The 72,089-nt window shown below is 39.8% G+C and overlaps 3 protein-coding genes across 3 annotated transcripts; 1 reads left to right on the forward strand and 2 right to left on the reverse strand.

The window, feature by feature from the left end:
* Positions 1–5,162: 5,162 nt before the first annotated feature.
* LOC307018338 (nardilysin-like) lies at positions 5,163–25,354 on the reverse strand. The gene is made up of 31 exons (XM_079648551.1): positions 25,206–25,354; positions 22,812–23,042; positions 22,008–22,284; positions 21,270–21,351; positions 20,990–21,143; positions 20,549–20,622; positions 20,213–20,308; positions 19,951–20,073; positions 18,956–19,013; positions 17,554–17,627; positions 17,239–17,308; positions 15,830–15,907; positions 15,610–15,730; positions 15,423–15,481; positions 15,068–15,122; positions 14,665–14,769; positions 13,753–13,876; positions 13,348–13,434; positions 13,137–13,256; positions 12,487–12,538; positions 12,237–12,387; positions 11,167–11,294; positions 10,154–10,316; positions 9,660–9,691; positions 8,401–8,539; positions 8,117–8,164; positions 7,872–7,924; positions 7,707–7,790; positions 7,420–7,627; positions 6,743–6,832; positions 5,163–6,362 (listed from the first exon to the last, which is right to left on the reverse strand). Exons 2-31 carry the CDS (start codon positions 23,012–23,014, stop codon positions 6,141–6,143), a joined length of 3,330 nt encoding a protein of 1,109 aa, XP_079504677.1. The 5' UTR covers positions 23,015–23,042; positions 25,206–25,354; the 3' UTR covers positions 5,163–6,140.
* A 5,909-nt stretch (positions 25,355–31,263) lies between these two features.
* Positions 31,264–36,295, forward strand: atpaf1 (ATP synthase mitochondrial F1 complex assembly factor 1). The gene is made up of 9 exons (XM_079647228.1): positions 31,264–31,500; positions 32,314–32,422; positions 32,650–32,712; positions 33,528–33,590; positions 33,692–33,742; positions 34,073–34,120; positions 34,274–34,369; positions 34,766–34,873; positions 35,805–36,295. Exons 1-9 carry the CDS (start codon positions 31,286–31,288, stop codon positions 35,997–35,999), a joined length of 948 nt encoding a protein of 315 aa, XP_079503354.1. The 5' UTR covers positions 31,264–31,285; the 3' UTR covers positions 36,000–36,295.
* A 1,386-nt stretch (positions 36,296–37,681) lies between these two features.
* rhpn1 (rhophilin, Rho GTPase binding protein 1) lies at positions 37,682–54,709 on the reverse strand. Its single transcript, XM_079647217.1, has 16 exons — positions 54,489–54,709; positions 54,211–54,307; positions 49,774–49,889; positions 45,138–45,266; positions 44,181–44,256; positions 43,899–43,976; positions 43,618–43,742; positions 42,744–42,910; positions 42,306–42,493; positions 42,078–42,234; positions 41,686–41,811; positions 40,864–41,058; positions 40,702–40,778; positions 40,473–40,619; positions 39,703–39,855; positions 37,682–39,427 (listed from the first exon to the last, which is right to left on the reverse strand). Exons 1-16 carry the CDS (start codon positions 54,506–54,508, stop codon positions 39,218–39,220), a joined length of 2,061 nt encoding a protein of 686 aa, XP_079503343.1. The 5' UTR covers positions 54,509–54,709; the 3' UTR covers positions 37,682–39,217.
* Between the last annotated feature and the right edge of the window lie 17,380 nt (positions 54,710–72,089).

A 72,089-nucleotide genomic window follows, 5' to 3' on the forward strand; every position in this document is an offset into this window, starting at 1 on the left:
ATTGGCTCTAACGGTTCTAAAGAGATGTCAATCATCAAAATGGGTTCCAGAGAAACGGCAGAGGCACCCATTTCCACCCAAATGACCCCAGAGGTGGGGTTTTATTTGCTAAACCTCTCTAAAAAAGGTCAAATGTCACTTGTTTTGCATCAATCTTGATACAGGGTATTGTATGTTATAGTTTGGATTCCTAAAGCTTTTAATCTACTATCCCATCATTCAAGGGTAGTTTATTTTTGGACGGACACTATAGTTTAATTTGTTTTACTATATTCAATCTGAATTTACTTTAAAATAAAAAAATGTATATTGATTCTGACCTTTCTACATCCAACTCACAGGTTTATCATTGCTTTGAGAAAAAAGATGATCAATTTACCCTTTTTAGAAGGGAAGCTATTGTCATTTGTTCTGGGAATGTCATTTTCGAGCCTGAGACCTGAAAAACAGGCTTGGGGCTTTAAGGCTGATACTAAATTTAATTTTAATTAATTCAGTTTTCAGAAAAAAAACATTGGATATTTGATCTCAAAATAACAGCATCCTCTCTGAAATCACTCAATGTTCTCTTCTTGTCATTGAATTCCCCCAAATCCTCTAATATTGTCTGGGACTTTGGAAAATACACATCACAGGTTCCCAGAGCCCAATAATGTTTAAAATATTCATTTAGCAGAGAAATAAAATGGAGAAATGCAGCACGTTCTCACATTTTGAGAAGCTGGACCTGATCATAACAACTTTTACAACTTTAAATCACTCATTACAATTGTTGCTAATATTGTCTTTCATCATTTAACTCCTATTTCAGCTACACCTGGCAGCACATGAATCTGCCATAACGGGCCAGAATAAAAATAAAAGGTTGAAAATGTTAATCTCTGCTTTGTATCTGTTTTATTATGGTCCAGATTTGTACCCAATATGTCAGCTTTGAACAACTCCTATTGTTCTCAAGGTGAAGAGATCACCCTGTGTGTGTGTGTGTGTGTGTGTGTGTGTGTGTGTGTGTGTGTGTGTGTGTGTGTGTGTGTGTGTGTGTGTGTGTGTGTGTGTGTGTAAATCTGTGAAATACTTTGGGGGAAGCCGATTAAATAAGAAATGAAATGATAAAGCAGCTGTTCCATATTTATTACATAGAAGGCACTTAAAGGCTGAAATCTGTGCGTGTGTGTTGGCCGCTGCGTTACATGTCTGAGCACGCAGAGCAGTGTACCAAATGTTTGTGGTTTTTGCTTTTGCTTTTTTTATTTATTCATTTATTTATTTGTTCTCTGGTGAGCGGGATTACCTCTGAATTATGGAACAGTCCCCTTTCTCTCCTTAAGTAAAAAATAACATCTGTCCGGCAAATGGAGAGCTTAGTGTTTCTCTATAATTAATGGTAAAAGCCTCCAGAGCCGTGCATAAAATATACATCCTCCATGCAGGACCCCCATAACAAAGAGAGCGAGAGAATACAGAGAGGAGGAGGGCAGCAGGTCAGTGAGAGGAGAGGAAGAAAGAACAGAAACAGAGAGAAGAAGAAATAAATCGGTCAGTGTCAAGAGTGTGTTTACAGTCACACCACAGGACAGTCTGTAGAACAAATTACAGAAAATAACGACATTATTGTATTGCAACTATTATATATTGATATACATGTGTGGATTCTCCTTTTTTTTCCTCCGCACCTGACAACTTAAATAAAGACATTTTTCTCATACCAGGTTCATCTGATTTGTGGTTAAATCCTGGTAAATATATGTAGACCAGACCTGTATTATCAACATGAAAGTGATCCTGAGATTTTCAGTCATTATCCAGTATGAGAAGTTAATTATACTCAAATGTGTTGTGAGAATAATCCATGATGTGGTGGAGAGAGGCTGACATGTGTGCACACATGAACAGAATGATCTGCCAGGACACCGCTGCACAGTGAACATGTCGTCGCTTATTGATCAGTAATGAAAAATTATTGGCTTTGGAAAGTAAACACGGAAGCACTCAGAGGGTCATCAGGGAAACACACGCCATTACATTTACAGTATGGTGTCTGTCACACACACACACACACACACACACACACACACACACACACACACACACACACACACACACACACACACACACACACACACACACACACACACACACACACACACACACACACACACACACACACACACACACACACACACACACACACACACACACACACACACACACACAAAGATTAAGATTTATGACATGCACCGCTCCTACATTGGGGGGAGACAGATTTTATTGTGTGTTTAGCCCCTTTTGTGCTGTTATGTGTCTTTTTGTGTCGTAAATGAACCCCTCTACGGTGTCTTGTCTCTTTTGTAGGGCTGAAGCTTACGGTCTTAATTTTGATGAACCTGCTGATTATTTTCTTGATATCAATTAGGGGTGCACCGAATGGGAAATTCTTGGCCGAAACCGATACCGAAAATAGGAAACAGTTGGCCGAAAACCGAATGCCAATAGAAATATATATATATATAGAAATATATATAGAAATATAGAAATATATATATATATAAATATATATATATATAATGTATACATTTTTTACCAATGTTGTTCAGCTACCTGATTATGGAAAAAGACATGATTATGGCAAAACTTAACTTAAATAATAATCACTATTATGGGTCCATAAAACATTTATTCAACACTTTTGAATGCATACATTAATTCCAAGTCAAGTGCATTTTCTTTTCTCTGTAGGACAACTACAACAAAGTGCATTCAGAACAAAGCCAAGGTGCTTTAAAACTGCATAAACATCTAGGCCAGTAGGCCTACAACAAAATAGTGTAAATAAAGACTGTAACAGCCAGGCCTTCAACAACAACAAATGCACCTATAAGTTTGGTAACCTAACGTGTTGTTGTGATGACGTAATCAAAACGCGCGCGACCATGCTCGCGGCTGGCTCACAGCCAACATGTCTGCCGCTTGGAGATATTTAAAAATATCAGAGAGAGAGGCGCGGATTGCGATTTGTAAAACGTGTTCAGCTGACATTTCTCGAGGGGGTGTAACTGCAAAGACTTTCACCACTTTGGGATTGCTCCACCACTTGAAATCAGAACACCCGGACAAATATGCGGAGTATGATCAACGTAACCCTGTTCTCTGACATTCGGTGATATTTTTTCGGTGCTAAAACCCTTTCGGCCGAAAGGGCCTTTTTAACCATTTTCGGCCGATAATTTTCGGTGGCCGAATATTCGGTGCATCCCTAATATCAATTAATTGTTTGGGTGTTTAAACGGTCAGAAAAATAAAAAGGTTCATCCCAGTTTAGATTGCGAAGTCCAATGTGCTGTCTTCAAATGTATTGTTTTGTCCAAATCCAAAAAGTGTTGAGATAGATACTTTATTTAACCCACAATTGGGAGTTTATTTTATTCCGGTAGCAGTGTCACGCATTACAAAAGTTAAACATTTTTAAAATATACAATAAGATAAAAATATAATAAGAATATAAATTAACATTAGTATATAGTAAGAATACAAATAAAAAGAAAAAATATAAAGACATATATCCCTAGAGTATCTATAATACACAATATATTGAATACATTTAGTATACTCTACAATATACAGTCTCACTAGGCTACAGAATATATATAGAAAGATACTATAGACAAAGTTTACTTAATATGACATAAAGCTAAGAAAAGTGTGAAATCTCAAATTCTTGCATGAAAAATAAAGGATTGATTAATTATGAAAATAGTAAGTGATTTGTATCTGTCGATGAACTAATCGATTAGGAGACTAATTGTTGCAGCTCTAGTCATTTTGTGTCTTTGTACTGTACATACTGCGGGTTGCTTTTGTCAATTGTAGATATTGTTGTCAGTGTTAGTTTAGCTCCTTATCGTAATATTTAGTTTCTCTTTTTTTTTTATTCGATCCTATTTATATTGGTTTTGATGTGTCTCATTGTGGTCCTTTTAAGTGTCTTCCTGGTTCCTTGTGTGCACAAAGAGAGAGAGAGAGAGAGAGAGAGAGAGAGAGAGAGAGAGAGAGAGAGAGAGAGAGAGAGAGAGAGAGAGAGGTGAGCTCATCAGTAAGTGGAGCATATTGTTGACTTATTTGCTCATTTATTTGTTTGTCGATGTGAGCTGTGTGTTATGGAGGAAATGCCTTCCATAATTGATTCCCAGTGCTCACATATCAGTGGGAATCAGCTTTTATGCAAGTAGAGATAGTCAGTTTTTTCTCAAAAAAGAGACATATTGACCTCCAGTGGTCTCCCCATGGACAACATCCAGACATCTTTGGCCAGTTGTTCATCATTCACTCATTAAAGAAAACTCTGTAAACCGACCTAAGTGTCCCTCAAAGTAATTCAATCTAGCAGAGAAAGGCTCAATGTGTGTGGAGAGGCATGGCTTTGTTCAGTCTGTTTTACTTGATTTGGGCAACTATGACAAAGAGTGTGAGATACACGTTTATGCTAAACTATTTGCTGTTCTCTTTGTTTCATTTAATACAATAATAATTTACAAATGGTAAATAGGTTGAGCTTATTTACAAAGCAACACAAAAAGCAAAGTTGAAAAGTTATTCTTTATTTTCTAAATGCTTTATCATTTCACGTTTTTACTTTTGATTCAAAATCATGTTGGTAGTTTTACCAACATGATTGTAAGCTGTTTCAGATGAAGAGTCTAAGAGCTAGATAATCGTAATGTTATGGTCTAATGTGAGATGGACCGGTGCGTCAGTTTCCACGTTTCATCCCCGACACAATGCGTACCCAAGCTGTCCAAAAGCTCTCTATGTTTGGCAGCACATACCTGTGTGAGCAACTGTTCTCTTTGATGACGATAAACACAAATTCACACAGGAGTCGTCTTACTGATGAACAAACCTTCACTCAATCCTCAGCTCAGAGCCTGACCCCAAACATTGATGAACTTGCATCCAAGATGAGATGCCAAGTATCTGGCTTGAACTAGTGTGCATCACAGAGCAGCACATTTAGTTTAAATGTATGTTTCCTTTTTGCACTTTTTTGGTTTGGTTTTTTCGTTGAGGGACATTTTTCTGAAGCTGTTGTTGGCCTGTGGAAAAATGTAATCATAAGAAATGATTCCGGAAAAGCTGCAGATAGAGCCATAAGAAATCAATGCAACTGATTTTTCATTTATTTAATGTTTAATGTTGGCAATCATTTAAGCTTCGTTAGTTTCAGGTTTCATTTTGATACGTTTTGCAATAAACATTGAACCAGTCCGGCCCTCGACTAGTACCGATTTTTTTATTTTGGCCCACTGTGTATTTGAGTTTGACACCCCTGACTAACATGCTGCTTTTAGTTTTCAGAATGCGTTGCAGCTTCTCAAATAAAACACAGATTCACGTAAAGTAAAAACCTGCTTTAAGGAAAGAAGCCTAATTAATTATTTATTTTTTAATTACTGGTAAAATAGCTATAGGTTATACTTCCCAACACACCCCTCCTGTAAGGGTGCAACAGTTAAATGGGAGTGTAGTTGCACAGTGAGAGCATCGGTAATATGGGCAGTGTAAAACATGTGATTGGGCAGGGTACAATAATAACAAGAATACAACTATTTAGCCTTGAAGTTTAAACAGTTTGTACTTTTAATAGGTGTTTACTTACAGCTGATGCAAATGGTTTTTTGGTAAAAATCCTTATGTTTGAGCTAGGTTAAATACTTAGGCATCCTATTTTTTCAATTATAAACATTCTGTAGGCTAAAGTACCGTAGATGACTATCTATGATGACTAGTTATTTTTTGCCAGTCAAGCCATTATGCTACATTTTAAAAAGTGATTATTTTTTGCATTTACATGTTTCCATTATTATTTTCCAGATATCATAAACCACGAGATGCTATATATGGACCTAGAGTTTAGCTTTTTTCCCCACAGTATATGAAAGCAGCTTTTTACAATGTTTTATTTCTTTAGGTCTATGCGAGTACATTAAACTCAACATCTAAGCACGTGTAAAAGTAAATGATGTGCATTCTAACAGTATCCTCTTTTATCAAATAAGAATGTTAGCTGTTTCCATGGTAACTGTATTATTAATGTGACAGCGAAGAGGTCTTTAGCTCTCTCATGTCAGTCTGCAGTGTGCGGCTTAGCTGAGGATTTTGTAGTAAGGGTGGAGGGGGATGGAGGAGGTGAACGCTCGGATGTCGGAGATGAGCGTGGCGTCCTGGAGCAAAGGCGAGGAGGCCATCAGGAAGGTGAGCTCGCTCACTTCACCGTAGGCCGAGGAGGGGGGGTTGACAATGCTTTCTGGGCTGCAGGTGGCACTTGGTTCTGGGGGGTCATTCTCTTTCACCCCAAAACCAACCACCTGATGGAGATGGGGAAAACAAACGAGTAGCTTTTGTTAGTTCATATTTGTCTAAATATTTATGATATTTCTAAACAAGAATCGTACCGGTTAGTTTTGCGTTACTTACAAAAAACTGCGTGTACAACCAATTTCTTCCGAGCATTATCCATGTTATATCATTCCTAATCCTGCATTGAGGGAATTTCTTCAATTTCTTCCACTCTCAAGAAATATCTCTGTTAGCTGTTAATGTTTGGTGTTGACCCAAAATATAGCTTTCTATCATTTCTGTCAGAGCATTTTTCTGTAATGATTCAACAAAGAAAGTCTTACAAAGGAACTTCCGACTTCCAAACAAAAGTTGTAACTAAGTTTACGATGCCCAAACACACACTTACATGGACACTGAGCTTCCTGCTGCTGCTGTTTCTGTGTTCCAGGAACCAGGAGACCAGCTCCAACCGAGAGAACTGCTTCAGCGTCTCGATCTGCAGGGGCGAGCACAGCAAGTCAGAACCACAGGTCAGGACCGGCTCACTTTCATTAGCAATAAAGAAACAAATACATCCTTATTTTTACTGTATCTTTGAATTCAGAGAAAAGTTTAGTGAATATTTTACCCTTTATATTCACTCAGTGTCAAGTTTATTATTAGGTACACTAGATTAGATCAAACTAATGCAGATCATTTACAGTTAGTGTGGACGACAAAATATAAATGTAAATCAGAAACTATGAATAAGTTAAGATGGACCTTTATTTATCTCTAGTTAGAATTAAAGCAGCAACAGATTGAGAATGAAAAACAGGACAGTACAGATTCATACAAGGTAAACAAAATAACTGTTTGAACAAATAGAAATGAAACTCAACCAGATTAGAGCTTTGACTAACAATCATTTCACTTTATTGTTTTTTTATTTGTATCAATGTCCTATCCTATTCCTACTCTTAACTCTATTATATCGTATACATTATTGTTGATTTCTATGCTTTGGAGATGTTTGCTTACCATTTAAGATATTAAGGCAGTGTGTATTGTGACAGAACATGGAAGAGAGCAAATGCGTCTCACCTCCTTGTCGAGCCTTTTAAAGATGTATTGCTGTGTGACAACCTCAAACCAGTTGCGGTCCACCTCCTCTCCCAGGTGAGCGTCCTCGCATTCCTTCAGCTTGATAAGAGCTGTCACCTGCGTCCTGAAGGCGTCCTCGCTCAGCGCCGACAGACGCGCCCCGAAGCTGACCAGGAACTCCTCAATCTTGGCGTCCACCAGCTCTGTGCTGCGGGGACGAAAAGGAGGGTTTTAAAGAGAAAAAGAAAATCAACTCAGGAGTCAAACACACAGGTTGGTCAACTAACCTGAACTTTGAGGCCTGTGTTTCCACGGTGACGGAGAACCCAAGCATCCCAGAGGTGTTCCTGCAGGTCGGGTACACCTGGTACCTGGAGGGGAATGAGATAAGAAAGGGTTTTTAAAGTGCACATGAGTGATCTTTATGCTCAGTTAATATGACTCAAACTAACCCTAGCGTCTCCTTTGTCCTGAGGAAGTCAAAGCAGGGCTCCTCCATGTGCATCTGGGGAGGCACAACCACATCAAAGCACATTTCAGTATATAAAGAAGGGTTCAGATGACATTCTTTTAATGAACCCTTCCCATTAGATCATAGGAATTCATGTGGTTTGGTAATGAAAAGGTTAGTTAACACTCAGAATCATGTATTTGTCACTAGTGTCTGTGGAGCCGTAGTAAACATGTCAACACTCACCACCAGCAGCTCCATCAGAGCATGCTCTCTGAGATTCTTCAGCCCCGACTGCAAGAGAATCAAGATGTATACAACAAGAGAATAAAAAGAAATGTCAACATCATAACAGAAATAGTTAACTTCAGTAACTTTGATGTCGTGGAGGAACTCAGCATTTAGAACATGACATATTGGGATATTTCCTCAGTTAAAATGAACAGTAAATGGATGTTTAACGCTTTAGTTTGAACCACACTGCAGCTGTAATTTGTCTTGTTTGGGGAAATAGCATGATGGTCACCCACCTGAAAATAGACAGTGACCTCAGAGTTAGCGTCTCCTTTGTTCAGAGACTTGACTTTACAGAAATGATGTTTCTGAGGCAGCTCCACCACCCGGAACAACACAGGGACCTCTGCTGACAGGGGCTGGAACTGCAGCTTACTGCACACACACACACACACACACACACACACACACACACACACACACACACACACACACACACACACACACACACACACACACACACACACACACACACACACACACACACACACACACACACACACACACACACACACACACACACACACACACACACACACACACACACACACACACACACACACACACACACACACACACACACACACACACACTTTTAAAAAGACATACATTCAAAAATCACACTGGCACAGACACTGTTGATTTTATAATTACATTCCAGTCTAAACTGGAAATGGCTGAATTAATAACAAATAAATATAGAAGGAATAGGTAATGATCTTTTTGCAGTCATCATGCTGCAAAAAGATCACGCTGTGTGTTAGCCTATATATAGTGGGGCTTTTTGTTTGCGTTTCCTTTCAAAGGATAGATTTAGATATAGGCCCTATTTATTTATTTTATTTTGTACAATCTCAAAGATCCTTCACCCCCTCACTTAAATAATATTTGTTGGCATTTTTTGTTAATTAAGAACAATTACACTTGTTATAACTCTGATAGTCAACATTTAAGTACAGTTGCAATCGAAATGATTCAACCCCCATTGCACATTAGGTTTATTGTTGGGATATACCATTTCTCAGCTGTTTGCAATAAACTAATTACACAATAACTGTTTAAGTAGTTAAGTTAAGTACCATGCTTCACTATAGGCAGGGTGTTCTTTCAGTAATATTAGTTTCATTGAACTACTTAAACAGCTCTGGTGTAAATTGCAAACAACTGAGAAATTGTATATTTTGCTAATAAGTCATCCGCCGTACCAGCATAATTCTAAACCTCCACCATCATCCCGGTCCCGAAAAAAACAAGGGTCAAAGGAGTCAATGACTACAGACCCGTCGCCCCCACCCCTCTGTGGTTAGGAAGTCCTTTGAGCGCCTTGTCCTGTCCCACATCAAAAACATCACAGACCTCCCCCTGGACCCCCTGCAGTTCGCCTACAGAGCCAACAGGTCTGTAGACGACGCTGTCAACATGGCCTCCACTCAGCAGGAACCTACGCCAGGATCGTGTTTGTGGACTATAAAAACTGTATAAGCAGGATACTCACTCAATGAAGTACTGCAGAAACTCTTTGGACTCCTGTTGGGGGAAACGACATGAATGAGATTACACCTCAACAACTTACCCAAAGAGAACATTTTATAAATCAAGTGGAACAAGCATCTGTATGAGAGAGGAGTGGGTTATAACATTAAGTTGTAATGCATTTGAAGATACACAAGTCACAGTTTTACCGGAACAGTTTCTACTTTCTACACTTTTAATTAACAACAAACATCTTCATGTAATTCAGATTATATATTGGAACTCACAAAAAAGTCACTTTTAAAACACTAACAACTTATCATCCTCAACATATATCTTTGTTCGCTCTTCATTGTTGATATCTAATAGAGTACTTTCAGAGACAGATGTGAGAAATACTGGACCAAAACTAAAAAGGGAAATAGTTGTTGTAACTTGGCTGAACTAACTTTGTTAACAATTTGGATTCTGAAGGGTTTAGTTTAGCTTTTCACATCACAGATCTCTCTTTCTCACCGTGCTGGTGAAATTCCCCTGCACCAGCCCTTCGGTGTACAGCTCCGACTTTAGCCCAGTGACAAAGGTCATGAGGTCATCCACTGTCAGACCCTTAGTGACTGCCTGATACTTCTGAATGACAGACCAGCGACAGTGCTCCAGGATCCTCAAACGGACGTCCCTGCAGGGAAAGCAAGCCGACACTGAAATCACTGTTGCTCTATTTGTAAGGATACAGCTGCTCCTCAGTGGATCTGCCTGCAGTTTGACTGCTCAATGTTTGGTAAATGATCAACTATTTTGTTGAAGAAGATTCATAGGTTTGACTACATTGCTGTATTCACCTGTTTCCGTGTTGAATAAACATGTAAGAAGATTGTATTATTAAGCTACCAAGACACTGCTTTGGTAGCAAATGAAGGTATGCTGTACACTGAAAAAACAAAAGAGCTTTCACAAAGCGGCGAACAGGAGCAGAAAAAAAAACGAATACTTAAATGTGACCAACGTACTCTCAACCAGAGGGAAGTCTCAAATACCAGCCTGCTTCAAATAAAAGCCTGGTACCCTCCGCAATTAAAATATGAGTATTTAATGCATATTAAGCATCTTTCTATTGCATATAAGCGTCTTTGAGTTTTTAGAAAAGCGCTATAATTGTCATTTATTTGTATTATTATTATAATTATTCTATATATTTAAATGTGATAAAGAAACTATTAGTAAAAAGCTGCACTCTTAAATGTTATCATCATTCTTTGAGGCCCTTTGTGTTCAGTTCAATGTTTATTTTGTTCAAAATAAGATAGCTGAAAATAATAACTTTTTCTTTTGATCCCAGTAATGTTTTGCATTTGTGCATTATACTATAATCAGCAGAAATGATTCTTGTGTTAACTTATTTAGAGTAATTGTTATGGCAAATTCAACAATGTTATCCGGATATTTGCCAAATACTGTGAATCCCTATACGTTATGTTGGTGGAATGAAAGGCTGTTTACAGAGTGTGTCTGCAGTGTGTGGGACATACTTGCCCAGTCTCTCAGGTTTGATGAGGATGTTGAAGTAGGCTTTCTTCAGCTGCTCAGAGAACATGTTAAAGACTCCCGGTGCAGCGCTGAACTCTGCCAGATGATCCACGACGAGCTTCAGCAGCAGCTAAAGAAGCAGTGGGAGAGAAGTCAGGGTGGTTGTACATATGAAGCAAATAATACAATTAACTATAATAACTATAATCTAATTGTTGATGTGTTTGTATTATACTTTTACTCCACTAAATCTATGGGAGATATTTTACTTTTGACTCCACTACATTAATCTGAAAGCCTTATTTACAAAATAAAATGTTAATTAAAAATGCATTTACACTAAAAACATTTAAGTTAAGAATGGACCTACCAAATATATATATACAACATATATAAAGCATGGTAGGTAAAATTGCACCTCAACCAGCTGGAAAAATAATGTTTAAGTATAAATAATAATAATAAAAATAGGCATAGAATAATATGAATAGCATTTTAATGTCAGAGGTTATTTTGCGGCCTAGTAAGTACTTTAACTGCTGATACTTTATGTCCTTTTTTTACCAAGACCTCAAAAATATATTATTTTATAAAAACAAAGGCTAAATAATTCCTTAAAACTGCGTGTCACTGTAGTTTTTAATCAGCACATTTTTTGGGGGACTATTTTCAGTGGTGGATTAATCCACATTTGGTCCTTTAGTCGTATCTGGGCCAGCAGGACATTGTGTGTGGGATTCATTCAGAATAAACTACAATATATGTGTTGATGGAAATAAAAGAAACATGTCAGACACTGCAACGGAATGCCTCATTGATGTTTTGGAAACAATGTGAGCAAACATTAAGACATTTGATATGTTGATCTTATCAATTAGTAGCTTACTTAAAGTTAAAGGGTAACATGATGGTTAATAATAGAGGTTTTATGTCCACCTGATGACTGCAAGTCCAACTTTCTTTCTCTTTTAGCTTCTGACCCCTGAAGGACTTGATATGCCTGCTTGGCTGCTAGATGCTCCACTCTGTCTCTAACTATGTCACACTATGTTAGAGTGTACAGTCTCCTCACCGGCAGTTTGTGGTTGAAGCCCTTAAATCCAATAACGAATCCATGCTCTCCGGCCACCAGTTTATAATCCAGCTGAGCCACATCAGCCTCATAGGCTGGCTCGGCCAAATTGTGAGCCAGGATGTTCACAAAGAGGTCAAACAGAACCAGACTGAAAGAGGAAGAACACTGTTAAACAGAACAGCAATTCATCCTGTTGTGGCTTTAAGCCGAGGATGAATGCAAGCAAATGTCTTTCTTAAACTCTTACTTGTCAGGACTCTTCTGAATCATCGGGGAGATCAGGTTGAAACGAATATAAGCTAAAAAGACAGAAAACCACATAATTGTACCTTATTTTTTACTGAACGAGTTGTTAATTTAAACCCTTGCTAGAAATGTACAATTATTTATTGACATATGCACAACAGTTACAGAGAACCAGTCGTTTGCTGTAGATCTCAGGCTCCCTGAAACAATAATCAAATCTATTATGTATAATAAGAAATAGGACGGCAATATAAGAATCTTAGACATGAAATGGTGCAGAAGTTTAACTAAATGTATAAAATATTACAAATATGAAATAAAATTAAAAGAAAGGGAAAGGGCTACAGATGTGGGTGTACAGTATTCCGGCAGTGGCTCAGTCAGTAGGGGCTTGGATTGGGAGCTGTAGGGTCGCCGGTTCAAGTCCCCGACCAGACCTAAAATATGGAGTGTGGACTGCTACTTGGAGAGGTCCCAGTCCACCTCCTGCCCTGCCGTGGTGCCCTTGAGCAAGGCGCCGGACAGCCCCCTTCCCCCCTCAGTCCCATTGCTCACCGGGCGCTGGAAGAAGTCCCCCAGCGTCGTAGTACCGAAAACTCAGCGTTAACCCCGAAGTGACCTTGCTTACCCCAAATCCTGCCTCCGGCTCACCTTTTGGGATCTTGAACTTGTTGTCCTTTTTGTACCACAGACAGCCTCGCTCGTTGTTCACGATCCGGACAGGAAACTCTGTGTCCGGACAGTCAGACGCTTTCAGAGCAAAATCGGTCGCTGTGCCATGAAGAAGAAGAAGATCATTTTGAATTTATGTTTTTAGTTGGAGCTCTTTTGTAGCATCATGTGTTGCTTTCTTTGTACTGACCAATATATTTGTTCTCAGCGGGGAGGTGGAGTTCAAGGTTGAGTTCCAAGTCTTCCGCCCAGCGCTGAGCCCACTCCTCTGGGATGTCTGATGAGACAAAACTAAATTATCCCAGGTTATATATCATTACTTTTTTGTCTTCAGAAAGTTGTTTGGTAAAGCAGCAAATGCTTTCCTTGCCTGCACACGTTACATCAAAATAAATACAATGTTTCGTTAAACAATTAGTTTGTGTCAACTGAAATTAAATCTCAGCATTAATTGACTCTCACAATCTTCACAAACAGTAGATAAAGGCTTAATCCCACCAAAGTACATCAAGATATCAAAGATAAATATCTGTAAATGAGTTGCTATGGTGTGTCTGTCTGTGTTGAGTGTTGAGTGTGTGTGCGTGTCTCGCACCCTCCTCGCTGTAGCAGGTACCGAACCATTTCTCTCTGAGTTGACAGTGACCTTCGTTCTCCGGTGACAGCAGCAACAGGTTTGCTTTGTCAGGAGTCAGTAGTGAAAGAGCGGCACTAATGACCTGGAAGCAACAAAAACGTCAAAACACAAAACGGTTATGAAAGGGTTTCCTCAGCATGTGCCTTCTAACACAGAGAACTCTACTAAAGGATCATTAAAGGAACAATAACAAAGACCATGATCACAGCAGGTCTGCCTTTGATGCCCCACAAAACTACAATGGACTGATGAGTATATGACTAAATATGCTAAGACAAAAAACTGAAATATTGAGATGGTTTCATGTGCGTGTGTCTGATAGGCTTCCATAATACTTAAACAAATATTTTCCTAGCTGGCGAGAATGTACAAGACAAATTCTTGAAAAAGTCACATTTTCTCCCAGGTGGAAAGGCCCGAATCAGGTCCTGCGAAAGGCCCTTAAGGTGGGGGGAAGGGCAGGATTGATGCACACTTCAACGTCCAGGCTGGCCCAATTTAAAAGATCAGTATGAATGAATGGGAACCTAAGTGCTTATCGGCAATGTAAGACGAAATGTGTCAGAGGGCGTTACACTGAACCAGCTTTACATATAAACAACAAAGGGAAAGAACATTGGTTTGGTAGCCAGGTGGGAGGGGGTTTCGAAGGGTTCGAACCTTACCCAGGGACAATTTATGCATGTCCTCTCGTCTGTCTCCATCTTTCAACTCTCTCTAACCAGTAAAGACACTGGTGACCTAAAAATAATCTTTAAAAACAGTTATTATCACTTTATATGATATAACCTTTTTTTGTTAATCTGGCAAGCATGTCTGAATGTTGATTGTTTGACTCTTTCCCTTACTAACAGACCACGTCATGGTTACCTCCTGGTCAAACTCAAACATGAGCTGGTCTCCAGTCAGGAAGTCCTCTTTGGGAAACAGCTGCATGTTCTCACAGATGTTCTCCACAAACTCGATGGGATCTGTCTGTCAGTCCAGAAACAAACCAGAGACAACATCAAATTCCTAATCACATTTTAATCAAATACAAATTAATGTTCTCTAATATTAGCGATGATTTACAGGAATGAAATGAATTATTGCTATCCTTGTCATCATCATAACTACTAGTAGTTTTAATGAAGATTCATTATTTCCTAGGAAAAAAACACATTAACACAGAGAAGGGCTGATTCATCTAATCTATTGACTGAACTGTCGTTTGGCTGTAAGCAAATTCATTTATCCAGAGACGTGTGTACAGTGTGTGTCTGTGCAGCAGTACCTGCTCCTGATAGTGGAACTCGTTGGCTTCTATCTTCTGAATTTCCTCATAGATCCTGGAAAAAAGTCAATAATATGCTTTATAGCTTTTGGCCTACTTTGACTACTTTAAAGGGGGCTGGGAAATAGTTATATGACCATTTATTTGTATCTTATTACATATCAAATTCTTATATTTGTGTAAAGGTTGTTTCAAGTATTATTTTCTCAACAACACATTAACTGTAAGTTTATAAAACAAAACAAAAAATGAAGGTCTGTTTCTGCAGCAGTGCCCAATCGTACCTAAAACATGTGTGTGCGTGTGCGTGTGCGTGTGCGTGTGCGTGCGTGTGTGTGTGTGTAAGGAGCCTTACCTCTCCTGGGGCCCAAGAGTTTGGAGCATTTGTAGGTACTGGAAAACCAAATGGACAACCTGCACAGAGACAAATATTAAAGCATTGAGAAGTAAAAAAAACCGAAACTGTTTAATCTAATTATATTTTTTGTAACTTTTTAAACAGTCAAGGTTAACCAGTACATGTTGCTGTACGAGGTGTTGACCTGGTAGAAGTTCTGGAAGCCCAGGTTAGTCAGGGTGATGGAGATGGAGAAGATGGAGTAGGTGGTGTTCTGGTCGAAACCTGTCTCGCTGTTTCCTCCAAACAGAGCCATAGCCCAGCACCTGAATACACACACAAAGACAAACAGTTTACACAATGAGTCCTGTGCAAGCATTTACCAGTTATTGCCGTTTCTAATCAGTCATTTCTTTATGTCTCACTTCTTCCTGAGCAGAGACAGGATGCTGCCTGTTCCTTCATGTCCGATCAGCCAGGAGATGTAGTGAAGCGGCTTCACTCTGCCAAAATACATAAACATTTGTGAATAGTTATCTGATTGGAGAGATAATGTGCTCTACACCAGCCTGCAACATCACTAACAGTAGTGGTGTGTTTCATTTAAATACTGCACTGAAGTACCATTTTGATGAACTAACCTTTGCAATTAAATATAAAAAATGCAGTATATAATTATATATGGAGTATGGTGGTAAAGTTAGGTTGAATGAGGTTCATCAGGGCCAGCAACAACATGTAAAGTAATATTAATTACCGTAATTTTCGGACTATAAGGCGCACCTGAATATAAGCCGCAGCAGCTAAATTGAATGATGTGTACATATATAAGCTGCACTGGACTATAAGCCGCAGGTGTTTTAATGTTTAATTACCATATGTAAGGGTTCGTGCACAGAGGGGATTGTCGGGGAAGAGATGGCTGTTTGAGGAAGCTCCCATTTATTAACATTTCAACAAACAAGTTGCATATTTGCATAACGTATTTAGTGCAATAGTAGCTACAGAACATGTACTGTGCTGTGTAAACTGTACTGTATCACATAGCGTTTCAGACACACAAACTTTTCAACTTTCAAACTTAAACGGTGCGCTCCCAGTGCACGTACCGGCAGTGATCTACAGCACTGGTTTTCAACCAGTGGTACGGGGACAAACTGTCTCGCTCTCGTAATGTCTGTCTGTCTTGCTCTCGTTCTGTCTCTCGTACCACTCTCGGTTCCACTTTTACTTTTGCGCGCTTCCTGTCTCACTCTTTTCTGGCCTCCAGCTTTTCCTGCTGGAACCCGCCGCTTAAAGGTGGGGGGCTCGGACCGGCCATAGAGCCCATAGAGTTAAAGGTGGTGGCCGTTAGCTGTAAAAATCCATAGATTAGCCGCACTGTTATATAAGCCGCAGCGTCGAAAAATGGGAAAAAAGGCGCGGCTTATAGTCCGAAAATTACTATTTTGATACCAAGTACTTTTTGTATAGAATAAATACTTACTTCAAATGCAGGACTTTTATTTATATTTTATTTCTACAATTACTACAGATCATTCTCTTGATAATATTTTTCTTACTACACTAAAGGACAAGATCTGAGTATTTCTCCCATCACTAATGACTTATTATTCCAGAGAAAATAAAAAATAAATCCAACCGTAGACAAATGATAAATTAGGATGGAGAAAAAGAGTGACAGAGGAGATGTAAGAGCTCCTGTTTAGCAGCACATTGGGTCCAGTGTTAATCCTGCTTTTTCTGAAAAACATTTTTTAAAACCTGCCTCTGCACATGTTTGTACATTTTTCTTTGGTCGATGTTCTAATGCAAGTATTAAACAATGACGCACCTGTAATGTTTCCCCTGCGGTGGTACGGCCCAGCTGATGTTCAGAGCATGAACCTTCCTCACAGGGACCACTGCAAAACACATGCGGATATGTGTCAGTATGTTTTTAATAAAAAATGAGACTGATGATTCTTCTGATTTCATCTTAGGCCGATGTGAAAAAAAAAGCTGTTATAGAAACACAAAAGGGCAGTTTCTTTTCATACCATATTAACATATTGATATTTGATAATAACATATACACATGTAGGGGCCGTGGGATTCTAACCTATTTATATGATAACATACATATAATATAATGCCAATACTTTCTGACCTCTGTAGAGTTTGTTGAAGGCTGGAGTGTCAAACGGCTGCAGGAGGTGAGAGAAGTCCGCCTTGAGTTCCCCACTAAACACAAGAAAACACAAAACATCAATCTTTTTTTTTTCATTTACAGGATTAGTTTTTGCCTGATTGTCGTTAGTATTGCCCATGTACTGGGGTCTAGTCCCTATAAAACTGAGCATAGGCGGCCACCAAGCAAGCAAATCGCACCATGAAGACTGACAAGCTCTCCAGACAGGTGGACAAACTTTGAACATCCCAGAGAGCACCATTAAATCCTTTAGACCAAAAATGAAAAGAATATTGAACCACAACAAACCTGCCAAGAGAGGGACCGCCCCCAAACTCACCGTGCATGGAGGGCATTCAACCAAGAGGCAACAGGGACACAAATGTCCCCCTGAAGGAGCTTGTAGATCATAGTACATAGGACAACTTTATGACATACAGGACACTCCATTCAGCTGGGCTTTATGGACATGTGGCAAGAAAAAAGCCATTGATAATAAAGAAAAATAAGAAAATCATTTGGTTAAAAAAAAGCATATGAACAAAAAGTGCTCTTGTCAGATAAGGCAACAATTTTACTTTTGGTCAGTATTGAAGGAATAATAGATAAAGAACAGTGGCAAGAAAGTATGTGAACCCTTTGGAATTTCCTGGTTTTATGCATTAATTGGTCATTAAAAGTAATCTGATGTCCACCAAAGTGAGAGTGAAAAAAAAAGACAGTAAGGATTCACAAGACGTAAAAAAAGATATTAAAAAAGCTTGAGTCCCCGTCTGTCTCTCCGTTTGTCGGCTGGTAAATCCCTCGGTGGCGCTGCATCTCTGCATTTCTATTGGGATATGGTCTAGCCTCTGACTGAACCACTCTAATCAACAGATTTTCTTTGTACTACATTTACCTCAATATTTAGGGTCATTGTCCTGCTGCACCACCCAACCTCGGCTGAGTGTCTTGTAGGATATCATGATAATCTTGAGAATACTTTTTTCTAGGGAGCATTGACACACTTTTAAATTAGCTCCTTTTATAGAAAATGTGTCTAAATATGGATTGATAAATAGCTTAACTTGTGAAGATGACTTTCTAACTCTCTCCAGCTTTTAAGAAAATCAACAATTCTATTCGTAGGTCTTCTGAGATCTATTTCATCAGCAGATGCTTCTTGTTAATAATAAAAAAAAAATACCGGGGTGGGTGAATATTTATGCACGCTCAAGTTTCTATTTTCTTTTATTTATTGTTTGTTTAACAATAAAAAAACATTTGGCATTTCCAAAGTTGTAGGCATGTTGTGTACATCAAATTTTCTGGTGAACAATACAAATATCTTGTAAACTGAATTGCTTTACTCATGCAGGGATAGTAGTTGTAGTACACTTACTTGTTGGGAACTTTGCTGAAGATTTCTCTCACCCACTGCTCCAGAGTGTCTAGAGTTTCTAAACAACAAAGTACACAGTCAGAAAGCAGAACATCTAAGCTGCAGCTGAAACCTTAAGTTCAATCACAGTCATAGCGCCCCCTTCTGACCACAGGAACTTACTGTTGCTAGACTTTGAAGGTGGCTCTATAGCGGCCCCTAAAAACCCTTCACGAAGCAGGCCTTGCTGTACATGACACCTACATGTACCATATTTAAGAGGCATTTGTATCACAGGTAGACTGAGTGTGTTTGTGAGTGAGTGAGTGAGTGAGTGAGTGAGTGTGTGTGTGTGTTTTTGTGTGTGTGTGTGTGTGTGTGTGTGTGTGTGTGTGTGTGTGTGTGTGTGTGTGTGTGTGTGTGTGTGTGTGTGTGTGTGTGTGTGTGTGTGTGCGTGCGTGCGTGTGTATGGTTGGAAAAATATGAAAATAGGAAATGTAGTGAGGAAATCACTTCAACAATGCCGCAAAACGAAGCGGTGGCAAGAAGTAGCTTATTTGCACACATTCACGGGACAACTCAGGTTAATGATATAGATTGGTACAGTATGTGACGATGGCGATTCGGTGCTGAGCATGCAGAGATCCTGGAAGCACACCGACGTGCGCTGACTTGCGTGTCAAGTACCCTCCCCTCCTCCGAATGACTTCAAAGTTATGGCAGACCCAAAGCCACAGACAAATCCTTCAAATGACTCTGGTGGACTTCAGATTTTGTCCGTCAGATTAAGTAAAAAAGGACTTTTCCCCCTGTCACCGAAAAACATAATCATCAGGGATTGCTATCTCAAGAGAGATGGAGGAGGAGGAGGTGTAGGACAATGAAAAAGGAGAGGAGGAGGAATGAAGATTGGAATCAAGGGAGGAGAGGAGTAGGAGAATTAAGGGGAGGATAATGAAACAGGGAATGAGACAGGATAGGAGAGTGTAGGAGGGGCAGGAGGAGTGTGTGATTACCTTTGGACTGCACAGTTAGCGTCATGTAATGAGCGGAGTAATATCTCCTCCAGAAGTCTCTGAGCCTCTGGTAGGTGTTGATCTGCTTCTCTCTGGGTTCGTGCTTCAAAGTCTGAGCATTACCTGAGAGAAAATCAAACCACTTCTTCACATCCCCATCAACTCAGAAACAGGACTTTATAAACCCTACATTTAGAATAAGACTTGAAAAAGATTTAGTGAAAAAATGTTGAGCATTTCAAAAAAAGAACGTTATTCTTACCCCAGCAAAACTTTCTCATAGGGTGGCCCGGTTTAGCAAGACTCCCAAACAGCATCTCCTTTCGATGCGAGTCAGAAGGCCTCGCTAACTGGTACTCTGAGACAGGAAATTAGAAAAGTGACATGAATAAAGAAGAAATCTGAAAAATAGTGTGACTCGAGCCGAAAGTCTGGTGGGTAGTAGTACTACCTAGTATAGCAGAACATTTGGAGCATAAAAGTGATTCAAACTCAAAGGCAAATGAAAGGGGAAATAGTTCAGTGTTAAGGTGTTGAGAGTATCTGAGTACACGGGGAATGTGACATTGTGTAGATGGCATCAGTGTAGAGTACTCACCACTGTCCACAGCTTCCACCTCTCTGTCGATGGCATCTTCTATCATCAGAGGACAGATAAAGAACTGAGCCCATCTGGAAGAAAAAAATGTAAACTATTATTAAGAGGTTATAATGTTGGAAAAGGGTCAATATCACTAGAAAATAGAGAAACAAACAAGGGGACAGAGCCTTTGCTGTCCGGGCTCCTGGACTTAGGAGCAACCTGCCTGAGGAGATCAGGGTTGCAAACTCCGTCTGCTTATTTAAATCTCTTTTTTTTTAAAAAAGCTTTTAGAAGGGCCTTTATGTAATTTCATTTTTGTTCTAACAGTTTGAAAGGTGCTACATAGATCAAATTCATTATTATTATTATTATCCAGTTTAGTTTTTTTTGTTTAGTTTTTTAGACAAACCCATACAATTAGGTCACAGACGAGGTGGTTCTCTGATCCAGCCTCACCTGTCAAGTGCCTCTCTGAAATGTTTCCTCTGCACGTCCAACTGAAAGATGGTTCTCTCGCAGTCAGTGGAGGCGTTGTCGCTTCCGCCATGCTTCTTTAGGAAGGCGTCGAAGCCGTTCTCCGCTGGGTATTTCTCACTGCCCATAAACACCACTGCACATTAGAGAGTAGGGAATAAAAAGGTTAAGAAATCAGGAGAAGAGAATTTTAGCCACAAAAATACAATTATTTTCTCGTGTTTCTAAGACACTATCAAGATGCAGCATTAACTGGACTCACTGTGCTCCAGGAAGTGGGCGAGGCCAGGCAGATCTTCTGGGTCACTGAAGCTCCCAACACTGATGCACAGAGCAGCTGCAGCCTGGAAACAAATATACACATTTTCAGCTTGTATCCAATCATTTAACACTTTTCCGGTCGCCTAGGAATACTGAAAGATATTTTATATTTGGGGCGGTGGTGGCGAAGTCCACAGGGACTTGGCTCGGGAACTGGAAGGTCACCAGTTCAAGCCCCCGAAAGTCCAAGTGCTACCGAGGTGTCCCTGAGCAAGGCATGTTCCCTACACTGCTCCGCGAGCGCCGTACATAATGGCAGCCCACTGCTCCTAAGACTACGATGGGTCAAATGCAGAATGTAAATGTCCCCCTCTCTGGGACTATTAAGGGTATATAAATTACAAATAAATAGATAAACTTAAACTTCACTAAAAACCACTAACAGTATCCACTGACGGGCAATAAAATGAAATCATAACTTTCATTATTCAACAATACATTTAAAAATACATCACACATTTGTAGTTTAATTCATTGGGGACTACTTCCAATGGCGGATGAATCCACATTTGGTGCTTTTATGAGTAACCGGGGCAGCAGATATGCACACGAGATTTTTTAACAAGAAAAATATATAACATCTGCAGGCTTTTGTTTTTTCTTTTAATACAATAGTGAACTGAATCCTAAATATATATGAAATAAGTACATTCAGGGATAGAAATGTTCACCCCCCCACCTGCTTCTCAGAGATCCCTTTCTTCTTCTTCTTCCCTGCATTCTCCTCGTCCAGCTCATCAAAGTCGCTGTCCTGCTCCTCCTCTTGGTCCTCTTCCTCATCCTCCTCTGAGCCCTCACCAGAATCTTCTTCTTCCTCACCTTTGCTTTCTTCCTCCTCATCCTCTCCATCTTCTATCTTCCCGTTGGCTTCTCCATTTTCACTTCCTTCTGCCCCATTCTCCCCACTGAAGTCGGAAATAAGGAGAACTCGGAGGCCGTTACTCAGCTCAATGTATCTGCAAAGAGTGGGAGAATATTTTAAACACAAAGCTTAGGATGTCTTTAGGAGAAAAACGTAACGTAGTAACTGTAAAGACACAAGTTGCTTTGTTAAGTTACATTAGATTACAATACATTAATTTAGCATTTAATAGCTTACGCACATCATTTGCACCCTGGGACTTTTATAAATACTGGTTCAAGAGAAGTTTTCCTTTGAATAAAAAAAACATATTTCTACATTAGGTGTTTCTTACCAAAGCTCATTGTGTGTATCAGTGAAGTCTAACAAACCTGATGAATGCATTTCAGTCCTCATAAAACATTTGTTAAGCAGATTTTTGAAATATATTTTATCCTGTATTGTTATTCACTGCCTTTGTGGGAGCATTGCTTCTCTGTTCTGCATGTTACTGCTACCACCGCATCTGGACTTGACGTTCCAAACTGGTCAACAAAAAGTAGTTAAAATAGTACTTATTATAATATATCAAGAGAGAGTATACTATCTCATTCTCAAATAAAATGTATAAGCCATCTCCACCTGTATTTCTTAGGGTCACTGGGAGATTTGATGATATCCAAGTCCCCCTGGTCTTCTGTAGGCACTCTTTGACCTCCATCCGCAGCAGCCACCTGATATCCGACTTCCTGTGGTGGTGGCGGTGGCGGTGGCTCACCCTGGTCTGGGGCAGAAGCCTCAAGTTGAGCACCACAACCATTAACTGACTTGTTGGTCTGAGGCATGTTGACAGAGTCCTCTGGAATGACAGCGCTAGGGATGCAGGAAAGCACACAGGTAAATAATTAGTTTCTGTCAAAATGTTAAAAAAAATCTATCCATCAATAACCATTTAGCTACACTGCTCGTCAAATTCACCAACTGGATTTAAGCAAATCTGTAAGAGCCTTCCATTAGATAATTACTGAAGTGATTAATATATATTTCAGCTGGCAACAACTTATTTAACCCTAGCTGATGCAGTGAGTAGATTCTCATTTCTTAAACAAGCTTGTCGGAAGACATATCCTGTGGTCGTGGAAAGGATGTTAATCAGTTTCAGTAGGGTCGAATCATTGGCCTGCATCAAGCAAAGAAAACAACGAAGGAGATTTCTGAAACTAATCAAATCAGGTTGAGAACTTTAAGAACTGTCCAACGCATTATTAAAACCAAATCAATGAATCCAGCTTTAGCCTGTTCCAGAGTGATGGGTGCATCAGGGTAAGAAGAGAGGCGGATGAAGTGATGCACCCATCATGCCTAGTGCCTACCGTACAAGCATGTGGGGGCAGTATTATGGTCTGGGGCAGCTGCAGTTGGTCAGGTCTAGGTTCAGCTACGTTCCCAAAGAATGAGGTCAGCTGACTACCTGAATATACTGAATGATCGGGTCTTTCCATCAATGGAGTTGTTCCTCCCTGATGGGACGGACATATTCCAAGAGGACAATGCCAGGGGGGCTCACATTGAGAATGAGTGCTTCAGGGAGCAGGAGACAACCTTTCTACACATGGAAGTCCAGACCCTAGCCCCATTGAGTGTCTTTGGGATGTGCTGGAGAAGACTTGCGGGGCGGCTCTCCAATCATAAATACAAGATCTTGGCGGAAAATGGATGTAACTCGGGACAGAAATACATTTTGTGACATTGCAGAAGCTTATCGAAATTATGCCACACTCAAAGATAAAGGCTGTCCAACAAAATATAAGAGTGTGCAAAGAGTGTATTTTTCTAACATTTGTGAATGTTTTGGAACTATCAATATTATCCTATTGTACCAATTCCTACTGGTTAACTAAATAGTATGTACTCCTGTGGCCCTTATTTCAGTGAAGGAAAATATTTTGCTACAAAAGTAATCCGAGGAATTTGTAACAGAAATGTTAAAACAAAACAACTGATTAAAGGACCACTATGAGTATAAAGAGGGAGACATAACAAATGTAAATGTATAAGTCAGAATGCTGATATTCATATTTGTACATATCAAAGAATGTGGATAACGTTCTAAATCTAAAAGGATTCACTTATACAGTCTTTTCAAAGCCAGGGCGGAGAGGAGGAATTATTACATTGAATAGAAACTCTTTTAATGTGCATACAATTATGGGATTACTTTTGTAACATAGATACATAGATTGCAAACCTTTCAATAAATCAGTTATTAAATAATAATTTGCTTGGCGCTAAAGTCCCTCTGGCAGATTCCTAAATCCGATTAGGTTAATAATTACATATTCAACAGACACATGACATGGGTGTGATGCTCCGGTGTACACATATTTATTTTAACATGAAGAATATCTATTCGTGCCCATTTGTAAGTAGAGAATAATATTACGAGAATAACTGACTTTCAAAGATGAACCTTTAACAATGTAGTAACAGGATCAGATGTATCTTCTCCTGTTATAAAAACTATTGGAGTCAAAACATTTAACATGTACGATTCGTCGATAAAAAATGTAAGAAAGAAAATGTCAGAAACATGGGAAGTGATGGTACGGCGCTGTTGTGGACTGAGCCTCACGTTAATGTGTGTTGCTATTATAAGGGACATGACATATCGCAACAGGAACTGCTGGGAAGCTAGCAAGCTAACTGTTTGAGCTAACTTAAAAACATCTTCATACCATCACCGCTGCTACTTCAGTAAGGCAGTGACTTGCTTAGACCACTAAATCGAATAGTAGGCTACATTGGCTTTGGCTCAACGGCTACCGGCTTCGTTAGCGTTAGCTGATAATGGTTTTGGGTAATCCTGTTATTGAGAATAACCATTTTAACATAGATTGTTAAACAGCTAGTTTAGCCACAGTGGCTACATTACGAGTCGTGTTGTGTAGCCATTAACAAGCCAGCTAGCTTCGTCTAAACTCTAAATCATGACATAACAGTTTCGTTTGATATACTTTGACATAAGGAGGCTCTCACCTTTGTTTCTGCCAGCTTAATGTTTATGGACGTAACCGTTTCAGTACAGCCGCCTAGCTTTGGTTAGATAGCGGTTAGTCAAAACAAAGCCTTTGATTCGCTGAAACCAAATCAATCACAAACAAACGGGCTGTCTGATTGGTGGAATCTATGACGAGAGATTGAGTTTGACTGAAAAACAGAGTAGTGATGGATATGGATATAGTTTATAATGAATACAACATTAATAAACTGAAAATATCCTAATATATTATAATAGGTTCAGATAGCAAGCATTGATGATTGATTCACTGCTAATGTTTATATCATATTTTATTATTTTGTATATGTTCAAACGTTCAAACATAATCTTTGATCTTTTATTGCACATGTTTACTCCTTACGTCTGATAATATATTTATGTCTATTTTATTTCCTTCTATTTTCTTCATTCTAAGAAAATGCAGGGATAGTAGTTGTAGTACACTTACTTATAAAAGTTTCATACTTCCATCTTTTCAAAGAAAATGTAAAACCTTTTTTATATGTTTTATTTATTTTTGTTTATTTTCATATATTTTTCATAATTTTTATTTTTCTCTGTTTGTATATGGTTTTAATCAAGGAATGCATTTGTTACATTCGCCACCAAGTACTGGTGGTTACAGTATGCAAGTAGAGATAGAAGAGTGTTGAAATTATTTGAAAAAAACACAGACACTCAGGAAAAATAATTACATTAAAATGCTATTATGAAGATTGTTATTTTTATTTTACTAAATTGCATCTATAATATACAAACATTCACAATATTTTTGTACAATCAGTTTGTGCTTCTCGCCTTTACAGGAGGGAATTGTTAGACAACAAGTTTACATTAACCTTCTATTTTGTCCGTGGTATACACAGCATAACAAATTAATTCATACTCAACACCATTATAATTTCCAAATCTACCATTTACAAATTCACTTTAAAAAAGAATCATATGAAGACAATGTCAATATTATTATTTTATTTTTTTCATATAAATATGAAGACACATGGGAAGGAGTTACACACAAAACCTGCCAGCTATATTTGGCAGGCTATTGTTTTTTTTCCAATCTTCAATATTTAAGAATAAATGCACAAATATTTGTCTTCTTGTCTTCCCTTTTATCATGGAATTTATTGTGAACAAACACGTACTGTATCTCACCTGACATGGATGTTCAAAATGTCTCACTTCCGTCAAAGATACTGTACACAAAAACAAAAAACCCTTACAAATGAACACTCAATAACTACCATGATAAACATATGCACCACGATGTAGGCTCTAATATCACATACACACCGCTCTCTCACACACAAAAATTCCATCTATGTGCTAATGGGGGAAAAAAGAACCATGTACTCTTCATTCATCTGCCCTGCTCACATGTGTATAAAACACTCAGTATGGTGCTGAATTGTGTCAGTCTGAGCAAAAGCTTTAAGCCATCATGACGCATTGGCTGCAGTGCCTAACCTCATCTGGGCAAATCATAAAGTAAAAAATTAAATAAATAGCAGTAGGAGTGGAAGCCACTCACCATGCCGGTTCACCATGGCCTTTGACCCCTAACCCATCACATTCCCCCTGACTGTGAAGGGTTAGGGCTCAAAGGCCATGGTGAACCGGTGAGTTTTTAATGATGACTTGAAGATGGCCAGGGAAGCAGCATTGCGGATCTCAGCAAGAAGTACATTCCAGATGGTGGGGGCCGCAACACTGAACGCCCTGTCACCAACGGGTGAATGGAGAGATTGTAAGTGAGGAGGAGTGTTTTGTACTGAATCCGGGACTTGATCGGCAGCCAGTGAAGATGGAGGAGGGTGGGGGTGATGTGTTGCCAGGGCTTGGTGCGGGTGAGAAGCCTGGCGGCAGAGTTCTGGACGTATTGGAGCCTCTCCAGGGCTTTGCTGGGAAAAGAACAAATGAAAGGGGAAGTAATGCTTAGACCCACCCAGGGTTTTGTTGAAAAACTGAAACTGCTGGTAGCCCAATACCTCTTGGAAACTCAATGCTCTAAGACTGTCCCCCTACGCATCTTCAATCCCGTTAACGTTCCCATAACTATCAAAAAAGGGGGCCGTTGCAGGTTTTCTTTGACCTGCCTAGGCTGTACAGCCTGAAGACACAGTCCAGCCAGTGCAGACTTGAACCTCCCATGGTTCCTAGTAAGAGAAACAAATAAGTGCCAACAAGCAGATACAAAATAGCCTGAAGGCAGGACTGGCTCTCCGCAATCACAGCAGCTGGACGTTGCCTATGGTGATGGTCTGCAAAAAGGATATATATAGGATATATACGTAAGCACTACCCCACATCCAAGACACAATAATAATATATTGGGAGGGATGAAACCCTCTTTAATGGTCACACATGCAGAGCACACACAGTGAAATGTGTACCCATCCTAGTACCAGGAGTCTAGTAAGAGCAGTGGGAGTGCGGGTGTTGTCTGGGGCCTTGCTCAAGGGAACCACAGCAGGGCAGGAGGTGAACTCGGACCTCTCCATGTAGCAGTCCACACTCCATACTTTAAGTCTGTTCGGGGACTTGAACTGGCAACCCTACAGCTCCCAGTCCAAGCCCCTACTGACAGAGCCACTGCCGGACCAAGGGTTGGGACAAGATCCTCTCCACTGCTAAATTGTTCAGCATGCTGGAAGAATTCCGGTCCTGCATCATACTTCATGTGGTTTGTTAAATACTTTGCTTCTGTGGCTGAGCCCCTCCATGCCCTGACAAAAAATATGCCCATTTTCAGTGAATTGTGGAATGTCAGGCAGTTTTCAGCAAATACAAATGTTTGCTGACCACAGCCCCAGTCTTGGGTTATCCACTTTACCAATGCAACATGACACTTGACACCATCGTGAGTGATGTGGGAAATGGCTCCAGTTCAGCAAGGCAGGGAGTGCATGCTGGCATCTGGGAGTCGTAAACTGACCAAAACTGTAATGAATAACTGCACTACACAATGGTGAACTGTGCTTCACAGTGCGCACCGACCACAACAGCCTTCGCGGCTAGCAGATGAGGGACAGCCTGCCAGGTGGATGGAGAGACTTTGAGTTTGTCAATCATACCGGCCGGTTACACGGCAACGGAGAAAACCTCTCGAGGAGACCCTTTCGCCAGTCTTGTTCATGTAAGATGCCATGCCCCTCCTGTGAGCTTTATTCATCATGCTGTGCAGTTCCAGTTGGACTCTGACATTAACCAGGTGACGCTGAGACCAGTGGGGGTAGAGAGATCTTCAGCTTCCACAGCAGCGAGGCCAATGGGGGTAGGTGAAGCTTCACCTGCTGAAATAGACAATGTAAATTATGGAAAAATCTAGCTGATGACCAACAACACTACTGACCTATTTTGCGGCTAGAGTCCATAGGAACTGCGGAAAGCTAAGGAGACTGATCCAGATATTGGCCCTATCAGGACATGGATGGAGGCCAGCAGCGCGCACTCACCATGGGTAACAGTCTCCCCATGCAGTCCAGCAAATAAGACACATTTGAGCCAGTTCTACTGCTTAGACAACACACAGTTTAATTCACAAGTTGTGCTGCCCCACGTCTACCACCCAGATATAATGAAACAAATACCTGGAAAAAATAGGTTGACATTTTGGTCAGGAGCGCATAGTGGCTCGGCTACAGACCCAAAGCTTCTGGAACAGAATTTTGCTCTCTAACTGCAGCACCTGTACTAGCTCGCATCCAAAGCCAGGCACCTGAAGATACCAAAAGCCTCCATAGGCACTGGCAGAGTAGGAGCCATCATGGAGCGCATCGCCCTGGATATCAAGAGGCCACTGAATGAGACAGCACAAACTGGATATGGGTCAACCCCAGCCTTTGAAATGGATCCTGCAGACCCATCCTGGGTCTATCTCAACTGTTCACCAGAGTCGACTCATGTTTTTTTTACTTGAGGAGAGCAGGTTGAATACCATATGCTGTTATTAAAGCTGTTTTTCTTTTTTTGGTAGGCCTATATGCAATTAAAGGTAATATTTTGTGTAATAGAGAATTTCAGTTTTCAGACTTGCTTTTTCCGGGTTTCTTTATGCTCCATTGTGATATGAACAAATGCTATATAATATACACCATATAGACAAAAGTATTGGGACACCCCTCTGAATCATTGAATTCATTCAGTCCCATTGTCACAGGTGTATACAATCAAGCACCATGCAGCCTGCCTTTACAAACATTTGTGAAAGAATACAGTAGGTTGAAAGAGCTCACTGATTTCTAACGTGGTACTGTAGTGCTTGAATTGGGCCGGTACTCACCGGTACGCAGTACCGGCACTTCTGATTTTTACCCATGTGGTACCGGCACTTTACTGAGCCGCCGGCAATATACGTATTGTAAACGCAACGCAGCGCAAATGTGGGTCTGACTCTGCCTCACAGAGGGTGACTGGCTGTCTACATGACGTGGCCTGCCGACATTGCCACTTTCATACAGATCATACTCATCATGCCCTCCATTGGTCTCTGTGTGTCATTCAAGCTCGGGAGGGTGTGTGTTGGTGTATGTGTGGCGCGAGCGAGCGAGAAAGCGCGCGCACCGGTTACGTGTATTGTTGTTAGCATCTGGTGCTAGCTAGCTGCGCTAACGGATATAAGGAGCTTTTTCAACAACAAGGTGGAGGGAGAGTCCTTTGCTGTCAGACTGAGAGGCTGATAACTACAGCTCTGGTGAGGTAAATTACTCTCTGAGTCTTTAGATAGTTAACTTAGTTTAAGTTATCTCAGTGGGCCTCAAACGGTTCGGTCACCATTTATGTAAACACATATTTCCATTTGAGGGGGTAGTGATTCGTAAAATATGCATGAATAATACAAACAAAATGTTAACTAGGTGAAAAAAGGTAAGATAAACTTGTTGAGAGCTAAAACTAGTCTTTGCTGTTGCCTCAAAGAGGAGCAGGGGGGAGAGGAGGGAGACAGGAGAGGCCGATTCAGGAGCCCAGACACACTCACAACTATAAATGAACCAAAAACAAATAAATAAACAAGTTTCAATGTTTTTTCATATTGGATATTGTATGTTATTGGTTATGGCCATGTACTTATGATTTTATGATGATTTAAATGTATACATTTTTGTTTCATATGGGTGTAGTCTCTTTATATCCCCCTCAAAATGCACCAGATTGATGCATTTAAGTCCAACATTTAAAAAAAAATCTCACCGGGGGAGCATGCCCCCGGACCCCCCAATAGGATTTGAGGCCCGGCCCCATTGTTCCCAAATAGATTTGCAATTTTTTTTAAATAGTAACCCATCTCCATATGTTTCTTTTTGGGTAGTAGATTTAAACTAGAGGGCTATCACTTTGTGCAGCAACGCTATTGACAAATAAATCCAGCAAAATGGCACAAAAAACTGGTAGTGGCCTCAGGGACGAGGAGTCATTTAACCAGCCAGTAGGAGTCAAGCTTTACTTTCTTTTATATCCATAAAGAAAAAGTAAATCTGTTTACAGTTGTTTCATTATGGATGTTGAGAGGTATCCATATATCTCTTCATTTTTCTCTCAAAGTGCACCAGATTGATGCATCTAACTTCAATATTTAAAAAAAAAATGTTACCGGGGGAGCATGCCCCCGGACCCCCCTAGACTAGAGGGTGTCAGGTCCACTCCCCACTTATAAAAATAGCACTTTACCACTGCACCCCCTCTAATCTCAGATGCACCCTGAGTCATTTTGTTTAAGTACAGTGAGCCTTTCTAAAATATACAGTAAAGAGACAAACCCACCAGCATTATAAGATATACTATGACTTTGTGCCAAATACTTGTTGCTGATTTAGAGTACTGGCACCTTTTTTATTCCAATTCAAGCACTGAATATACTACACAGTGTGTCGAATATCTTTAACACATAAATTAGGCATCCTATCTTATCTAAGCAGTGCTCTTAGTTTGATGGTACTATGTTTTTTCCCCATATATCATTAAAACGTGGCGTGACAGTATGCTACCAACACAACGTAAAAATAGATCGCTGAGCGGAACCAATGTTTGAAAGCAGCTCCCCGGCGGAGCACTTTAGATGTTGCAAGAGAGAGATGTAAAGATGGCGGCGGCCTTGGTACAAATGACATGTTTGTACCGGGGGGTTTTAGCGGTTAGGGTCCCCGGCATCAGGCCGCTGATCCCCGGGCTGGTCCCGCTGCAGTACCGGGCCTTCTCGGTCCGGAAGGAGCCGCAGCTGGAGGAGAACCCGTTCTTCGACAAGTACCAGGACAAGATCCAGAAGCTTCGCAGGTCAGCGGCTAGCGGCAGCACAGCACCATGTCACCGCTAGAAAACTGTCATTTTACAAGTTGTTGGATACTCGAAGAGTTTAAATGCAATATAAACCAATGTTAAAGACTTAATAGAAAGTATGATAGACTAATTATGTATTCGGGGCAAATTTAAACAGGCAGTGTGTTTGAGTTTGACCAGAAGTCTACGGTGATGTTGAGAGGACAAATGGGCTGGTTAGCAATCTTAGGGTAAAATATAAGGAATTGAAATAAACAAACCTTTTTTGGAACGTCAATTGTATGCCGAACATCTTACTAGACTATTTATATGAATAGGAGTATTGGAGGATGGATGTGTAACTTGTAGTAAATTAATACAAATTTGAAGGTGATTCATTATTATCAAACAAAAATCAAGTGATCACATTCATGCTTTTTCTACCCTTGTAGTTTGTCCCTTTTGATTAGAATTACAGTACCATGGTTTTAAAAAATAAATGTCAATGGATTTAGACAGCCAATAACATGCATGTTAAAAACAAAGTCAGTCACCACTGCATTAATATGTAACAATAACATTTGGGCATTTCACATTTTTACTAAAAATGAAAACTTCCACAGCAAACACAACTTGTATTTAATAAATCAAAACAGGCCAAACTATTAATGAGTTGCCTTATCGAGCTGGAACCTCTGAGTTAGATGAGGTATGTAATGGGACTGTGGAGTCGGTTGACAAAGCTGTACATTATTTCTGCCTTTCATAAAGTAAATGTATTCCTTTTGAAACTTTGTATTTTTACTGATTTGATGTCGGCCTTGTTTTCAGCACCAAACCTCAGGAGTACAAAGCCAGAGTGGAGACGTGTCGTGATGCCAAGAAGGAAGTGCTGGGACACTCAAAGCAGACAGAGTTCATCAAGCTCATGGAGCAGGAGGTATAAACCGCATGAAAATATACTGGAAGTTTTGAAATGGCATTACAATTGAATTCAGAAATATAAACACATCGTTTTTCCCTGCATAATCTGGTTAATTTGTAATGGCGTGCGTTGAAATGTCTTCATAAATTGGACAAAACGTAACTCCTGTGCACCCTCTTACATAAGGGAGAGGAATTATAGAATATGTGTGTTTGATTTCTTTTATGTTCTGTCTGTTGCAGTTGGAGAAAAAGGACAAGATTGCTGCTGGCGAAGGAGAGTCAGGAGGTTTCACAAAGAACAAGGTGGGGAACATGCTGGAATTAAAATATATTTTCTTTGAAAATAGTTGTACTTCCTACTAGGGCTGCACGATATATCGTGTCGTGACGATAATCGCGTTATGCGCATGCGCGATATTCACATTGCGTGGACGTGTGATTAAAAAAAAAAATCATGTTACAATTATTTTGCTGCTTGCTACAAAAGGGAAACTTGCACGGCTCTCATGTCAGGGGTACTTGAGTGAGTGACATGCAGGCTCTGCATGCACAGCAAACCACCAATCACAATCAAATCTCCAAAGCAAACGGACCCGGTGATTAAAGGTAAAAACACTGAATAAAGTAGTTTCATGTGTTTCTCCAGGGCAGTTCGGCCCTGCTAACCAGTGCTAGCTCAGCTTGTTGCTCTGATAGCTTAAGATCCAGACGTCCGTGACTAAAATCCTTCATCTGGTTAAAAATAGTACCAAAAAAACCCCCCAATTGTATAGCATTAAAGTTCAAGAAAGGATGGTTTGCGGGGAAAAAAAACGGTCTTTTCTTCAATTCCTGTATGTTTTCATATCGCAATATATATATATATCGCATCGCAGGGGGAAAAAAAATCGCAATGTCAGTTTTTTTCAATATCGTGCAGCCCTACCTCCTGTTATTACTTACAACATACCATCAAAGTTAAAATGAAGATCTGGTAAAATATTCAGTGACAATAATTAGTTAATGCTGCGGGTATAAAGGAATAATGTAAGATTATATTTTGTCTCTGAATTAACAGTAACAATTCAGATATGATGATTTGACTATGTACAAATAAGGTGTAACGTGTTGTTCTGCAGACGCTGGACTCCATCCTAGACCTGGAGAAGATCCGGGACATGACGGGGGGGGAGGTCTCAGAGGTGAGTCAGCGTCGCTCCAGGTTACCCCAGAACGTCCCTCTGTTTCCTGTGACGCTTTGAACTGCGTGTTCTTTGTTTGATCTTTTGTGTTCTTCTCTCAGCTCTGGATGAATTATTACGCCGCCAAGGACACAATCAGCGCTGTGATCCCGGTGAGTAGAACACAGAGGTCATGCTGATGCTTCAGAGTCTCCAGACGTTTCATTCGTTTACATCTTTTATAAGTATTTGTTTCAATGCTTGAAAGGAAGGTTTCTTTGCTTTTTTACAATAACTTAGTTTATTTGAGTTTAACTTGTGTTCCCCTTATTGATTTTTCCCTTGGATTTCTTCGTTTTTTATGATTTAAGATACATTTTTATCAATTTATTATTATTTATTTATCATTTAGATATTTCTTTTTGTTCTTTAAATGTTTTTCTTTTAATATTCCACACATTTTGATATAATGACCTAATATCCTGTCTTTTTTTTACTTGCAGACGCAGTTGTACGATTTGATTAAAAGCAGATCAAATGCTTCCCCTATGGTAAGATCACTGCTGCTTCCACTGAACATGCTGATGGAAAGATGCAGATTCAGAAACAGCATAACATTCTTCTGCTATACGTGACACTTATGAAGCAGTGCTTCACATTCCTCCTCTTTTATTTCTCTTTCCCTGTGGTCTCCCTCTCCTCAGTTCCTCTACGCTCTGCCTCAGAGGGAGGGATACGAGTTCTTCTTGGGTCAGTGGTCCGGACACGAGCTCCACTTCACCTCCCTCATCAACGTCCAGGTAATCCTCTCACAAGACCCCTTCACATGCTGCTGCAGACATTGAGCTCATTTGGGTTTGTAAGTAGGCATGTCTGTTTATATATTTCAAATAAGAAAAACAGTAGAAATCAGAAACGGATAAAAAAAAAAAAAGTTCAAACGCAGCTCTTGAAAGTATTTATATTTTATTCAAGTATAAATATTTTGAAAAGGTCTAGTTGAGTTCTATAGAGTACTGTAGTTGCATATATTACAAGGGAAAATTAGGTCCAATGCTCTATCGATTACGACAAGTTTGGGAAAAGTCCATATTACACCAGAGCTACTTTATGGTTTGCCATTCCAAATAAAGTTGGATTTGTCTTCTTCGTCTCACTCTGAAGACTGTAAGCTTACATTTTCTTTATGTGTGCAGACGATGGGTGAGCATGCTCCCAGTCAGCTGATCCTCTACCACTACCCCGACCTGAAGGAGGAGAAGGGCGTGGTCCTCATGACCGCTGAGATCGACCCCAAGTTCATAGTAAGTCCTCCACATGCTGAGGTTTACCTGTATGCACTCACTGCTGCAGGCTGCACCCTTATCAAAGCAGCTTACTGCTGCTTTTACAGGGTTTTCATGACTGTTTGCAGATAATGTACACTATACTGTGCATGGCCCACATACTGTCCTGGCTCTTTTAGTAGTATATTTATGCTTATGATTTTAGAATAACTTGTTTAGCTAGAAGGGCAGTTTAACAGCGCTGACATCTGCCAAAGCTTTTTTCATAAGTGAGACATAATATATGCATCTGTCCTTTTTTTATTTGGATCTGCTCCAAAATGAAAAAGGTTCTTCCTACACCCTTCCACTAAGTTTCCTGACAATCATGCCTTTTTATTTCATAATCAGACAAACAAACCACTCCAAAGTTCAGCTGTAATGTCCAGGTGTCCACTCTATATACTGTAAAATACTTTTTAAATGGTCTTTTAGCTTTTATTATTTACCTACTTTTATATTTTTCTATATATTTCATAGGTCTGAAAGGGTTTCAACTTATATTATTTATTTAGCAGTTTATTTAATAGCAACATTTCCTTTTTAAGTTGGTCCTTTTTAATATTTGTATCGTTGAACCTTTATTAGAATTCTGAAGTTTTTATTACTATCTTTTATTTTTGTTGTGCATATTTACTTTACTTTATAGGGTTTTATATTGTTTAACCTCAATGTGTCTCTTAACCTGTTAAACTGTTACATGTTGTTGCTAAGCTGTTACATGTTGTTGCTAAGCTGCATGTATCTGAATAGGTCTTAACATCTGATCTAAGGGGAATTTGTTGTTGTTTATTTGTTACTTGTTATGTATGAATAGTGCTATATAAATAAAGCGTTATTATAGAGACACTATATTTATTAAATAATATATTGGCTACATGTTAAACTGTCTGTTCCTTCCCCTCCACAGACCGTCCACCAGGCTCAGTGCTTGGCCAATCAGGTGCAGCTGTTCTACGGCACGCATAGGCAGGAGACGTTCCGATTGGTGGAGGACTTTAACCACCACCCTGCAGACTTCAAACACATGTTGTTGATCGCAGAGCTGGAGCAGAGCGGCCTGGGGTCAGCGAGGGCAACCATGGGAAGCCAAGAGATGGACTGAAGACCCTCTCTTGCAGTTGGACCTCCTGGAACCGTTGATGTTCCTTTTTAATTCAGAGAGATATGTGCTTTTTCTTAAAACAACCAAAAGAAGCTCCACATGAACTCTGTTGGAGATTTTATCATTTCATCTGCCCGACATCTCTTCATTGTGCATCCATGTGTAAGTAACCACAGGAGAATAATGTGGTATTGGTCAGTTCCATGATAAATAAATGCCTATAAAAGACTTTATAACCCAGTAGTGATCCCTAGAAACCCACTTGACGTTTAATAAATCATCTTCAAAAACCCAAATCTCTAATGTGATGATTTTTAGTGATTACTATCGATATGTGCAAATGTCAACAAATATTTGATTTAACATCTATTGTAAAGCTGACAGTCACTATAGATGTTTTTGCTGGATGTATTATGTGAATGCATTGTCTCTGGTGTCAGTGGGGGGGGGGGGGTGACAGAGATTTGTCAACTGTCACTGAATCTTCCAGATTAAGATAAGCATCCTTGTAGTGGATCATTTCAGTAATTGAATCGCTGCGATCAGGGAATACAACTCGTACAACCTATGCCATGTCTCTGTGTGCCCGGATCTAAACCTGAGTGTGTAATTGATGCAATTACTGTTGGTTGTAAAAGTTGTTTCTCTTCAATCCTCCACATAAGAGTAGAGTGTGATTCAGCCAGCTGTAGTGCCTCATGTCAGTACCAGGCCTGGATGTGCCATAGTGAGGATGTTCGGGCTGCAGCAAATCTCCTGCATCTCCACAAGAAAGGAAAACCAACAGCTCCGCCCATAAGCTCCGCTCAGAGGTAAGAATGTATTCTGACACGCCTAAGAACTATCAAGAAAGTGCATTACATTGGAATTAACACTGAACACAATGTTTGTTTTAATTTTGCTCTGGCTAAGCTGAACTGTAGGACCTGAGCGTTTGTCCGCTTCCATTGATGTTTCAATGCCCTCTAGTGGACAAACATTGAATCAATGTGATAACTGCCCCATGTAATGTTGACTATGAAGGCGGTACAAAAGTGTTCTATACTGTATATGTTCTAAATGTCAGCTCACTTCTACTGTAAGGAATCCAACACTAAAAAGTACTTTTGTAACAAAAAAGGATTTAATTGTAATTGTGCTTTAATACACAATGGGCTTCAAGCAGCAACAACCTTAATTTTTTTATTTTTTTAAAACAATCCTAAAATGCCAATCTGCTGTTCCCTAGGTGAGCCATTAATCCGACTTGGTTATATTATGTTTATTATTGGCATAGGTAATGCTGCCTAAAAAAAGGACAGGTGTTATGCCACGTATATAAATACCCTGGCTCATGCCCTGGAGCTGGACCGAGGCCAGTAACGTGGAGAGCTCCAGCAGTAGTGAATAAAAAGGTACTGTTATATAACCCTAAACAAAGGTCAGGTGATTTTCCAGAACATGAGTGTTAGTATTGCTGTGAAATCAAACCCTTTTTAGGGTTCTATCTGAGCTATTCAGGAGTCAAACACATGCAATATCAATCCCATTTTTGGTCTTAATTGAGATGAATTTGGCCCATATGTAATAATCCAACCATTATAATTAATCTAAAATATGTACAGATTTAAGTCATGATATCCTGTGTTAGTTTATCACCACAAGAAGGTGGAGTGAGCTCATTAACTCAGATGCAGCCAATATTTGTTCATCATTCACTTTTATTGTTTTCCACATGAAAGAAATACTGTGCAAATCCCCAAATGCAGTTATTAAGGGATGGCCAGATATTCAGTTAAAAACACAAATCAAAATATCTTCACAAAAATCTGGACAAACATTTACTCGCACAGAAAGCTGAAGAGAAAACATCGTACCAGCTTTTCTCTTTACTTTGTCATCTTTTTTTTCTTGAAATCAGAAATGAATTTCATCGTGATGAAATAAAAAAGATCCTATTTGCTTCCTTTCATTTTCATGAATCCAGAAAACATAAAAAATCACAGAAGAATTGTGAAAACAACGCGTGTGTTTGCTCCCTGTGGCTTTCTGTTCTCACGGACCACCATGGCACACACATTATACAAAAATAGACAAACACACATTGGCCATTAGAAAAAAACCAGCCTTGTTTTTAAGACGGGCCGGACAGTTATGTGCTACAATTCTCGCATTTCTAATCATCTCAATGAAGTATAAACAATAACATTATTTTCCACTAGAATCCTCGTGTATTGTTCCTCATATTGGCGGACTGTAACAGATTACAGTTCCATAAAACATTAAGGGCACAACAGATTTAATACAAAACTCACACTGTGGACTCCTCATGCTTTCCTGCAGCCTCAATATCATTTCATTTCCAATCCACACAAGCTCTTTGTGAGCATTCAATAGTCAGATCTACATTATTAACAGATTCAATCTTCACAGTGCATTTAAAAAAATCCTAAAACTACAAAACATTAGATCTGAAGTGCTTTCAATCATCTAAAAATGACAACTAAACAAAAAACATCCCTCTAAGAACACCCACGACTCTTTTATACTTTTAAAGTAAAGTACCATGCGATATAGCAGTGGGTGAACAGAGTACTTCAGTGGTTACACAGGGCGTTGCTACAGCGTTCTGTAACTTCAGAGACCACTTCAGGGTAATACAAGACACGAGAAAATAATACTTTCTTCTCCCTCAATTAGTTTTGATTCAGTTCCATTATTGTAAAAATACAAACGTTTTGTGTAAAGTAAGTAAAGAAGCTTTCGGTCTAAATGTTCTTGATTTTCACAAGATTTTGCAGCCAAGATGTGACAAAACAGGGAATGTTATTAAATGAAGTTAATATTCAAAAATATTCTTTGTTTTTTCTCGAAGCAAAATAAACGGATGATGAATGTGCATCACAGATTCTGCCAATCAAATCTCTGCCCTTTTCTTTGACGGAGCCGATCAGAAGCATCATGGCAGTCTTCAAACAGAGTCCTGTCTCCAAATGATTTGACATCCTCCTGCATCTAGAATGTTCTTTGTGTTTTCTGCTGCCTTAAACTCCAAGGCGGTACACAGCACTGCACACATGAGTATAGTATTCCCCCCGTGGGGAGGATTGTTCAAACTCTCCTGGACTGTTAGAAAAAAAGAAGCCATGGACAATTTCACCGGACTAACTGTGTGCTTTTTTTTCATCCCTCGTGCCCCCCTGCTGTGACTCCCTGAGTGCTTCCTCTGCAGTTGTGTCTCAGTACATGGCTTCGGGGTCTCGTATGCTTCCGAACGACAAACTGAAAGTGCTTCCTAGTCTCTTAGTGGTCCCGCCTCCTTCCCGCTTCTTCTTCCTGTTCCAGTTCAACAAGGAGGCGGAGCTCTGGCCCTTGGCTCCGCCCAGCACTCGCTGCCGAGCGTTTTCCTTGTCGCTGCCGTGGGAAAGCGCGATGGCCCTCCTCTCCAACTGCAAACAGGGAGGTTTTTTTAGGGTGATGACATAACATGAACACGGTCTCAAAAGAAGATATTTGGTACAGCTACACACACACACACACACACACACACACACACACACACACACACACACACACACACACACACACACACACACACACACACACACACACACACACACACACACACACACACACACACACACACACACACACACACACACACACACACACACACACACACACACACACACACACACACACACACACACACACACACTCTTACCTGTGTGTCGTGTGAGTGTAGCGTGACCACACTGAGCTCCACTCCTCGCTCGCTGCAGCTCTTCAGCATGTGGACCACCTCTCCATGTTTGGCCCATTTACAGTCCTCTCCGTCCACAGCTACGATGTAGTCTCCTTCCCTTAGTCCCGCCTCCTGTGCCACACAAACGTTAGGAGAAGAATGAAAATCCTTAACATTTGTAGAACAGCCAAAAGGAACGCCCTCTCTCTTAAATGACCCGTCATCCCGTCTCCTGTTAGGGAACATTTCCTTAAGCCTTTCAACAGTACAATATGCTCAAAGGTCAATTTGAATTGTTTGCCCAAAATGATGCCAAAAACCAAACTGCCCTCCCCCCATGTATTACTGGATTTGTAATGAGGCTGGTTATATAGTCTTCATCTTTTTAGATTTTGAAAGAAAACGAAAATAGCCAGGAGCAGATTTAATTTAATTCAGTTCAAACAGATTTCCAGCTGGATTTCATGTCTGCAGAACAGAGATTGAGTTTCCTGCTGGCACAGGATATTGTTTACTGCATTTAGCAGAGAACGCAGCACGGCTCAGACATTTCTCCAACAAAAGAAAAAGAAGAGAATTGAGATAAAACTGTACTGCGTATCATGGATTAAGAAAGAAAGAAAGAAAGAAAATGGTTGAAAGGAGACATTTTCTTTAGTTTTCTGTCGTATCTTTGGTAACTGTTTCCATCTTCCTCGTAGTTTAAAGGATATGGAATACATGAGCTGTGGTGAGTGAAGTTTTCTTACCGCTGCACAGCCTCCAGGCACCACACCAGCCACCAGCACGGGGGAGTCTCCTCTGAGGGTGAGACCCAGCCCCCCCTCCCCCTTCTGCAGGCAGATCACACGCACCGGACCCCAGCGAGCCCGCGCACAAAACACTGACAGAGGCCCCTGCAGAACAGGAGGGAGTTATCAGGAAACCAGGGGAAAAAGCTTTTAAAATCACATAATTTTCCTAATGATTATGTCTTACGAGTCTTTGGAAGATATCAGTAACTTGGACCGTAGAGAAGTTGGTCGGAGTGATTTCTGGTTTCTGATTGGTTTGAGCTGTCAAAAGAAGAAGCCTCAATCACTTCCTGGTATGAATCATACTGTGGTTTTATAATACTGTGATTTCATCTCAGATACTTACACTGTATCTCTGGAGCCTCTGCGGTTTCATCGAAGTCGTCCTCTCTGTCCAGCTGCGAGTACTTGTCCAGCGAGCGTTTGTGTGTGAGGGACAGCACGTCCTGCAGGATGTCCATCTTTCTCAGGATCTTGCACAGACTGTGGACACGCATGGCCTCCTCGTGTCGGATCACCGCCCGCCGCAGGTGAGCTTTACCTGCATGCATAGAATCACGCATTATGTTAAAGGGACATATCGTGATCAACATGTTCAGTGTTCAGGACTTTAAATGTGTGTTTCTTAAATGCCTACCAACCCGTAAAATGTGAAATAATATATAATATAACATTGCTCTCCCTTTCTATGTAAAATGCAATTTCCTTAGAATATACAACCCGTCCCATCTGAGTACCTCATAAGCCAAACAGAGCAGTCTGGGGTTTTCAACTTATGAGCTTAAAACACCAGTGCTAAAACTAAGTGTTTTGGACGGAGGCCGAATATAGACAGAAAGAAAGCATGAGAAGAATAATGTCTTTTGAGTGTTAGAACATGTACATATGAGTCATAGTAGAAACCCAAAACACAAATATGAACCTTAAAACCGGCATGATCTGTCCCCTTTAAAATGTGTGAATACTACCTAGATTGGAAATCTAGTCAAAAGGGACTGATTGGCTGTCAGTTTAAACAAACAACATTGCCAAAGCACCAAAATAAAATTAGGCCAACTATTTGGACTTTACACACGTAATATGAGCATTAATATTTCCCTGTCTGACCCCATCACATTTGGCATGTCCGTATGTCTGGTGTAAAGATAAACCTATTCCATGAACTCACCAAGCTTTCTTCTTTTTTCAGGGTCTCGTAGAACCTGGCTGAGTGGTGGCCCCGCAGGAACGTTGACGTAGAACTGGAGGAAAGCCTTCTCAGCTTCCTCATCACCCTCTTCCTCCTCAGCGGACACTGAAGAACATCATGAAAGTCATTTCAAGGTAACGTGAGTAGATACAGTAAGAAAGTTTTTGGTAAGGATAACTTGAGGGCTGAATCCTAAAACATACCGCACTATTTGTAAAGGTACTTTGTCTCATTCACATTGCAGAGGTTGACTATTTATTAAAAGGGGTCCTATCATGCTTTCCTGTAGTGTGTAACCCTAGGATCCCAAAGATCTTCTCTCCCACACACTCACAGTAGAGGCAACATATCTGTGCTTTGGTGTGACTTACATGTGTGATCACAGAGTGCCACAGCAGCGTAGTAGTGTGAGACGGCACGGAAGTGTTCAGATTTGACCTGAACCATGGACGCCCAAGAGAACGGCACGTAGTCCTTCATCAGGGGCTGCGCCATGGTCTGCAGCACCAACAGGTAGACGTCTGACACCTGCAGGACACACAGTGTGAGGATCACAGGATGGTGACAGTTACAACACAACCAGAGTCGTGTGCACTCACCCGCGCTGCCTCTTGAGCCAGGTGGAGTTGTGAAGTGAAGTGTGTGTCCTCAGTGGTGAGTGTGACACGCTCAAACACACACTCCTGCACCTGGGCAACCATCAGACGGACCAGCATGCACAGCGACGGACAGCTCATGTCCAGACTGGGAGCGTTGGAGAAATTCTCTTTAAGGTAATTAAAAGCTCCTGAGAAAAAGGACACAGATATGCAGAATGTATTTATCAGGCAAACATACCAAAGACTTCCTAGGCTTTATAAGTACACTATGACTTTATTCATGACCATGACATGTATGGCATACTAAACTATAACCTTTTTTAGCACACTATACATTCACATGGCACACAGTGGGGATTACTCCTATTTCTGAATAAAATAATGGATAGATGAAATGATGTGGAAAACAATTAGTGCTCCAACGTGCTGTCTCCCCACCTGCAGCTCTCTGAAAGGCGTCTACAGCTCGGTCGATGCCGACTGTGGCCGAGCGGTCCTGCCGGGCCCCGATCTGTGTGAACAGGGCCCCGAGGTTAAACAGCACACTTCCTTTTTCAAACGCCAGCGTACGCTGACATGACGGGACGCCTGTCAGGGAGTCGTACCTAAGAGATGGAGAAGAAGGGAAAACATTTACATATCAAAACATACTATACATTACCAAACATGAGTTTATTATATTAAGTTTGATTTTTTTCTACAACATGCTGTATTATTATTAATAATATTCTAGGCCGTTTGGCTTAAAAGAAAAGTTTAACCAAAGGGTATTAAATAATCATTCTACTAGCACCACCAATTTGGCGACAGCTAGCCAGATAGCCAACATTCGCTAGCTAGCTTGTAAGGAGGGTATCTAACATATGCTCGCTAACTACTTGGATAGGTTACGTTATCTAGCTTAAAAAACAACAGCCAGCGTTTCGCTAGCTAGACTGATGGCTACTGTTTGCTACTGACAGCTTGTTAGATAGATAGCCATCAGCCAACCAGCTTGTTCTATAGCTTTATTAGGTTATCTTATGGCAAACAATACAATGACTGACAAAAATATTTTCTAAAAGGTATTTGTATGACTATTTATGAAAATGTAAGACATTTTATGGCATACAATACTTAGAGCATACTTTACTATGATTATTTATGGCCAACATTTGTCTTTTTAATTCAGCTAATTAGCACATTATTAAGTTGTCTGCTTACACACAGATGACTACGATTCTGAATTGTTTTAAATGTTTTTTTGTCTTTTTTTTTTTTTAAGGATTCAATGACCTCCAGGATTTCACATGAGGAAGTGTTCATGTCCTACCAGTGGAAGTGTGCACCCAGGGTCCTGTGCAGAGGGAAGAAGCGCTGGTCCAGGTAGTACAGCTGGTTGTAGTACTCCATCAGCAGCTCCAGACCGGCCTGGTTACGACTGGGTGTTCGCATGGCCTGGCACAAACAACATCAGATATACAAATAACTCAAAATGTCATACTATTAAAGAGACTGCAAGTTTGCAATAAGTACATTTCATTCCTTTCAAAATGCAATGGTACAACATCATTTAATGAAAAACACACTTTATATTTCTTTTCTTTTATTAACCTGTCTCAGATCCATTAGCTCTTTGATCTCCTTGGCGTAGAGGGAGCTGTCCTCTCCGTAGTGCTCACAGATGAAGTCCTGTTAGGGGAGACACACGGTCATTTGAGGAAAATGAGTTCAACAGCTGAGGGAACTCTAATATTAAAATGATTGCAGCAGACTTGACTGAGCTTTTGGTGCCTCTCGCTAATCTTTCAACAAATATTCAACATGAAAAAAAGCCCATTAGTTTTGATACTTGAGATTAAACCAAAAGGATGTATAATGTAATTTCATGTTCACCTGGATACAAACTGTGAAATCCACCTCTTTGGTTTCTTTCAAACCGAGTGGGATCATGGGAACGTTGACAGCCTCACTGTGAACAGAAATAATAACATAATCTGTGTGTGTAATCTTTCCCAGGTTACACTACTAGTACACACCATCATGTAAACATGGAGCAGGATATAGCACAGTCAAGTCAACAATGCCATCTGCTAGTCTTCAAGCCCCACCGGTTAAAGCCAAGTATTAACCCTTGTGGCCCTGACACCCCCACCCCCCAGCCTCCCATTCAAAGAACTGAAACACGTACGCACTCCATGGGGCCTTTAATGACGCTCTAATCAGGGGATTTATCCTTTCCATGAACCCAGGCTGCAGAGGGAAAAACCTTGACACGCACGCACGCACGCACGCACGCACGCACGCACGCACGCACGCACACATCCCCCCCCTACCCCTACCTGCAGGGTGGTGGACGTACCAACCATTTTTAATTCACAATGAAATTAGATGTATTCAAAATGTTACTTTTTTTTAAACGCAGTGCATTAAAAAATATTCATAGACTACTGGAGCTTTTTTTTTTCAAAAATCCCCCTTTTGAAAAACAAACTACAAATGTCCTAACAGGCCCTTGGCTTCCTGTCATCCTTGCAGAGATGAGTATTCCTGACAGAACCTAAAAACCTAAACCGTAACCCACAAACTGTCCTCTGAACAATATAGAACCAGACATGGTTCGTCTCCCAAATATAATCCCACAGCCTACAACAGCCTTGGTACTCACAAACACATACAGCAGAGACACACAGCGCACCCTGTGAATACGAACATGTACTGTAATGGATGCTTGTTTTTTCCAATTATATTTCTCATTAGACTAATGACACTGACCTGGAATTCATTGGGCAAATCATAAGAAAAGGGTCATGGTTTATAATAGGCCATTGTTTGTTGTGTGCATGTGTGTACCTGTCTGTCTGGTAGACCTCCATGTTGCTGTTGAGCTCCTCCAGCTCCTCTTTCAGCAGCTGCAGGTTGGAGTTGACGAAGCTGAGCTCCAGAGCCACCGTCTCCTTCACCTTGTTGTTGGTTGTTGCTCTGCAGGAATTAACAAAAACATCAGAGCTTCATTAAAACCAGCATTTTACAGACTGTGACACATGTGCATTTCTAATGAAAGAAAAACTGTTATTTACTAGAATTGACTTGACAACAAACCAACGACTTTATAAGGCAAATATGAGACATTGAAACTGAACATGAGACAACATTACAGAAACCTCCGGAACTACGTTTACTCCAGAATACAAATGTCTTTAAATCATCATGACTGAGCTCTATGAGAACCTGAAGATTGGCTTTTCTTTCTAATTTAAAATGTTCATTTTTCCGGTCAAAGTCATTTGAGGTTAAAACCTATGAACTTGTAATGGGCATCTTTGCCTGTTTTTGGAAAGACTAATTGATTAATCACAGACAAATGGATTATAACATAATCATGAGTTTGAACACTAAAGCTTAACATATTTGATCTGATATATATTGTTCTATCATTTGATATGACTTCAGTAGATGATATATGAATTCATCTTTATTGTTTGATCCTTTCTGAAGTATACGTTCCTCCCCTCTTCTTAATGTGGTCCACACCTGTTGCTCACATTACTGATCCCTCTCATTTGAGAATGGAAAACACAGATCTCCACTTCAACAAAATATACCTCAGTTTTAGTTCTTTGTAAAACAGGGCTACAAGGCAGTTGAAATTGTTACTGTGTGTCTTGCTTTATCACACAGCTTAGCGCACAAATAACACGTTGGAAATCTGCATTCATCAACGTAAACATAAACATTGCAGTGATCTTTGGCAAAATGCCTGTCTTTAATTTATACAGCTATCCTCTCCCCCCCACCCTCTGCTCATTCACTTAAAGACTCTCCAGTCCTCCTCCGGTTATAGGGGGAGGGTCTTAGTGCTGAGTAAGCCAGTTCACACTACTGGTCGTGGGGGGGTTCTCAGGTCAACTACACGCAATGTTCCTGGAAGAGGCATCACTGGATTCCCATATACAAATACCGAGGAACGCCCCCTAATTATGCAGTTATGAAATGCTTGACAATACAATGACAAGACAGAGTTGTGAGCCTAATGGTGCGTTCACTTTCTATTATATATGGTCTATGCTTCACACAACTGTTCACTGGCAGATTTGTGCGGGTCATTTCCGGTGTGAAAGTAAAAGGACCGATTACACTCATTTATGATAGCAGTGATTTAATTAGGATTTAAAAAGCTAAACCACTTAGACATTAACATATTGCGAAATCTGTTCAGGAAAATTATAATTGATCTGTATAACCACGGTAACACTTATACACACCATCGCCGGTATTTCCCCAGATGAATAGGTCAAAAGCTGTTTATCAGACTCCATGTGCTTTGTTCGTTACAAAGTGTGTGTGACCGATCCCACAGCAACAAGCCCTCAATGGAGACTGTCTCCATTTGAGCTCTTATTATATTATTAGGCTTTTGAATATAATCATAAACTCTGCTGATAAACATCAACACTGATGCTTGTGTCAATCAAACAAAAAAGACTTAAGTACACTTTCCCAAAACAAAGGGATGGTGCCATTTTGGACATGACATGATAAACTGTACAAACCTCATAGCCACTTGAGCTACGAGCAACTTATGATCCTTGCTGTTGACCCCGTTTATATTTTAGAATTGTGTTTATTTTGGATTTCCTGTCTTTTGGATATCTTCTTACTTGTATATTTTGATGCCTGCAGGATTGCTCAGCCGTTCATACATTGTGCTGTAACTCACAGCTGCAGAAAAACTTCTCTTATCTTATCTGTGTTTGAGTCAGATGTTCCAAAAGCAGTATTTTATAAGTGATTGGATAACTGAGGGAAGATATATCCGTACACTTAGCTCCATTAAGTGTTTTTACACTATTTTAAGACTTAACAGACTGGTAAAAATAAACCAAACCTCTGCTTGTAGATTTTCTTTAGATAACATCTTTTCTCAGTAACTGGAGAAGGAGCTGAACATCTCAAAGCTGTAATGCACAATCAAAGTTCCTGTAGATAATCCGTCCAGTTAGACCACTTTACCTTCACCTCTCTCATGTGACACACACACACACACACACACACACACACACACACACACACACACACACACACACACACACACACACACACACACACACACACACACACACACACACACACACACACACACACACACACACACACACACACACACACACACACACACACACACACACACACACACACACACACACACACACACACACACACACACACACACACACACACACACACACACACAGGATCAAGCCATGGACAATCTGATTGGTCAGCTTTAAATGGGCTGCCAAATATCCCCTTTACAGACACCCACTTGCACGCACAGCATTCTGCAGCTTTTAAAAAGGAAAACATAACTCTTATTCAGAGTGTTCGAACTGACTGAAAAACATGAGGTATTAGAAGAGAAATGACTATACATCTTTAGTAACCTATGATCATTGCATAACAGCTGAATTCCAGGAGAGAAACAACCTGCAGCACATAATAATGACATCTTAAATCAGCCGATCACAAACTGATGAGTAACTCTTTTATGTGTAATTACCACCCCTTCCCCCCTGTTCCACAAAAGTGTCAGAGTGAAGTGAAAGTGAGATGTTTTGTATGAGCGGACTATTCCAATTGACCGGAAAGGGGGAGGACAGAAGGAAAAAAAAGGTCTGACGGTGCCAGACAAATAAGTGGGGGGGGAGGTGAGCCTGCCGGGGCTCCATTGGGAAGCTCTGCATGAGAACAGGACAGGAGGTGGACACAAAGCCGGCTGATTACAGGCTGTTTGGGGGGGCCCTCTTTGTCTCAGTGACCTATCGGCCCAATAGAAAGCGCTTGTTTTATTTCCCCTAAACTGAGTCATCAGCTTTTACAATAACAGCCTAAATCCAGACATAAGTGGAGTTGGGGAGAAAGATCCCCAAAAAAGAAAACCTCACTTCCTGTTCCAATCTGCCTGTTGGTACCACCACAAAACATTAAAGTAAAGTGTCACTTTATTTAATATACTTTTTTATAATTTAATATATATCCATTTATTAAATATCATGCACCCCTATTTCACATTTCTTCTTGTCTTATCAACAGTCCATATCCGGAATATATCCAGTTAACTATTGCATATCAAAGAAGTGTTACATTTTTTAATTTTAACAGATGAACGAGGTTGTGTTTGAAAAACGAGGAATCAACTAATCATAGCAAAGCAAATATTTAAAGATCTAGAATAGTATAAAGGAAATGTACACTTCTCTTGTAAACTTATTAGTTAAATAATAAAAGAGAGACTGCGGAATAATAATAGTAGCCCTGCTTAATTAGTTTTAGCAAACAAAGTCCTCGGATACAAATAAGGGGAGCGCTTTGATTTATTTTAATTAAAAGACACTTTTGTTTTCTGTGTGGATCTTTGTCGATTCTGACACGGAACCACGAGGAAAACAAACTCCTTGCTTTGATTAAGTGGCTCCTCTTCCTCCTCCTCCCCTTCTTCTTCCCCCCTCCTCCTCCTCCTCTTCCTCCTCAGCCGAATGTTCATAAGGAGTGTGTTTTCAAAGTTCACTATTCTTATTGTAAATGTTCTCCAGACTCCCACAACAAAACTCTACCAACTGCATGCTCATATATTACAATCCTTACTGTAGCCTCTGCAGTGCTCTGTCTTTAAGTGAATAGGAAACACAGAGGCTGAGAAACAGTCAGACGGAGAGAGCAAATGCACCGAGACACGGCTGGAAGTTGGAGGGGATAAAGATGACGCTAATATTCTCAGAATGAAGACTTTGAAGCTATGCCACCGTTTCCTTTTCTTACTTCCCACCTCTCTTCCCTAATAACCCTCTCGTGTTCTGTGTGAATGACAGCTAAAAGGCCAGCACAGTTCAGATGGTTGATAGGACTCGTTGGTGTTCATACAGATGAATTATCGTACAAAAAAAACATTGGTAGCAAAAAAAGGGTTTGACTCAAACGTACTCAACACGAACACGCAGACATGAGTATGACTGTTCACACAGTGGACACAAATAGAGCCATACAACTGGGGGGTGCTGGTGTGTGTGATTTCTTTTTTGGAGGGGAGTGATCTCTGACCTTTTCCCGTCACAGGACAACGCTACGAATGTGACAGAACCAACAAGCCGACAAAGAGCAACTGACACAGAGGAGGTAGATCATCACATCTGAGAGGAAAGGTCTGATGAAGAAGAAACTTTGCCCTTTCAAAAATAAAATAAACGCAGTGAACAAAAGGTGCACCTGATTACGTTTGAAACAACTAACAAATCCGTTACGAAACAACACATACCCTATCACTTTTTTTACTCTTCTTCCGTCTTGAGATTCAGTTTTATAAACGGGTAAGATACCAACACCATCGCACATGTCCAATTATTTTCAGAAGCGTTCTCTTGACAGTCGCCTTTTTTTCCAAAATGCTGTGAATGTCCCTCAACAGACAGAAAGTGACTTCACAGCAGCTCACCTGAACAGGTTCTCCGCTCCAGCTCTCATGCGCATCTCCTTGTTGATCTGCTGGTTGATGCGAGATCGCCGGTGCTGCAGTTTACTGCGCTGAGTCTGGGCGAAGGGATCACATCCCTGCAGACAGAGAGAGATACAGAGACGTTAGACCAGTGGTTCTCAAACCTTTTCTGCCATTCCCCACTTTGAACAGGTGGGGCTTGGAAAGGCCCACCTGATCGCTCCAATCAAATGGTAGGCCAAGCTTAAAATGGTCAAATGTATCGTTCTCTAACAGGGGTCTCCAACCTCTTTTAGGATGAGAGCTACTTTCAAAAAATAAAACAAGTCGTGAGCTACTTTTACTCCTCTTTTGTTGTTTTTTGCAGTGTATATATTTAGCACATTTTAACATTATGATATGCTTACCTTTAATCTTTGTTTGCTGTTTGGGTCTGTGGGACCCGTTTTCAGTGTTTACTAAAATAACATGTATGTAATTTAATTATTTTAACCTGCTTTATTTGGGGGTGGACCTCACATCCTCAAGGGGGGTCCGGGGGCATGCACCGCCGGAAGATTTTTGTTTAAATGTTGAAGTTAAATGCATCAATCTGGTGCACTTTGAGCACAAAATGAATTTATGGATACAGCTCTCAACACTCAGATGAAAGGGAGCTGTATGCTTTTCAATGATCCAAACATCTTTAGAATATGATCACAACCAATAACAAATCATCTAAACTGGTTTATTCTTATCTTACCTAGTTAGCATTATTTCTTTTTATTTATGCATATTTTACTAATCACTCTCCTTTTAAACTGTTTTTTTCCCCCTGTCCTATAGTACACATTGGAATGATTTCTTACTTTATTTTTTACAACTAGGCTATATTAAATAGATAAAGAGTCTCTCTCACACACACACACACACACACACACACACACACACACACACACACACACACACACACACACACACACACACACACACACACACACACACACACACACACACACACACACACACACACACACACACACACACACACAGGCACACAGGCAGTGTACTCCTCCGTGGCGATGACAGCTTGCGTTAAATAATAATAAACATAGGCCTATTTGGATTTCGAAAAGTGTCACGGTTAAACTCCGTATGAAGTTGTGAGATGCCGCTCCACATTGCTTTTCTTCATAATAATAACTTAGATTTTTATAGCGCCTTTCATGAGACCCAAGGTCGCTTTACAAGGAAGAACAGGAGTATAAACAAACATAACAGTTTGACAGTTAGACAGACTCTAGCATAGGTGGGCCGTGGATTTTCACAGCGCCACTGTGCCGGTACCGCACCCGCCGCCGCAAACACCCGGCGTTGGGAGGCTCCGGCGCTGTGAAAGCCCAGCGCCGTTGCGAGTCTCCGGCTGTAACAGTCCACTACCGCCCGCGAGGACCAAGGTTAGATTCCGGCCTGAGGTCAAAAAAATGTATTTAAAAATGAAAAAAAATCTCCCGTTCATCGCATCCATTCGCGACCCACCTATCAAATCTCTGCGCCCCACACTTTGAAAAACGCTGCGTTAGACAATGAATTTATGAATAATTAATTACAGCAGCATACTGTATATGACTATTTTAAGCATTGAAATGGTTAACTGAGTGGTGCAGGAATGAGATGTATATTATGTAAATGAGTCAGCATTTCAGTACTTCTGGTTCCCTCATCTAGAAGTTAGGTGTTTTTTGTTACCTACCTGAAATAACCTTAAGAGATTTTAACGTTTTAATCTACGACATAAAATACGTCAATAAATACCTAGCTCAGAAATATCTGAAGCTTGTATGAGTCATTAAAACAGTGGTTGCTAACAAGTGACAAAATTATACTATCAAACATCATTGTGCCAAACACAAGTCAGACATTATTTAGAGGTGGTGATGTGACCGTGTTGTAGTTCGTTGATAGCCTAACGTTAGCTTCTGGCAATTGTATTTATGCTTCAACAATGATACAACTGGTGTTAATATGTTGAGGTCACCAGCTGATAACAGGTGTAAGCAACATACATTTCTGTTTGCCATAGATCTTATTTTGTGCTATAATTCAAAATTATGGAACAATCCCATTGCCTTTTTGTTGAGCGAACCATGGAGATGCTTACATCCTCCCTGCACAACTCTATAAAAAAGTGTCTATATGTCAGAGCTGTGTATCTGCCTGAAGATTTAAAGGCATCTTAAATCTCGCTTCAACAGGCATTACGCCAGCGACACCAAAATAGCTGATTATGAAATGTCTGCTCAGTAAAATCTATCAAACAATGCACCACTGTTTCACTACGAGGTAAACAGAGGTAGAATAATATGAGAGATGCAGCAGCTGTTCTGTAAACGTACTGATACTCCCTGAATGCATCCTGGTCGCTCCTTACATCACCTTCTAATCCTCTCTCATAAAATGTATCCAGTATATGGACGTTTCTCATTTGCTCACTCTTTATCTTTGTCGTTCCCGTTCACCAAGTTAAGGTGTTTGTTTAGCATGCACGCTTTAAGTAATCCTCAGAGTGCCAGTGTGGATTACCATTCTGGCCCAGCTCCCACTTCTGCTCCACCATCAGGAAGGCAAGGAGGATGGAGGCTGCTCAACATCAGTGCAGATAAAGTCTAAAAGCTTGTGTTGAAAACCTTGCTAGTCCAGGTGAGTACAGTATAATATATAGACTGTGAAATGGGCCAATTTGCACAATGTTTTTCAGTAACATGGACACTCAGGTAGGACTGCATTGAACGGTGTCATTATCCATTCATCTGATTAAATATTTTCTTGATTATTCCATTAATAGCTTTGTTTTTAAAAAGGAAATTGTGAAAAGATCCATGCCAGTATCTCAAAGTCCAAGGTTTAAATGTCTTCTTTTGTCAGCCCAAATAAATTATGTTTAATATATTATTATGAAAACGAAAAAGCAGAACATTTGAATATTGAGTGGTTGAAAATGACTTGATTTAAAAACGTCTTATATGATTTTTCTGTCAAGCAATTTAGTCGACAAATATTTTCAGCTGTGCCGAAGCAGGGGAAGTGCCTTTTCAGTTATATTTGACCCATTCAAACAAGGGGTTAGATGCAGGCTACCGTGGGAATGCAGATTGCCTGATATACTTGATATCAGTGTTTGTGCGAATGCTGGTGCCTACTCTTAAAAGTATCTTGAGATAATAAAAGGGTGTGCTCAAAGAAATGACTAAATACATTTTCTCCATAACTTCTAGGCTTCTAGCTTAAGTTGTATACGCTAGAGTGTAAAGCTATATTTCTGGTGCTTAAATCAAATCGTATTTAATTTATCATCATGATGTGGGGTACGAACATATTGCTCTTTTATCACGGCTTTCCGGAGGATTTCCTCATTCATATTTTCTTGATCTAATTGAACCTGATTACAGAGGTGTAAAGTAACCAAGTCGATTTACTCAAGTACTGTACTTTAGTACAATTCTGAGGGGTTACTTGTACTTTACTTGAGTATTTCCATTTTATTCTACTTTGTTATTATATTCCATTACAATTTAGAAGTTAACATTGTACCTTTAGTTACTTTACATATGTGGATTAATAATACAAAAATATATATAATCAACACTTAATTAAGACTTTAGTTACACCTGGGTGAAATTCACATGCCACCCAGCAGTAAATCAAATAATTAAAATGGGTTCCACATTTACAAGCTCTACAAACACATTAATACATCAATGGTTATAATGACAACATATAACATATATGGTTTCTGTATGGGGCGAGTACTTCTACTTTTGGTACTTTAAGTATACTTTTGTACCTTTACTTGAGTAACCTTTTGAATACAAGACTTTTACTTATAACAGAGTATTCCTATGCTTTGGTATTTCTAATTGTCCTCAAGTACAAGATGTGTCTATGACAGAAAAAGGGAGAAAATAAAAGATGGAGGGTTTACAGAATGGTAACAGAGGTTATTATTGTACACGGTCTGCAGTAACCTTATCACAGAGGTGGAAGAAGTACTCAGATCTTGTACTTAAATACAATTAGAACTAACAGAGTGTAGGAATACTATTTTACAAGTAAAAGTCATATTCAACATTTTACTCAAGTAAAAGTTTGCAGCCTAATAGAACCAAAAGTAAAAATACTCATAAGTCTTTTTTAAGTGTTGATCCTATTGTTTATCATGAATCTATATCTGCAACGTACCTAAAGGTACTACATAAATGTAGTGGAGCAAAAGTACAATGTTAACCTCTGAATGAGTAGAAGTACAAAGTAGCATAACATTGAAATACTGAAGTACAAATACCTCAAATGTGTACAGTACCTGGGTTAATGTACTTAGTGACTTAACACCACTGCTCACATGCCACATGCCTAATGTGTGTGTAGGTGTATGTGTGTGTGTGTGTTCAGGTGTCTCACCTTTCGGATGCTCCCGCTGTGCCCGCTGCCCTCTGCGGGTAAACTTAAGGGCATGTCGTCGTCCGAGGTACCGTCTGACAGCGACATCTCCAACTCTCTGTGGAGAGTAATGCTATTATAATTTTACTCAAAACTGTCACTATTTCAACAGACATGGCCTACATCACACTTCATTTAAAACAAGACGCTAAAGATAATGGAATACACAGTTTCAACGTCAATATTTTTTTTAACAGAAAACGTTTAGTAAGCTAACGAGTCACGGTTTTACTACTTGCCTTGTCGCAGGTTCCTCCATCGTGAGGCAACGAAAAAGTCGGTCAAAGATTCCCTACATTTCTCCCAACTTTATATATTTCCAAGTAAACACAGAGCTCCAATGTTCAGCCAAGAGTATAGTGAAAAAAACTACTTTTTACTCCTCAAAACAACCCAGCTTCAACTCATTATATTATGCTAGCACCTCCTCCGCTCGCTTTTTTTCATACTTGTGTGCAGCTGCAAGAGCTTATTCACAGAGGCGGGCCGCAAATGAAGAAACAAGCCAACCACGTTTCGTCTTGTAAAAGTGACTGTAGATCTGACAAATCAGAGGGCGGATTAGGGTCGAATAAGAGCCTGATCTGACCAATCACAAGTCGCTTCAAGTGTCCCCCTACTCAGCGGGCCGTTGCTACGGTAACGTCAGGGCTGTGGCTTGTGTGTGGGCTCTGAAAAGATTGTAAAAGCTCCACCGTGGGAGTGAAAACCTGAATTTAAATGATTAAAAGTTGTTTTTATGTTTATGTTTAACCAATCCATAGGAGGAGTCAGTGTGTGTCCAGTCCAGATATATATAAAAGTTTAACTTAACGAAATGCACGCCAGTTTTAAAGGGTATTTTTTTTTATCACAAAATTACTTTTTTTCTAATTGCTGAGACATGGAATATAAAGCACAATTATTGAAAGCTCAAGCTTTTAAACAACCAAAAACATTATCAGTTTGGCACCCAATTTGAAATTCAACATGGCTTTTTGCAAAATACGCACACACTCTAAACAAAGGAATCTTACATAAAGTCACTCTTTTGCCAGTTCAAGATTATTGGTAAGTCTATATAAATAGGTTAAGTGATAACATTCACCACAATATATTACTATAATATCTGCCTCTTAAGTTGTGAATTGGACAAATGAAATGGAATACAATGAATAGGTCCATCAGTTTATATTATTATACATTGACACTTGCTGATGGGGAGGAGTCCAGGAGGAAAGAGAGAGCAGATTCGCTTTGCTATGGGGCTTTATTCTGTGACTCCTGTCCTGAACATTGACTGTTTATGACCAGGTGCTTTACATCTGGCTGTTTCTGTGATACCTTCAAGGACACACGGAAAACAGTAACAGAGAGAAGTATAGGCTACTTTGTATCAGACTCAGGCAGGGGACGATAACTTTTTTTATGAGGGACTGTATTACTACGTTTTCTTCCACTATATTAAGAATATAATTATGACATGTCATACTATCAAGAATGTTTTTATGAGACTATAGTATAGTTGACTTTTTTATGACCTACTATATTATAATTTTTAGGACATGTTTACTATAACTTATGACAGTGTGTTAACAATTATTTGTTATGAAATATTATATCATCCTTATTTTGACAGATCAATTACTTTTGATGAAATACTATTTAATGCAATGATGAAACAAATAATGTTGTGTGTTGTAATAAATATGTCTAATTGAATTACTTGAAATAAAAGTTAATCAATCAATATTTATATAGCCCAATATCACAAATGTTACATTTGTCTCAGTGGACTTTAGAGTTTTTACATAATATGAATATGAGGTCCTAACGAAGGTCTAACCCTGGCTAACCCTAAACCTTTGGTAATATTCCATCCAAATATGTGCTTCCTGTTGTTCATATTGGAATGTTATAATAGGCACTCAATCTTTTCATTCTGTCCATATCAGGATATGTTTAGACAAAGCCATGCAATTATAATATTACTTAGAAAAAGGAGGTCGGGACCTATCCTGGAAAGTGAAACACAGATACGGCAGATTTGAAAAAGTGAAAAAAAATGACACGGTCCAAACTTAGCCTAAAGAGTGATACAAAACGTCACTTTTTTTCCACCTTATCAACACTGCCATTACTTTATGTAATAAAGGAATTATAGTATACTGTATGATTACTTTTTAAAGCGTAAAAAAACAGCTCATAGCAAATATGAGAAGGCCCACAACAGAAGTACATTTAAGGTATTTATTGTAAACAAAAGTGTAAAGTATGTCCATCAGTAAGAACAAAGAAGGCCAAAATGTGCGGCCGCTGGCAGGGATGACCCAGGAGACAGCAGAGAGCAGGTGAACTCTGCAGTGTTTTCCTCTGAGACTCCGGACCAGGTGCTCTGTATCTGGCAGCTCCTGTGACGCCTTCGAAGACAAATGGAGAATAGTGACGGGCAAAAGCCGTCCTGATATCAGAGGTTAGGCAGAGCTGTCATAATGGCCTGAATTGACATTATATGACATAATATAATATTAATTTTAAATGACATACTGTAATAACTTTATTTATGGGATACTATACTAGCACTTTTTATGACATACTTTATAATAAGTTATTTAATCGGCATTCTATGCTATGTCTTTTTAGTGACATAGTTTGTGTTATGACATACTATATTATGACAGTTCTATGGCATACTGTTATAAATCATGTTAATCTTGTTTTTAGATAGCATGCATTGAATTTTTACGAGATATATTATTATGTATTTTTCGTGACATTTATTTATGAAATACCATAGTACCAGTTATTTTATTTGACATACTTTACTAAGATCTTTTAAATATATATTATTTGATATGTTTTCATAATTAACTATACTAACAATGTTTTAACAAGATGTTCTGTACTGTGAAATGTTATGAGATTCTATATATTATATCTTTTTTTAAATTACTATATTTATTGTATAGCCTTTTTTTGACTTACTATACTTTTCTTTATCAATAACTTCACTCTGGTTTTTTTATGACTATATTCTCTGTTGTGCGCTCCTGACCTCTAGTGGCTGAAGTTGCATAAATCTTCTTGCACATGTTTGAACTAATATACTGATATTGTCAGGTGAAAAATCCACATGGTGGAATGTTAGGAAATTTGCAAAGAGGAAAAGGCTTCAAGGAGTTCTATGCCTCCTAAAGCCCTTTACTCTGTCATGAATACATTATATTAAATAGAGTTAATAGTTATTCAAGATGAATTTTTTCAAGACAGACTATAATTATCAATGATTTGAAGACATACTGTGTTGAAGACTGTGTGTGTGTGTGTGTGTGTGTGTGTGTGTGTGTGTGTGTGTGTGTGTGTGTGTGTGTGTGTGTGTGTGTGTGTGTGTGTGTGTGTGTGTGTGTGTGTGTGTGTGTGTGTGTGTGTGTGTGTGTGTGTGTGTGTGTGTGTGTGTGTGTGTGTGTGTGTGTGTGTGTGTGTGTGTGTGTGTGTGTGTGTTCCTGTCTCAGCGGTGCAGCACTCTCTCCTGCAGGACGCTAACTTCAGTTGAAGGGAGGGTCAGACATCCAGGCCACGATCATCTCCAGCACTACTGCAACAGTTACAACTTATCAACACTAAACAATGCAATACTTAAAAAGTATCCATAAACCTATAACCAATTAAAACGTATCAACATTCTAAGACATGAAATACTTATCTAAAATCTTTAAAGAGTCTTACCTTAACTCAATTCTATCATAAGTGCTTGAAACAAATCTAAAAACTAAAGAGTAATAACATATGTTTGTGTGTGTATGAGTGTGAGTGTGTGTGTGTGTGTATGAGTGTTGAAGGGAGGGTCAGACATCCAGGCCATGATCCTCACCAACACTGCAGGAACTGCAACAGTTACAACTTAAAGGAATAAAACATGTTACAAGTTACAACTTATCAACACAATAAACAATGCAATACTTAAAAAGTATCCATAAACAGGGCGTGGTCAGACAGATGTAAACAAGAGCTAAATCCCAGATCAAATGCACGCTAAAGGCTCTTTGAGCATGTTTTCTCTCAGTGATTGTGCTGTTATGTTAAATGTCTGTTGTTTGTTTCTCATGTATTGTGTCTGAATCTTGATATTTTTCTATGTTGATGTTAAACATGGAGCTGCTTGGATGCAAGTATTATTTTATCGTATCGTTTCGTAGACTGACGCAGTGGTTTGGGATAAATGTGTACGGTGACCATCGATCCACAGCAGAGTCTTTTGAACAGAAACATGAAGTAGGTATAACACCAAACTGGTGTAAACATCTGGAGGACTCACCTTCAGCCGGACGTCCTCCAGCATGGCCTGTGGGGGTGGAGGGCAGTGGGCTGGGGCTTCCCTCACGGAGTCGTCTCTGCGGGGGCTCCTCAGGGTCTGTGCTTCCCCTCCTCAGCCTCTTCCTCCTCCTGCCAGCCTGTTAGAGAGGGACCGAGGGGGGAGTTAAGGTGAGGGTCAGAGTTTCACTTATGGTCCTCTCAGACTAAATATCACTGCCTTCTCTCTGAAGGAAGAAACACTCCAACAATGCATGCATTCAGAGCTAGGAAAAGTACTTAGTTCTTGTACTGAAGTGAAAGTCATGCAATCAGAATGTTACTCAAATAAAAGTACACAATTATTGGCATCAAAATGTACTTAAGGTACCAAAAGTAAAAGTACTCATTATGCAGATTGGCCCATTTCAGAATAATATATATGATATGTTTTATAATTATTGATGCATTAGAGAGTTTTCAAAGCTGGTATAGGTGCAGCTAGTTTTAATGACTGTAGCTTGCGAATGTTACTCCAGGTGTAACGAAAGACTTATTTAAGTCTTGATTATATTTCACATAATTATTCCTGCAAAACAACTAAAGGTATAAAATAAATTATGTGGAGTAACAGTACACGATTTACAATTTACCTTGTAGTAAAGTAGAAGTACCTCCAAATTGTTTTTAAGTACAGTACTTGAGTAAATCTACTTAGTTGCTTTACACCGCTGCATGCATTGTCAGTGTGATTATTAGACACAATGTTTAAAAGAAAAAACCCTTTGTTAACTAAAACATGGAATATTTGGGGATTTGAATAAGATGTAATTATTGTGGCTAACCCCGAGCCTGTTTTTCAGGTTTCAGGCTCGAAAATGACATTTCCTGAACAAATGACCATATCTTCCCTTCTAAAATGGTTAAATTAATAATCTTTTTTCTCAAAGTAATGATAAACCTGTGAGTTGGATGTAGAAAAGTCAGAATAAATATAGATGTTTTTTATTTTAAAGAAAATTCGGATTGAACATGGTAAAAAACTGTAAATTATAGTGTCCGTCCCAAAAATATTTTGTACTTATAGTGAAAGCTAACCTTGGATGATGGGTTAGTAGACTAAAAGCTTTAGGAATCCAAAGTACAACATATAATAAGTACCCTGTATCAAGATTGATGCAAAACAAGTGATATGACCTTTTTAGACAGATTTAGCAAAAAAAAACCTCTTCTGGGGCCATTTGGGTGGATTTTCCAAATCTCTGGCCACCCTTGCTGGATTTTGACATGTGACATCTCTTTCTAACCGTCAGAGTCAATGGAATCGAGGGGAACTTCCACACACGTCCTTATTTGGTAATGTGTGTGTGTTAGACTGCCGCACCATTAGCAGCTAACTTTTGCTCTGCGATTTTTACATAAAAATAGAATTATAGATTATAAATGAAATAATGTTTACAGAGACGTTAAAAACCTATGGATTAACCGATTCATCCGCGTTTTTTCTCGTTTTAATGCCATTGAACACGTCTTTTGATCAGATTGACAGCTACGGTGAGACGATCTCCCTAGAAGCTACGTAAAGGTACGTGTTGTGATGTCTGTGTTTGCTTCCCCCGTCGCGAGCTTGGATCACTCAGTGATGATACTATATACCTAAATAATCGGTGGAACCTCAGCTGTAATCGGATATCTTGTATGTGCAGCTACGATGAGTAATAAGGGTACTTTTATCTTGAGTTCTGTGCCAATGTCCGTTAGCATTTTTCGCTAAGGGGTCATTTAGATGCTTCTTATGAGACTTGTGTTTTGTTTTGGTAAAAATTGTTTGTATCGTCAGTTAGCTGAGATTATTTGCGTTAATCTGGTATAACACATTAATAGGTTCTTAAATATTAAGATCCCCTGAGACACAGTGTCGTGAAAAGAAAACCAGGGTCCCCGCCGGCGGGGACCTTGGGGTTTAACAGGTTAACACTAGAACCGCCAACGGGTACATTTTACCCGCAGCTGTTTTTTGAGTGTATGTAACTTTTGTTCAATAACATATTAAAGTCTCCCAGTCCGTGACTTTTCCTGAAAGTGTGTTATGTTGTTAAGAATTGTCAGATTGAAAAATCGCCAAAAAAAATGCCATTTATACCCATATCCGCCAGCGAGTAATATTTACCTCATAGAAAATGCAGCGTAAACATGATGTGTTGCTATAGCAACGCCTTTTGTCTACTGCGGTTCCTTATAGATAGAGAGATAGATTGAGAGAGAGAGATAGATAGATAGATATATGTATAGATGGATAGAGAGAGAGATAGACAGATAGATAGTTATAGACGTACTTGCCAACCTTTAGACCTCAGAAATCGGGAGCATTTAAAAATGCAAAATTGGTGCTAGTGGATCGCCGGAGCTGTCAGATTAACATTAACATGCTTATTGTAAATTATATGTGTGGGCTGGACCTGTATTTTACAGGAAAGGAGTGAGCAGAGAGTAGAGTAGTTGTCGATTCTTGTTCTGTTTTCTGTGAATATCTGCCTCAACCTCTCAGAATTTCTCAGCAAAGAGACGTGTTACCATGGAAACCAAACAATGGTGTAGCTGTATTACATTCCGAGTGGAAACAGTCGTCTGTAAATCTGATTTTGTCAGAAATCGGGAGAAATGCGGGAGAAATATGACCCCGGGAGGAAACCGGGAGAGGGCAATGAAATCGGGAGTCTCCCGCGAAAATCGGGAGGGTTGACAAGTATGGTTATATAGATAGTGTAACATCTTGGATGACTGAGCTCACGTTGAGGACGTAATGCATGTGTGCAGGTTACGTGCCAGTTGAAGAAAGATGGACACTCGGAATGAGAGATGTAGTCCGCGTCGTCTGTTTATGTAGACAATTATATGTTCATAGAACAGAACATTACAGATAGATCGATAGAGAGAGATAGAGAGATTTGTACCTAAACAAAACACAAGTCTAACACCAAGCGTTTAAATCAGCACTCTTAACGATATTTTAAACTTCATGCTATCTGCACAACCTATATCATATGAAAAGCTGAGAGTCCACAGATTCTATTGGTATAAGTTTCATCCCTGTGCGATCAAGACTCACTGTTCTGTATGATAAATAAAAGAACATTGTACCTTGAAAATCTACAGCGGGTACATTTTACCCGTTGGCGGTTTTAGGTATACAGCGACCTCTGGCGGTTCGAGTGTTAAGGCCAACACTGACTCAGGTGATAACTAGATGAGATCAGCGTTATCTGCTTGGGGTGGGCGGATCGATCCCAAAATATCGATACTTCCGATATTACGTTACTTTTCAAAATATCGATACTAGAGCCAATAGGATCGATAGTTTTATACTTTTTTTCCCGTCTCCTCCAATTTCTTCAAAAAACGATGTGCAGACGAACACAAGTATATGCTCTTTTCTTCTCTCTCCACTACTGTCCTCCTCTCCTGGAGGCTCGCGCACGCGCAGCGCGCTCCCTGCCTGAACCCCGATTATCAAGCTGAATGACAGCAGCCAGCAGGGCAGGACAGCAGAAGCCAGCGACTCGCAAGTGCAACACACACACACGCATGATGGCTGAGAGAAAGAGCAGCGTTGTGTGGAGCAATTTCACAACTGGCAATTAAAACTTAGCGAACTGTGATGTGTACAAGAAGACAGTTCGCTACTCTGGCAACTTTGTATTGTTATTTTTCATGTTTGCACTTTAAATTTACAAAAGTAAAACTTTTATTTGTCTATAAAAACTGTCCTGTCTTTAGTCATGACAATGAATTCAGATTTAGTCTATTTATGATGCTTTCAGCTCAAAAATCATGTCATGCAGCTCTCCCCTATATGAAAGTACATAAAACGCTTTTCATTTAAAAAGTATCGGTATCGGCGATACTGGCCCTGAAATACTTGGTATCGGATCTAATCCAGATTTTGTGGTATCGCCCACCCCTATTATCTGCAGGCCTTTGCAGTAATAACTGGAATCAGACTCGCAACACTTCCACTCCACACTTCTCCTCACACAACCACTCGTCTCTCAGCTCGCACGACACATCACATTTACTGAGGCGGAACCAAAACGCAAAACGCACCGTCGACAAAACACTACGTCTTCACCCAGGCGGCGCATGAAGAAGACCTGCAGGAGCAGGAACATCAGTGGGTCAGCTTCCTGCAGGGAGGGGGGTGTTAGAATGGCAGGATGTTCAGCTGAGTGTCCTGTGCAGACAGACTCTTGTCCTGGGTGATGTTTGGACCGCAGGGGGAGACACGGGTCGGGCCTTTAATGTCCTCTCTTGAGTGTTGATGATGACTGTCCTACCTTTAGTACATATCTGCTGACCCACCCAGGAGACATTTGTCCCTCTCTGCCACAGAGACTTCAGTCTTCACGGGTGAAGACATCTTTTCAGGAACTGTAGGCCTCTGTTCGTCCCACGATGGGACACAATTTGCCTCCCCCCATGACCCCAGCAGGGGGAACTTGTTTCCATTTTATGATTTTAGTTTAAAAGGGGTTTGCGAACAATGTCAACATCTTCAAAACCTTTTGTTGTTTAAGAAAAGTGTCAAAACAGGTTTTAAAAAATATATATTGTGTGTGGAGCTTAGAGGAATTGATTATCATGAACAATTGTATTGCTTTTCAAATGATCACTCTGTTTTATTGAAAACAAATGTTGTAAAAATGCAGATTTGCTGAGCATAAAACTCTTTTACAATTGTCCTCTCTTTTAAACTCACTCACACACTTATTAGATTGAATCAAAAAGACACTTTTAGAGTTGATTCTTGTTTAGGGATCAACTATCTGACAAGGTGCATAGGTTGAAATGTTCAGCATGTGCTACACTGTAACATGTCATGTCATGGATGCCTAGGTGTCCCAAAGATGAAATTACAGTTTTGTGAGTGTTGATTTCCCTACATTGACATAGGCCTACATTTGTTTGAATATATTAAGATGATACAGTCAATTATAGTTATTTAAAATCAGGTATCAGAACAGTACACACTAAAGACAAATATGCCTCTTTTAAACTCACTCACACACTTACTAGATGTAATCAAACAAACACTTTTAGAGTCTAATATTGTTTGGTTACCACATATCTGACGAGATGTATAGGTTCAAACTTTTCAGCATGTGTCAAACTGTAACATGTCATGTCACGAATGCCTGGATATCCCAAACATGACATGACAGTTTTTTGAGTGTATGTCAATGTAGGAATTAATCCTACATTAACATACACTTGTTGTTTGAAAATAATGATCCAGGTAATTACAGAATATTACACCCTAAAGATTATGATCAAAATAATGTTTCAAATGAGCAAAAAATCCTAACTTTTCTAACAGGATATACACTTTTCGAGTGTAGCCTACCTGACAGGTGGTGGTGCTCTGGGAGCCGCTGGGCTCGGTCCTTGAGTAGATGTGGTCGCAGAGATGAGACATCTGTAATGATTAACATATGTTTGGGAATGGACTTAATTAAACACATCATATTTTAACTTTGATATGTGATAATTCCTTTAACCTGGTGATAATAAGCTCACTGATTATGCTTAAACAAGCTATTTTCTACTCAGTAGGCTTTACATGTCAGTTTCTTTTTGTTTCTTTAATTGTTTGTAATGTCGATATTGAAAATGGACTACACAATCAAGAAAGATGTGAGAATGAACCTCTATGGTGTCTTTAAAACAATAATTTGGTGTTTAGTGTAACATATATTTACAAAAGGTAACTGCCTATGTTGCAATATGCTGACTGATATTTTCAAGAACTAAAACAAGCTAACAGTGTAGCTAAGTGTTTGAAAAGCAGCTATCTTTACAGAATGTATAGTTTTTTTGTCCTCATATTTAAATTACTTACAGCAACAACTTAAAGGGAATTAAATGTATTTAGTATGTTCTACTTTAAGACTGAACCGGCTCCTTCACATGAGTCAGTTCATTGAGCTGTGGAGGTTTGACGGCTCAAATAAAATAAAGCGGCCCGGAAAAAAGTTATTTAATCACATAAAAATAGTTATACCCTTCTCACATTTGCCTCGATAACTTTATAGTAAAGTTTTACTATGTTAATTTGGGGTCGTTTTTTCAGTGATAGCTTGAAAGAGAGCAGTTTTGTGGAACTCGTCGAGTAACAGCCTTCTCCTCCAAAGTCTCAGAGTGAAATGGTGAATTTGGAATCGAGCTTTCAAATCTATACTGTACGTAGCTCCATAGCAACCTGCGTTATGCGTCAACGTAACGTGACCGATTGGAAACTTTAAGTAGCGATATCTTATTTACATTTCCATGTATTTGTTAAAAATTAAAACAATTTTGTTTTTCCTGCTTGTTTTGAAACACTAATTTGTTGTAGGCACCTGTTTTTGGATTGTCATGCTTTAGAACTTCAAGATGAGAGTAACACCTACGTCACTTCCGGGAAAACAATTACGGCCCCGCCCACCTTTGGGGGAAAACAATGGCGGTCAATACAAATTCTGAAGTTTTTGCCAATCCGATCAGATTTTTTCCAAAACCGTGGATTTTTGGATCTTCAAAGAGCTCGACTACGATGGCCAGTCAGGCAAACAATTACATTCGATCATTAGTAATCGACAATCGGTGTTGATGGTTAAATTAAAATCAGTAGGCGAGGCTCTAATGTCTCCAGCTGTTACTCTCATGAGCGAGGCGGAACATAATAGTTTTATCATGCCAAAAAGCTGCTGTGTCATTTATTGCACCTCAAACATAAAAAATAATCAAGAGTTCAGTGTGTCTGTACTTCCTCTGAGAAGAAAGGACAGCAAAAGAAGAGCTCTGTGGCTTCAGGCTCGATCGCCATTCAAATGACAGCGTTGTTTCCCCCAAAAGTGGGCGGGGCCATAAAGTGACGTAGATGTTACCGGTTTTCTTAAATTTCTGATCGGATTGACAAAAACTTCAGAATTTGTATTGACCGCCGTTCAACTGACAGCGTTGTTTTTCCCCAAAAGTGGGCAGAGCCGTTATCTTTGCCCGGAATTGACGCATTTGTTACTCTCATCTTCCGTCGGTAAAATGTTGATTGGCCTATGTCAATAGTTTTCAACACATAACAGAGAGGACGTAAACATCACATATATTTATAATTAAAACGTAGTTCACTTGTTGAGTATGTTGCTGAGTGGTGTAGCCATTTTGACAATTTATTTCGAATGAAGATAGCCTACGTGTAAATTCCACCAACGTACCTGACATGACAGCAGGTGAAATTGGGTCAAAGGACGTCAAACTGAGGAGAGAGGATTAAGAGACTGCAACGAGGAGGAGACGGAAACAGTTAAGTTTGATTACGTTTTAGAATTGTATCTCTTTTTCATTTATTACGGACACAACTGTCTGTGTTGCCTTAAATTATGGGGTTTAAAGTTCATTCTGGACTTTAGAAACATAAATATTTCATCATCATTGATAAGCTGTTCTGGAAGAATATTAGGATCAGACTTTTCCGTATTATTTTTGTACAGTTTAATAGTGCTGCTTGCAAAACAATAAGTAATTTTGATATCAAAATGAATAATAACAGAGAGAGGATATCGTTGATAATTTCGTTCTATTCTGGGTCATTGAGGATGTAATGATTTTGCTTGACCCCTAGATGGAAGTGTTTAGCCGAGTATGATTGATTATGCTATGTAACATGTTTATTATAGAGAAAGTTGTAGGTTCCAAATCATTGAGTCAGCCTACATGTATAGGCTATCTATCAAAATACAAAAACTATATTAAGTTGTGTTAATTGTTATACAGATGGCAATGTGTATGGTCTATGGTTAGTATGTGATCCATACAGTATTTGACTTTTGAAATGAAGACAGGTAACAAACATAGCTCAATAAGATGTATTCAATGTGTAAAGCAGAAAGTGCACTCTTTGCTGAGAGCTCTGCTCCAGCGGTAAATGTGAATGTATTACCTGATTCTGCTGTTTCTTTGTTTGTACAAGGCATTTGATTATTTTCCTCAGTTCCTCTGGGAACCCCATTAGACTGGTCTCCCAGAGGAACTGAGTAAAAATAACAAGCATGCATTTTATCTAATTCAGGCTCCATTTCTAGCCTTTTTAAGCAAAAATAAGAACTCATATTTCCCATGTGGCATATTCGAATAAGTTGATTTGCATTGAAAAAAAAACAATCATACCTAACTAGCTTAGGCCTACAGGTCTCTGTTTCTGTACCCTGAAGAGAAACAAGATTTAAATACCTAAACACACTGCTTTTAATGGCTTGTTAAAATAACTTCTTTTGCAGTAAAGCCCCTGTGGCCAGTTTCACTGCGCAGACCAATTTAATGTTGCCTCAGTTAACAGTCAGACAGAGTCCGTCCGTCTGATCGTTTGTGTGTACATCCCGCCATCCCATCATGTTGAGAGGGCTTTCTCCTGACAGCCTGCTTTCATAAAGAAGGGCCTGTCTGGGCTTTGAGGAGTTGTAATAGACCCAGATGACAGATGGATGGATGAGGTATGGAAAGAGGGAGCTGTAGATTAGATGTAGGCCTACACAGCAGACCTTTTTTCTCTTCTAAGACGTGCTGTATTTTGGTCAGTCATGAGTGAACAGAACACAAATGGTAAAGTCAGCCAGGGGTACTTAGACTGTGAGAGACGTGAGCAGTTAGCGTTTGAGAGAGGCAGACGGAATAAGAAGAGCACGATTGGAAGAATAGGGGAAAACCATGACGTTTATTGAAGGCAGTACAAATACTGTAATTTTCACCTGTTCTGAAAATTGTCCCTAAAGAGAAATGCACACGTATGATTGAAAAGCTGGAAATCTTGTGGATCCAATGAGCCCATTTGTATTCATGTGTGATGATGTTAGTCCGCAGAGTATAGTCATTCGTTGGCGTGACAACATGTTTTGAATCTTGCCCTGTTGTTTACAATGAGCTGTCGTGAGCTTTAGAATAATCACAGCCTCATAAAACTATACAATCACAAACTAAAGGGCCTAGTTTAGAGGATGTAAGGCGATATATTGTCAATAAGAGGGTTTCTTAGCACAAGTGTTCTTTTATTCCTGGAAATTCCACAATTTGAAAAGTTTAGAACGATGCACTATTTTGTGCTCCAGTCAATCCTCAAATTAGAGGGTGTTGAACATGTTGTCTTCAGTGAATGCAATGTTTTTTTAAATGTCTGTTTCCGTGTTTCTTGTTATTTGTTCTTGTTTTTGCAAAAGGAACTGCAGTGATACAAGAAAAATGTCAGACAATAAAGCATTATCGTATCGTATCGAGAACGCCCTGTCCCCTTTCCCTTTAAAAAAAGAAAATAAATGGTTAACGTGCTGACTGTAACACCATTTTCTTTTTAGTTTGTGCTGTTTTATTTTAAACATTATTTAGCTTATTTCCCCAATTTGAATTGATTTGAAAGTGTTTGGGAGAACTCTTGTGATGCATTTTGTGCTGTGGTTGTCAACGTACAGCATCAGCTTAAACTAGAGAATGCAATTCCTGAAAAAATGTAATAGTGGGAATGCTTTATGCTGAAAAGCTGACCCTAAACTGCTATGCTGAAATGTAATGTGAAAAGAAAAGGCTTGGAAAAGTAGCAGAATATTTGAACTGCAAACTTCTGAACTAACTTGATGGCGAATGATCTGTCTCCATGGCAACGGCATTTGATGACACCCCATAATACGCTTAGATGTGTTGATGGCTGCATCATTACCAAGCCTGTGAAGTTTTGGGGCGTTTGGAGCAGTTTCACTGAAGTTAGGAGAAAGCCGTGTTTCATGGCGAGCATTGTGTTGCCATGGCAACGGCATTTGAAGAAATCTCAAAACTGTCCCGTAGATGTCTTCACGGCTGGACTGTTAGTACACATGTGAAGTTTGAGCACTTTTTGAACATTTTCATAGGAGTTATAGCGACATCATGTTTTATGGCGAGGGATGCATTTCCATGGAAACGGCTTATGGTGAGATCTCAGATTTGGCATAAAGCTGTTGAGGCATGGACCGGTGATATACAAGTGAAGATTGGGGGACGATGGAACCGTGTTGATGGGACTTAAAGCGACATCATGTTTCATGGCGAATGATCCGTCACCATGGTAACGGCATTTGATGACACCCCATAATACACTTAGATGCGTTGATGGCTGCGTCGTTACCAAACCTGTGAAGTTTTGGGGCGTTTGGAGTATTTTCACTGAAGTTATGAGAAAACCGTGTTTCAAGGCGAGCATTGTGTTGCCATGACAACGGCATATGAAGAAATCTCAAAACTGTCCCGTAGATGTCTTCACGGCTGGACTATTGGCACACATGTGAAGTTTGAGCACTTTTTGAACATTTTCATAGGAGTTATAGCGACATGTTTTATGGCGAGGGATGCTGTTTGGATTATTTTCACTGAAGTTATGAGAAAACCGTGTTACATTACATTACTCTCTCCTCTTGATCGCCCTCTCTCTCTTCTCTCTCTCTTCGGCATATGATGATGACACCCCGTAATTGACGTAGAGCTGTTGAGGGCAGGACCTTTAACCTTTATCTGAAGTCTGCTGCTCTGAGCATGTCAGTTGGAGCAATGACATCATCGTGTTCCATGACACAGGTGTTTATATTTGAGCTAACGAGGCGTCCAGAGATCAAAGGTTTCCATTGTTCTGAATGAGAGATAAACCTCTTACATGTGAACGTTTTGTGGAAGAACCGTAACAGATATCTGTGACATTTCAAAACGTGAAGCATGTCAAGGAAGTTGAGTATCTGAAGTGTAATTTTTGTGTACGTTCAGGTTAATAATGTGGCCTTTTTGGCAGTTTAACTAAAGGTGTGCGGCTGCTGCCGTGAGGAAATGTCTGCCTGAAATTACAATGGGCTTTAATGGAGGCATGTTGAATGTTTTTGTCACTTCATGCCCTCAAGAGGCATTTTGTTTAATTATTTTTGCTTAATTATTTGTCATTTTTCAAGCTACGAGATGTTTTCCTACGTTTGTCATGATCAATTATGTCTCAGGAATGTAGGGTTTGAGAATTAGGGCAGTTTAAAAAAAATATATGATAGTACATTTCAAGATTTTCTACCCTCTAGCTGTGACATCACGCACTCTAGTTAATGTTAAAATCTGAAGAAAACCTCTATAACAAGGTCTGAACAATGTTTAATATCTCTAAAAGTTGTTTTACACGAATAATGGCAGAAAGATGTGTAACATTTTAAAGTTGGAATGAGGTTTCTGAGTGAAAGTATGAATGAACAGTTAGCATCGGGAACATCGTGGATGCTGTTGAGCTGGACTCGGAAAATGGCAAATGTCGTGTTTCTGCTGTGCCTTTTTTTGACTGTGCTGGACAAGGAGAAGTTCGCTAGTCATCCTGAAAATTCTGCTGGATTCGGGTCTGTTCTGCCGCCCGCAGTGGACATCCTCTGTACAGGTTTGGATGGGTTGCACAAACAATAAGTCGGCGGATTAATAATAAACTTTTCGTCCGTAGAATAACAGATAAATGATTAGATTTTGGTTTTGGAGTCTTGATGAAGATGTTGGTGTGCTACAGTAGATTGGCTCTCAGGTTGTCTCTCTCACATTCACACACAAACACAGAGACATAATCTTTCCCCATGCTGATCAATAAATCTAATAAGAACTTCATGCTGCCAGCCGGCAGTGACTAATGGCTGACTCCAGAGGGTGGGGAGAGCTGTCTGTTTAGGAGGGAGACAGAGAGAGCAAGGGTGACTAACCATAGGTGGGTGGGTGGGAGGGTAGGTGTGTGTGTGTGTGTGTGTGTGTGTGTGTGTGTGTGTGTGTGTGTGTGTGTGTGTGTGTGTGTGTGTGTGTGTGTGTGTGTGTGTGTGTGTGTGTGTGTGTGTGTGTGTGTGTGTGTGGTGTTCTGGGGGAAGGTGGTACCTGTGGTCGGCACGAATAGAGACATTTGAACAGAAATCAGGCAGCGACTGAGTCACCATTTATTCACAGTATTTTACTGTATGAAACAATAATGGTGGTCTCATCAGTCCCGTCTTTTAAACTGGAATCACAGACACTTGTAATTTGCAAAAGCGTATCATTGAGGGATACAGAAATCAATGTTAACTAATAGCATACAAACTATGCTGTGGTCAACAAATACCGTAATGCAGTATACACAAGGGTCAAAATGGCATCGTATTTTGTTGCGTCCTTTTCCGACTTTTGGTGAGCCCTTTGAACATGTTATTGAGAACTCTGTTGGTCAACCGCCGAAGACCAAGGCTGGTAATCAGTTCTTACTAACTGTAATGTGTGTCTCTACCCGTTTCCTGAGACCATTCCATAGCGTAAAAATCACTACACCATTGGGTTACTGAAAATTGTGCAGAATGATCAGGGAACTACCTTCTTCTCCAAGTCCTTGAGACAGACTTTGCAGTGGGTGGGAGTTTCTCCTTCAGTCTCCAGTGCCTACCATGCAGAGACACAAGGTGCGCTTGAGCAATGGCATCAAACGTTGAAATCAATGCTTGGAAAATACTGTCTTGAGACAGGAAAAGACTGGGATAAGGGTGTGCCCTTAATCCTATATGCTATTCCTGATGCAAAGCCAAATCTCTCTGGGTCAGCTTGAGCACATTATGACTTGTTTAGGACTCAAACTTTATGACTTGGGAGATGACTACAGACTTGCTCAGACCCTCCTCTTGGTCATTGTACAACGTGATTTAGTGAATTTCAAACATATCTAGTGGTATTGGAAAGGCCATTTGCACAATGACACAGGAAGTCTTATCTTTGATTCCTTTTTAGACATTTATCCGCCTCTTCATCTGTGTTTCCAGTCATCCAGTAATCATTACACATCTGTTCCCATCCTCGCATCAGTTTGACATTCACCCCCTCATCTCCTGTTTCATCTCGGTGAGCTAACTATCTTCGCTTTGTCTGGCCGGCGGGAACCATGTGGAGGAAGAGAGAGGATATTAAACATTTACCTGATAGCCTCACACTCCAAATGGGGCCTATATCTCACAATCGCAAAGAACATGTCATTATTTATTTTCATGCCGCTCAATAAACAATCCCATCCAAGAGCTCATATAGTTTGTTGGTTGTGTCTGATTGTTTAGCTAAATTCCCTTTCAGATCTCTGTATGCCTGGTATGAATATCATCATAACATGATTATGAACAATTTGTTTAGTAGAAAGAATGTATTTACGCCTCTCTGTCATACAGGCCCATCCAAGGGTTTTTGGGGGCCTTTTAAACTCCACACTGTCTTAAAGCTGAGATGAGGATGATAAAGTCTAGTTGGGTTCAAGCTATTTATTTTGTTAATTTAAAGCTAGAAAGTAAAAAAAATAAATCATGTGCAGAAAGGTGTTTTACATGGAAGAGGGAGCAGGGTTATTAGACTGGGTGCAGTTAAAACTTATCATATGGGTGAAAAATGTTGATCTAAAATGTGCAATAATATGAAAAAGTAGGACATCAAAAACCTAATATCTTCACTGCACTCTTAGATTGATATTCTTTTCATTTCTATCCTCACTAAGGTATTTCCAAGAGGAT

This window comes from Notothenia rossii, assembly GCF_949606895.1.
Source record: "Notothenia rossii genome assembly, chromosome: 1".
In the NCBI taxonomy this organism is placed as follows: Eukaryota; Metazoa; Chordata; class Actinopteri; order Perciformes; family Nototheniidae; genus Notothenia; species Notothenia rossii.

Excerpts from the sequence above, each read along its gene's own strand:
- rhpn1 (XM_079647217.1), bottom strand. The coding sequence starts at position 54,508 with ATGGAGGAACCTGCGACAAG. Across the intron at positions 42,911-43,617 it reads CTGGGTGCACACTTCCACTG|GTACGACTCCCTGACAGGCG; the intron begins GTAGGACATGAA and ends TCCATCTCTTAG. Across the intron at positions 42,235-42,305 it reads TGGCTCAAGAGGCAGCGCGG|GTGTCAGACGTCTACCTGTT; the intron begins GTGAGTGCACAC and ends TGTGTCCTGCAG.
- atpaf1 (XM_079647228.1), top strand. The coding sequence starts at position 31,286 with ATGTTGCAAGAGAGAGATGTAAAGATGGCGGCGGCCTTGGTACAAATG. Across the intron at positions 32,713-33,527 it reads GAGGTTTCACAAAGAACAAG|ACGCTGGACTCCATCCTAGA; the intron begins GTGGGGAACATG and ends GTTGTTCTGCAG. Across the intron at positions 33,591-33,691 it reads CGGGGGGGGAGGTCTCAGAG|CTCTGGATGAATTATTACGC; the intron begins GTGAGTCAGCGT and ends TTCTTCTCTCAG.
- LOC307018338 (XM_079648551.1), bottom strand. The coding sequence starts at position 23,014 with ATGCCTCAGACCAACAAGTCAGTTAATGGTTGTGGTGCTCAACTTGAG. Across the intron at positions 13,877-14,664 it reads TGTTTGAGTTTGACCAGGAG|GTCATTAGTGCCGCTCTTTC; the intron begins GTAACCATGACG and ends TGTTGCTTCCAG. Across the intron at positions 6,833-7,419 it reads TTAAAAGGCTCGACAAGGAG|ATCGAGACGCTGAAGCAGTT; the intron begins GTGAGACGCATT and ends TCGCCCCTGCAG.